Source organism: Nothoprocta perdicaria, unplaced genomic scaffold (assembly GCF_003342845.1).
Source record: "Nothoprocta perdicaria isolate Ctin4 unplaced genomic scaffold, notPer1 scaffold_9, whole genome shotgun sequence".
NCBI classification, from domain to species: domain Eukaryota; kingdom Metazoa; phylum Chordata; class Aves; order Tinamiformes; family Tinamidae; genus Nothoprocta; species Nothoprocta perdicaria.
In genome coordinates this window covers 1,903,725-1,974,975 of record NW_020456198.1, presented here as the reverse complement: position 1 = coordinate 1,974,975, position 71,251 = coordinate 1,903,725, and the positions used below count along the sequence as shown (strand labels likewise).

The window sequence follows — 71,251 nt, the reverse complement described above, 5'->3', positions numbered from 1 at the left end:
GTTTTGCTTGCCTTGTTCAGTTTCAAAATTTGGTTTGATTTGTGGCACATTCTTGGTCTGTGCTGACTTGACTGTGTAAGTGACCTTGAGGAGCGCAGCCAGCTTGCAGTGCCCTATGCAATTACGCAAACAACGAGCATGGCAGTATTTCACCTAGATCATTTTTAGACCAAGTGCAYGGCACGTCTAGATGCCTTTTGATGTGCAGTGTTGCCTTCAGAGTAGCGTTTTCTTCCCTGAATTTAATAATCCAAGAATTGATTGGAGCTTACAGATTGCTTTTGTTAAACAGAATGTTTCTGCTTATGACTTTTTTTAAAGCATAAGGCAAGTAATGTTTCTGTTTACTTCTTTACACTTTTCAGCTATATTGTTGGCAAAATAACCTATCCTAGCTTTAATTTCACCTGTAAAAACTCGGTGTTGCATGATAYTCTTCTTAAGACATAAGAGATAAAGAAGACCTTACCTTAAGAAGAGATAAACTTAAAGAAGTGAATTTAAATCTGGAGGGGGAAGACTTGATGTTTTGTTTCGTTTGTTTGAGGCAGTAGAAGGAAACAGCCTGCTCTGTGAATGGCAGGATTGGCAGCTCCGTAGCTTGGTGCAGTCCCTCTGTGCCTTGGAGCAAAGTGAGGCACTGCCAGAGTGCTGAGGCTTTGATGGGACCTGTGCGCATCCTTTGGCCTCCCTAAGTACTTGCTTGTTCTGGATATGGACTTGAGAAACACATCCAGGATCTCAACATGCTTGGTGCAGATGATAGTTAATGTCCTGGGAGTGATAAGAAATGAAGTCAGCGGCTGAAGGACAAATTTGCTCTTAATGGAGAACCGGATTTGGGAGGAAAAGATGCACGAATCCAGTGTAAAAGCCAAACCTGTATCTTTCTGTGAAGAAAGGTACAAAAAAGAAAGCCAAACCTGTGCCTCTCTGTGGTTGTGGAGATGAGGGCRATGCTCTGCTGTTCCCACCAGAAGAAAGGGAACAGGAGTCGCGCATTGGACATAATGTTTTTGAACATAATGTTTTTCAGAGCAGGCTAGAGGTAGACCAGAGATCTGGAAGTGAAAGATCTTATCATCCAAGCCTAGCGGGGTCAGTGAGGACAGGAACGGTTGCTGAGTGGTGACTCCTGCAGAGTGTAACCGATAGTCGTGCTCAGCCCGTAAATATGTGACCGTGTCCAAGCTGGCCTTGGCCGGCAGCACCCTTGGCACCCTCGGGAGGACAGTGAGGCCGGACAACTGCTGCTCCCTGTCCGGAGTGACCCTTTCAGCTCGGTGGTGAGCGAGGTGAGAGTGGTCTGGGTAAATGCAGTGTTGGCTGCGGGAGGGCTGGAGTGYACCAATACCGTGCAACCTACATCGGTTTTGTAAATTGAATCACTTGGAAGAACTTCACAGTGAGAGTGATGGAGCCCTGGGACAAGGATGCCCAGAGAGATTGTGGGGTGTTCTCTGGAGATCTCACAAACCTGCCTGGATGTAACTGAGTGCCATGTGCTCTGGTTGTCCCTGCTGGAGCAGGAGGGTTGGACTGCGTGGTCTCTAGAGGTCCTTTCGGACCTCAGCCATTCTGTGATTCTGTATAACCAATTTTTAACTTTTGATATGTTAAATGCTGCTTTAGCTACTTCACAGCTTTTTAATGCAAATAGCTTTTTTAAAACATCAACTTTATTATTTCTGTCTGCTTCTATGTCATTTCCCTGAAGAAAAGGTTGTAGCAATCCATGGTGATGGATGAAGCAGCTTCTAGGTGTTTAAAAGATGCTTGTTTTTTTTTTTTTAACAACTTGCCTTTTCTTTTTCACAGTTCTTTGGTATTTAAAGATGGCTTTTGGATCTTCCTGGGCTGCAGTCGTGTTGCTGGATCTGAAATAGTTTGCTTATACACTTTGCTTGTACCTGTCTTGATTTTCACATTCAGGGTTTTTTTTTGGATGAATTAAGTAACCAGAGAGTTCCATTAAGTGTTAACAGATGACACTTCCATGCCCTGGCAATGTCCTAAAATAAACTGCTGCAATAGCTTCTGAATAATAGACTTCTCTGAAAAAGACTTCTGCGTGTCATTCCCTTGTCAACAAAAGTAACTTTTTGCTTTGTTCCTGTTCTGGGGCTTTCTGCTCAGTGTTATTTTTGTCACAGTTCCTGGGTAATGGGCTCCCTGAAAGGGAGCAAATGCTCTTTAAAGAGGTGGAGGGCAGGGAAAGGGAGAGAAAAGCAGCTTCAACATTGAACAGTTTTAGCTATCACTGGCTTCAGACTAGCCCTATGGGGAACAATAAACAGCACAGCCCGATCAGTGTAATTTTGATTGCACTTCAAATGTGGTGGCTGTTTCATCTTGGAGGTCTGGAAAGGTTTCAGCCAACAGAAGAACTGAACTTCTAAAGCAAAGTAACTTCAGGCCATTGACGTCCTTAGGGGGAAAAATGTGATGCCGTTGCCTAACATTTAAGTATTACATGTGGGAAAATGGCTTTTGAGGATGAGTTAAACCATTGTCCCACTAAGCCATTTGAATTGCTGTGAATGGGATGGTGTGAGGAATCTTTCTGGAATTACAGTGAAACCCATGATCAGCGTTTTAGCAAAATAAAGTCTTTAGACGATGCTTAGGACTTCCAGATTCAGTAAATCTAACAGTGGTGAGCAGTCCTTTGGGCTCTTGAAGCTGGGTTAGCAAGCTTCAAACTGAAAGTTAGATGGAAGTGTAACTCTTATTACAAAAATTCCACTTGGGTGGTTGCCTGAGCTTTAGACTAATCCAAATTGACTAGCTGCTTGAAACTGAAATGTACACCTGCTTTAGCAGTGAACTGCAGTCTGTCAATGCAGTAGGCACTAATTCGTGATCTCTTCCTATATTGTTCTCCTTGTCTCTTTTTAAGCCTGAAAGAACAGATACCTGTCAAAAACAGTTTTTTTTTTTTACAGTTTTCAGTGTTCAATCGAGGTCCTAGAAAATAATGGTGTTGCTTTTGTCTCTGGTGTCCCTGAAAGCGTTGGGTTTATAAAGCATCTTTGAGGTCCTGCTCTAAGCCCAGCTTGCTTCTGGTGCAGGGGCCTTCATGTAGCCCACAGCCTTGCAAAACATTTCAGTGCGTGTAGATTTGTCATTTTTTCCTTTGGGTACCATTAATTGTTATATGACACAGAATTTTAACCTTTCTCTTAAAATCCCATGACATCTATCTCGCTAAGCAACACAAAGTTCTATTGAACTGAGAAAACTAACCAAAAAGTAGTTTATTTGTAATTATAAACTGTAAGTCCTAAGGCAATTTGCTTAGAACAAATGGCCTTTTTTAAATCCAAAAGGAAAAAAAAAAGAGAGAGAGAGAGAGAGGGTAGCGGGGGTAAAGTCTTCCTTCCGTTTGGTTAGCTGTCCTCTGTCTCTGGCGTGTTCCTGTTGCCCAAGCTTGTCTCTGCTTAAATGAAGCATTAAGAGGTTGGGCTTTACTTTCCCAGAAAGGTTCAATGATGTTTTTAAGAACCTTTTTCTTTGGGGTGATGCAGAGAACTTGAGTATGTCCCTTCCCCACTCGGGATGCAAGTGGGGACAAAGCTGTGGATAGTTGATGAGATCCTAGGTGCCCTTTGCCCATTGTCCCCGTTTCYGCTTGGCACAACGTGTCTCCAGCTCTGTGTGTGGAGGAGTTAGCACAGACCGGAGGTCCATGTCCTGGTTTTTGTCACATCACTTTTATTCCAAGAAGCAGGCATTGTATCCTGTGAGTTCAAATAGCAGGAATAAAGCAGGACATGCACTTTGGGCTAGTGATTCTCTGCATGAATAGCTCTCCTTTGACCATCTGGGGCTGAATGTGGCGTTTGCACGGTGCCAGTCCTGTGTTGGCTCCCCATGGGAGCCTGCATCCATGGTACCATGGTGGCCAGGGCTCGGGAGAGCTGCCCTTTGCCTGGGGGAGTGAGAGTCATCACAGAGCGGTATCTGCCCCCAAAACGGAGATGAAAAGTGTGGGAAGAGCAAGGAACAGTAGAGGAAGTCTTGAGGACAGGGCTTCTGGGTGCCTGACTACCCTTAATTTATGGTTCCTTGCAGCCAAACTCTTGTCTGTGTTGAAATTATGGCAGTGTAACTTTTTTCCTCCCCATACTATTGAAAAACAAAACAAAAAAGCTCTCCCAGGCAATACTTCCATTCTTCTTTGCCTGCCAATCCCAAACAACCTGAACAGCACTGTTCTACTTAGCCCAGTAATATTAAAGTGAAGCTTGGGTTAGCATTTCTGGAGATAGACAGTAAGAGATCCAAAGGATCAGTTTAAAACTCTTCTGTTTTTCTTGCATGTCTTTGTTCRTGGATATTTCTTATCCAAAACAAGAAAATATCTTGCTCTTGCGCCTCTCATCTCATGAATTTGGAAGAACAACAAGAACTGTTCTTCACCCTAAAGGCAAAAAAGGGCTGAGGACCAAAATTAGAAGTCAAAGCCTTTATTCATAGTTTCAGATTCAGGGTAGTTACTTTTCTTTTTTAGAGTTTGCTTTGCAACTCTTTGCTCATARGATATTTTATGTTACTTGTCATACAAAAAGTAATGCTGCCTTTTGACCTATCTATAGCCTGGCCACATCTCAGAACAGAGTTCAAATGTGCTTAGTTGGACAAATATTTGATATAGAGACTCCAGAAGATGATGCACGAGATCAAAGACACAGAGAGAGTCTCAACAAAAAGCATTAAATTTATAGATGTAGCCTAAGCAGATGTAAACAATGAGGAGAGTTCCTAAGGCAACTCAAGGGGTCAATAAGTGACACAATGAAGAGTATGTCTGATGTCTCTTAAATGCCATCTGTGTAGCCTGTTGGGCCTCGTGCTCATGCAGGGCAAGTTGGACATCTGTCCAAGGTGGGAAGTGTGATCAAACTGTTTTGACACTGTGGGATCTCCTACCCTGGTTGCAATGATGCACACAGCTTGGTGCAACAGCTTTGTGGAGCTCTTTGGAGGCAGCTTGTGTCCTCTGGTATTTAAATGTKGGAGAGTACTTGATGTGCTGCAGATTCAAAGGAAGTGGTCAGTCCCTGAATCTCTCCTTTACATCATTTCAGAGCGACTGCAGACAGAAAAGGCAGTTCTGTGTGTCCTCCTGATCATGGGTGTCTTGTCATTCTCTCGCAAGTCCAGTTAAATGCCCTTGGAAAGCAGTGCATATCTAGTATATGGTGATAACATTCCTCCAGAAATATTTCCACACAGGCAACTGAATGTCTTCCCAGCTCCTGACGGGAAGAAATCTTAAGTGGTTGACCTGATATGTATCAGCTAGAGAGCTTGGCATTTCTGTGCTCTCTTTACTGTTCTGTCAAGAGSTTTTTTGCTTGGAGACAGGATTTTATTTGAATGGCACAATTAGGAAATAATGCCCTGATATCTGATGCAGAAGATGCTTCTGGCTTTGGTGACTGAGAAGGCTCAGAGGTTTTACMTCAGATTCATGATTGACTCTTTCCTTGCGTTTCCTAGTATACAGGGGGCAACACAGTCCATTTAAAAACAAGCAGAATGGAGTAATTCTATTGTGGAGCCACTTCATAAGCTAGAAGAGAATGTTAAATAAGATAACGTAGTGTTGTAGGGTGATGCAACAAGTTCTTGGGAAGTGTGTCTTTTCATGATGGGTGTTTTTTTTTAATTCCAGCAAAATATCTGTGTTGCTTAGGCTGTAAGSGTTTCAAAACTTCATCTGGAGTGAAATCTGTTCTGGGTATTGATAAATCTATAAAATATGATGATAAATATTTGAGTATTTTGCAAGTTCTGCTGTGATCAGATTCATGCAATGCCTCTGTATGCAGATGTTACTGCCAACTGGCAAACGTTTCTAGTACGTTGGCTAGTACTAGATCTGTATTGTTGAGTGTGCTTGCAAAAATCTTCAGACTTTGCTCCCCAATTTGGGCCTCTCTAATACCAAAAATCTTAGTTCTTCTCTCCCGACCTTGTGTGAGAGAAGGTAAAGGTCACTTGCCTGACGGCAATGGTGAAGCAAGGACTTGTGCACCCCAGAAGCATTTGAGTAGCAAATCCAGATAGGGAAGGGAGTCTCTTGTTAATCCAKTGTTGGTTTAAAGTGTAGAATGATTGAGTTTTGTATCAATGGAGATCTGGATCTGGGCATTTTGCTGGAGGACAGATAAGTGATGGGTGCAGACAAAAGAGACAAGTCACCTCAATCCCAAAGAACTCACGGGGYTGAAGGACACAAGTGGTACTTTAATGCCTGGGAAGGGAAACAGCCTGTGTGAAGTCTGTCAGATAAATAGGGCTTGTTTTTAAAACTATTTTTGTAATACTTATTTTAAAATAATGTCTGCTTGCTTGTTTACTGGTAACTGTTATCTACTTGGAGGATGAAAATTTAAGTGAAAATAGGTTTACTGGGGCAGCAGAATGACTCTTAACCACTGGTGACAGTGAAGCTGATGCTCCGTTTGGGACTGACGAAGCAAGTGCCATACTTGAACACATCACAATGCAATGCAGGGCTCTGTTGTGATAGTGCAGCAGATCACAAATTAAGCTCCATGGGAATAGTGCTCTTCAATCTGCACAGGTGCCGCTCTGTGCAGCGGAGATGTTACAAAATCAACTGAGCACCTTGGGATGGAAAGGAGGGTTTTCATGTGCTAGCAGCCCGCTGGCAGGGGTAAGGCTGCGAAGACCTAARGACGAACATTGCAAGGGGCTTGCAGGATATTTGCTCAGTTATTCCTTACTCTGTACTTTTAAAAACTTTTAACCTTATTGCTGAAGAAAAATACCATTGTCTATTAGTATGACTGGAACGAAAGATGAATAGTGAATTAGCCTTGAGCTAACTGTCAATCTGACTTTGATAGCCCATCACTTAAAAGGTCCTTTTATGTTTATGAAAAAGCATGACGTCAAAGCCAGGGGGGGAAAAAAATAATACCGATACTTAGGGCTAAACTTGCAGAGCTTCCAAGAAGAGCCCCTGTGTGAACTGTTTGTTTCTCTACATGCGTGGCTAATTAGCCTAGGTCGCTATAAGGCTCAGCAGTGGCCTTCAAATTTCTTCAACCGTTTTGGGGTGGCTTGTTTATGGTGCGTCCATACGTGAACCTCTCCAAACTGGGATTGGCTAAAGCTAAGGATATTTCAGGCACTTCTTTCCCAACTTATAAGTATTATGCTGGAAATGCTTGARTATAATCATTATCAGGTGAGTTGTTACTGCGTTTTTTTTAATTTGCTGGAAAGTCTTGTGGTACCCTAGAAAWCCTTTTTTACCTGCAAGGGATCTGGAATGTTTTAATTAATTTTTTTTTTCCAGAAAAATAAGTGGAGTCGCTTGTAACGGCAACAAGGGTCACTTTAATAAAGCTGTTTAAAAAGATCAGTCTTCTCAGAATGCTATGATATATATATATATATATGTGTGTATATCCATATATTTTTCCTAACTTCTGCTAAAACGCAGTGGTTGAAGGGGGCAAATACATGCAAATCATTCATTAAGATTCTTCATATTTTGTATATTATTTTGTATGTGTGTATATATATATATCTTGTATTTTTTTTAAATGTAGTAGTCCTGGAAAGCTTCTTGTAAATATGAAAGTTGCAAATTGTGATTATGTTGCTTGGTCTGAGCTGAAACATTTATTATTTGCACCTTTTTAAACAGGTTCTCTTCCTTGTACGCAATTTAGGCCGCGTATATTGAGAGTATAAATACTCTGGAGACAAAAATGCTCTATTCATTTTTTAAAGGATGTGTTACTTTTAATCAAAACCCGTGATGTTTTGGATAGCAATAGGATAGCAATCTGTGCTATTTGGCTTTGATAGCAATTAAGTAAAAGAAGTTTAAGAAGTAAAAAAGTATTGTTGTACAGCTTCTCTGTCCCTATTTAAGGGAAAATTAAATTTGGTCTAGCTTAATGTCTGAGAATAGCTGGAAACATCTGTGTAAATTTAAAAACTTGAGTATTGGTGTTAAGTAAAAAATCTAAATGTAGAAAAGTGGAACTTTCTAGTCTTGTAATGTAGCCGTTTATTGAAACACTAGCTCAAAATCGTTTCTTGTGCCCCAGTGTGAGTTGGTGAAGCACCATTGTCTTGGATTTGTACTTTGAGGTGAATGTTTAGTTAGTATGCTCAATATACATAAGCGTATACCTCTGATACTTTTATCAAAATAAAAAGTACTTTTAGTACTTTTAATCATGTCATGAAACAATTAAAACCCTCTTTAAATGCTGTGTTTACAGGTGCAGACTCACCTTGAGAACCCAACCAAGTACCATATTCAGCAAGCGCAGCGGCAGCAGGTGAAGCAGTACCTCTCTACCACTCTAGCCAACAAACATGCCAACCAAGCCCTGAGCTTGCCCTGTCCAAACCAGCCTGGGGATCATGTCATGCCACCTGGAACGGGAAGCAGTGCACCCAACAGCCCGATGGCTATGCTTACTCTCAACTCCAACTGTGAAAAAGAGGTAAGATGCTCTTAATCTCTCCATTCTTCATGAAAATGCAATTGTCTTCTCCGTTTTCCTCTTGCTAATAAWTTTCAACCATATTTGCTGCTTGCTAGCACGTTAAGTTTATCTTTTTTGAACCTTTGACTTWAAAAGCGTAGCTGCTTATCGCTGTGATTGCTTGATGATTTTATATTTGCATAGAATAATGAGGGGRAAAAAAACCCTCTTGTGTCCCAGTAACTTCCTCTTTTTTGAACTATTTTAGCTAGTGTATGCCTATTAAAACTTTTTTTTTTGATTGCTTGCTCAATGCACACAGTGACTAATTGACCTTTGGAGTACACAAAGCAGTTTTGTGTGCTGTAGCTTTCTGGAATAATGTTATTTATGGCTCATTCCCTGTATAAAGAGCAAAGARCATAGCAAAAATAACTGAAAAGTGCAACACTTCTTGAGATATTTTAGATTTTTATACATTTTTACAGTAAAATCCTGAATCTGTTGCTTAACTGGAACTGCAGATTGTCCCAGCTAGTAAATCATAAAATGTTGCCAAGTGCTGTTTCTAGTAGGAGCCCAGTATTATGAATTAAGACCCCATTAGTCTATACATAGAAGTTCTTTGCAGTTTTGACTTGATATTTCCGGCAAAAATATAGTTGGATGCTATGAGGATGTGTGCTCAGGTACAGAGAGGAGGTTATTTGAACGACATTAACAAGAGTGAGATGCATGAGGTTAACGTTTTGCAACCTGACAATTTAGAGATGACTGCAGAGCTTCCTCATCTTRCTCCACCAGCCTTCATGTCCCCTTTTTAATACAGAAGCAGATGCACTCCTGAAGGAAACTTTTCTCAAACTTAGTTTGGGCAACAGATTGGGTTTTATACATGCATGTGAAGTTATTGGTGCTTGCTGACTTCAAAAGAAATGAAAATCAAATAGTCCCATCTTCTGATCCTAGCTGTGCCCAAATGCTTTTTCTGAGGATATTTACAGCTTCACTTTGCTGTGTCATCAGCCATGAGTGTGCATGACCCTGTTTCAGTTCTGCTCTTTTTGGGACAGAGCCTGTGCCATGAACTCAGATCCATGCTTTGCATTTTTTTCTTTTTTTTTCCCCTCTTTATTTCTGCAGGGATTTTATAAATTTGAGGAGCAAAGCAGGGTTGAGAATGAGTGCCCGGCTCTGAATACACACTCACGAGCATCATGCATGCAGGTACTGGATGACACAGCAGCTGAGACACAGAACCCTTTTTTTAATAAGAATGTTTCTTTGAAATMATCTTAAACAGTAAACTTACCCTGTAATATCTTTTTAAAGTTAAATATAAATCGGATTAAAAAAAAAGAATTATAAATCTGCTATGACCTTGCAAATTGATTTTTGAATTGAAAAAAGTACATTAAAATATTTGAAAAGGGTAAGTACTTTTCCACAACTGTGACATGATAGTAGAACATAATCTCAASCATGTTTTAAGATCCCCTTTTCAGGAAATCTTTTATAATATAGTTTCCTCATGACTACATCTTTGAAGACTGTATGTATGTGTTGTTTTAATAGTATTCAGGGTGTCTCTAGAGTTTCTCTGTTTCTCTGTAGAGTTTCTAGAGAGATCACATGTGCATTTAACTCAGAGTTGAGTAGGCTGTAATACAGCCACAGTAATTTGACTTCAGTTGTCATCTTTTTTTTTAAACAATGTTTTTATTCCTAGTAACAGTCTTTAGCATGGGCTATAATTGCTAGTCCCCTTCTTGCCCTTGCTGTATTTATTTTATTCTAGGCTTCTGCTTTCTTGAGCTGAAGTGAAAATCCCTTCTACTGCTATTTCTGCTGTCAACTTCAGGCATGGACTTTGCTGGTTCCTGTTGTTAAGTTACTTATAGCCAATGAAGAGAAACAGGCAGTCCTACAGGATAGCTCAGAGCACGTAACTGGATGATTTGGAGGTCTTCATTTCTCCYGAGTGTGCAGGAGCTTCTAGAGGCTCTTAATAAAGCCCAGGAACAGCATTGCTTGTGCCGCTCATCTCTGGGCTGCTCTTGGATGGTGCTTCCTGGCAGGGCATGTTGGGGAAATGAACCCTCTGCATTCCCCTGTTGAGGAAGGGAAGTCTTTCACCTGCAGTCCTTGGTGCTGTTGCCTTCACTCTGCAGATGTCTCTGCCCTGGCCCTGCTGGGTGCAGGTCTGTCTGGGTGCAGGTTCTTAGCCTGTAGGCAGAAGCAAGAGAAGAGCGTAGACTCAAACTGCCTGCCTTGGAGGAGCAGTGCCCTCCTCCATTCAGTGCAAAGTGACTTCTGATGAGTGGAATCTATAAGATCGTGAAGCTTCAAGGTTTCTTTGTAGTCAGGCTGTCCTTGCTGGACAATAGAGCTATGACTATAGTTTGGAGTATGATTAAAAAAAATCACAGATCATCTGAGCAGCAGTATGTGGCTGAAGTGCTCTGTTAGGAGTCTGTATTTTATTGTCATGATAACTCTATTTTCCATGTCCACCTTTTCTTCTGCAGATGGATGATGTGATTGATGACATAATTAGTCTGGAGTCAAGTTACAATGAAGAAATCCTTGGTCTGATGGACCCTGCCCTGCAAATGGCAAATACGGTATAATGGTCCTTTCCTTCTGCTTGCCCTGCTAGCAATCTCATTGCTTCTTTTAGAAAACTCAAAGCTGGAGCCTGACTTTGGCTCCTAACAATTAAATAGTTAGTGTATTGTCTCATGGAGAATAATTAGGCTTTCTTATTGAGAACTTAAGTTATGCAGTTGCCATGGCTTTAAAAATGCAAGCTGGCATAGATTGAGGGAATACAAAAGGTAATTTTGCTTCTCTTATTTCAAAGTCAAGTTAGTTGATGTAACGGAGAAGCAGAGGAAACTGTCTAACAGAAGTAAGCCTGTACCCATCAGAATACATAATTAAAGATAGCCAGGAACATTAAACTCAAGCTTTCGAAAGCCTAGGAGGAGTCTCTAGCACTCCAAGTTCCCATATCTTATTAATGTGCAGGTAAACAATGTAAGCTATACTGGGACATATGTTAGCGTATTTTATTTWACCTGGTTAGATCTAACATCATATCTTTAGTTTAGYTAAGTTAATTTCCAAATGGAGACAAGTTACAAGCTACAGAACGATGCAAGTGGTCGAAAATGAAATGAAAAACCCAACAACTTTCTTCTGCAAAGAAAAGAAAAGAAGAAAGAAAGAAGGTGGTTGACCTAAAAAAAAAAAAAAAAAAAGAGAGAGAGAGAGAGAGAAGGGTACATAAAGCCTGTGGTAGAAGAAAAGAATATGTGAGAACAAACAAGTAAGGGAAGGTGCATGTTGCCTTTGAGTTGCTGTTTGTCTGCTGGTTCACATTGCTGTGAGCATTAATATAATCGTACTTCTGGCATAATCTTATTTTGATCTTATGTGGAGGGTAGCTCCAGTGAATTTTTTCGCCCGAGGCTTAAGTGCTCTTAGATCTGGCTGAGTAGATGTCTGCCAGTGCTGGCGCCTAGCTCTTTTTTAATCTACTGCCAAAGTTTACCACTCACCACATAGCATAGATCTTGTGGTGTAGGCTTACATTTGTCTACAGTGCTTGTCTGATGTCATATAACCTAGTCTTGCGCTCCTGCAGATTCCCACAGCCCTCTTGGAGGCATCCCGACTTGCACAGGAAACGGCCCAGCAGCATCCTGCGTGAACAGTGCCCTTTGAGTAGAGTGAGAAATAACTGCAGGCTCCTGCCAAAGCGAGTGAATTCTGCAGTCCCAGAAGGCCCCAAAATCTCATTTCTCCTGGAAACTGAGAAAATTTAAAAACCCCTGAGAAAGATGATAGGAATCTTCAAAGATAGCTACTGTTCTTGTTAAATGTTGAGATTCTTCTAGAGTCATTTCTGCACTGTTCCGTGAGGAACCACATGAGATGATATGGGATTTTCTTTTTTGTGCTCTTATTTCCTTCCACAGGGACCCCAGCCCTTTGTGTCCAGAAAAGCATTTAATGATACTCTGTGCTCTTGTGGTGCAAGGAGTCGATGTAGCCAATAATTAGAGTACATCTGTGTCCTACTTGCTGCRGGACAGCAAACCTTGGATAAACTGCCAGGCTTTTGTTTTCTATGAAATTTTACCCATCTGCATATAACTTTCCAATCAGACCTTATCCCGTCCTTATTTGCCCCAAAGAGATGCAAGTCCATTTTTTAAGTATGCAAGTGTTTCTAAACTTGAACAGCAAAGATGGACAGCACAGGTCCCTTAGTTAAGAACAGAGTTATGCCTTTCATTTAGATTCATCAGGCTTTCAGAAAGTGCCTATAACATGTGGTGAAATAAGGACCTGAAGTAGTAGAATTAAGATTTTCTTACTGATATACTTCAAGCTACTAGGGTCAGAAAGTATGTTTTGGTCTCTGAATGAATCTGAAATTCTTTGGAAGTGATGTAGATGGAACCTCGCTGATTGGTTTAGAAAAAGAAAAGAGGACCTGATGAAGTACATGGTTTTTATTTTGGAACAGAATTTGGTTCTGAAAATACACACTGTTTCACTAATAAATAACAAATATGTGTAGACTGAGCTAAATAGAGGTGGAAGAAATCAAGAGGAAGTGTCTAAAGAGAAACGAGCTATAAATAGCTGTGCTGAGACTGCAACAAAGGCTGCAATTGTGCCCTAACCAACAAAGCATAAAAGGGCCAGTTTGTTACTTGCGTCAACAATAAGCGAAATCAGAGGCTTGTGTGTGGAACAAGCTAAGGGAGGTTTCCAAGTACCTCTTAATTGAAAAGAGCTCATGGTACTAAACCGGCTATGGAATTGTTTGTAAACTTTGGTATTGGCTCACAAGTTCACCGGCTTTGCTTTTGGGGTGAAAAATGTCACAGAATGATCGCTAGTTTGCTGARGGTGTTGTACTTGGGCATGACTTGGTAATTGAATTGCTAGGTACTGTAAAGTCCTCTCACAGAGGAAACACCAGCTCGTTTCCCAAGTGTTGGCGGTTTCTGCAGGGCTTCAGTGTGCGCGGTCAGCAGCTGCTGCCTGTGTCCCCTTCCCCTTTGGCGGCTGCTTACACAGGTCCAGGTTCCCTGCACGCAAATCTGGCCCTGTTAACACCTTCACAATAAAATCAAACCTCTTTTTAACAAGCAGCTTCTGTCTTGGCTTTACYAAAGCAGCTGTGTCACCTTGACTCCTCCCAGTGTTTCATTATAACCCAGCAACTTCACTCAAGCTTGGAGATACTAGTTTCTAGGCTTCTAAAAAAATCTTTTTCTTTCTGAAATTCCTAATTAGATTTCACATGCCTGGTTCTGAACTTCAAGTCCCTGGGCTACAAACAAGCCCTTTGTCCTTTTGCCATGCTTGGGAGCATGAATAGAAAAAGCACATCCAAGTCAGAAGGGTGCGTGACGTGAGTGCTGCGTCTGTCAGGGCTGTGGTGAGGGCCAGAAGATACGAGGGTCACCTTTGTRGGGCTGTGGTCCTTGGGACAGCTTAGTGTGGACAGATTAGCCTGGGTCCCACAGTCTATAAAGGGCAACGGGGACCTAGGATTTGTTATAGATGTTCCTTTTTTTGTGCTGTATTCTGGAGGTACACAGAGGGCTTGGTCGTGGTGATGACTCAGTGATGCTTCCCTGTCACTCAGAAGTTGTCCAGGACTTCATTTCTTCTGGTAGCCACCTTATAGACAAGAGAAGTCTCCTGAAAAGTCTGAGCTTCAAAATGCTTCAAAATGCTGGTGCTTGAACGGGTGCCCATCTGTATTAGCAGAAAAGTTTTCTCAGGTCTCAGCCAAGCAAGGGGAGTCCATAGGGACTTAACAGTTCATGCCGTGAGTCACCCCATTGTATTCCGCAGTGTTATTTACATGCGTGTAAAGCTAATGCTCCCTCTAATCTCTGCAGCATCTGTGTCTTGAAGGGACAGGTTTTATCTTTGTATTGCTACTCAGATAAGATATGAACTGTTTTTATAGCTGTCACCTCAACACTTAGTTTGAAAACAAAAAAAGGATAGGTAAAATAATCCATTTGGGATAAGTGTAACATTCTTTGAATACTTCTTTATTTAAAGGAAAAAAATATTGGTTTTGTTTAGAAAATGTTTGTTTCTATGCAATTCTGCTTAAACATGCCTAGGTAAGAGTAGCAGGACAAGCAATTATTTGAGGAAACAGTACCAAAAATATTTTCCTCATGGAGTATTTGTATTGTACAAAGCAAAAACCAAGTTATATGAAACTTGAAAGCTGCTTATATGGAAAATATTTTACAAGTCACATAAAATGTCTTTGATTAATACGGTGTTCTATTTCATCTGATTTGCTAAGCACTCTCACAGCTAAATATTTCTGAAAAATTGGGGTCTTCATCACAGGATGAATGTTTTGGCGACCATTTCAGGGTTTGTGTGTATATGTGTGCATGCAGGAAAAGTGGAGGAATTCACATGTTAACTTTTCATTGAAAAAACAAGGCGTGATTAGCACTGTAATTATTGTCATTGTGCTATCTCTTTCTAAAGAAAGAAAGAAAAACCTTTAAATCTTTCTAGAGAATTTCTCACCATGAGTTGTGTATTTAAAATGCTGTCTGCACGTTCTTGAGAAGCGAGGACAGAAATTTTCCTGGTGCAAATATTTTTCCCCATGCGTATGTGTAGCTTTTGGTGACCTTATTGCAAGCTCTGTTTGCACGTGGAAAAGAGTACAGATTTCCTAGCAAATGCTAACTCTGTTCTGCAAAAGTCTTTCATAAGGGGCAACGTGAATGATCTTTTTTTCTTTGTTTATCTTTTCCAGTTGCCTGTGTCTGGCAATTTGATTGACCTTTATGGCAACCAGAGCATGCCCCCTCCAGGGCTAAACATCAGCAACTCGTGTCCAGCTAATCTTCCTAACATAAAAAGGGAGCTCACAGGTAAATATGTTTGAAATACAACCTTGGAATAATGCTGTAATGGTTTTGAAATAAGGAAACACTGGACTTAGTTTCTAAGGAGGAATGAAAATTTAGATGAAGAGCTTAATTTTTGATTTGTAGTCTGTTTTATAGCAAGTATATTAGCTTGTAATGCAGTCTTGTAGTTTGGGAACGTGTGTGTGTTCTGACAAGTTGGTTGTGAGCCCAAATAGAGAGGGATAAGGTTTGCTTTAAATGAAGGTGAAAAGGAAGTGTTCTCCAAAGGTCTCAACATATTTCTYTTCCAGCAATGAAATTTTTCCCTCTCTAAACAAGCTCTTGGCAGTGAGTAGAGAGAAAGAACCCTAGAGCACCTCCATCTCACCCAAGCACACACATACAGAATTCAAATAATTTGGAAGTCTATAAGGGAAACTCATTTTTTTCACGTATTTTTTATTTTTTATGTTTTGCATCATTTCTACATGAAAGGGCCTGACCACAGGTAGGACACAGTAAAAAGGCAAGCTTGCCTGTAGAACAAGCAAATGTCTTTGGTTCTAGGACCAATAGCTAAATACACCTCAAGATCCAGAATCACTGTTCTAAAGGCCAGCTGGGAACCATACTGTTTGCAGGCCTGGTGGTTGTTTTMTTTCTTTCTCATCCTTCTCCATTCTGTATTTGTGTTATGAAAACTCATAGGCTGACTCAGTTGCAAAACAGGTCCTKGGCAGGCATTAGTTTAAGTAGAGCACTATTTTTAATAGCTGAGGTGTCTGCTTCTCAGAGGAAATGCCACATCTCTAAGTTGGCACATATTTGCATTTTATATGACTCTGCAAAATTTGAGTTCAGTGGCAAATGCAAGCACCCAAGCCGCCCAGTGTGGCTGCTCCAGTTTTTCTTGCAACTGGAGCAGAAAAACCTAGATGCTGCTAGAAAAACTGGAGCAGCATCTTGAACTGTACTGAGAGGAGGGTGGGAGGGGAAGGTGACTGCTCAAGGTCTTGCATTGCAGATGGTTTCATAGCCCCAACTGCAAAATGTTACAGGTTGCTCTAGACTGCAAGCTAAACATACCGCTGGTACAACGTATAGGCTGTCRCAGTCACAACAGATGGTCGTGAATGACTCTAGGCAAAGAAATTAGTGAAGTGGTCTTGGAGAGAAGTCCTCAGTAAGTCAAATTAGCCTGAACTAAGTTATGTGTCTGCATTGATGCAGATTTATGCTACATCAAATGCAGTCTGCATTTAATGCCGTCTAGGAACTTCTGTTTGACAGCAGTTGCTTGGTCGCTTGGTCATGGATCCTGCAAGTAGCACTTTCTGACAGCCAACAATTTTATACTGGCATGTTGTTATTGCAGATGGTTAGAAGTTTAGCTGGGAAAGGCTTTCTATACCAGTCACAGAAACTTTGTTAAGGGGCTGAGGTCTGATCTCTACATATGCAAGTGCAGAAGAGCTTCTGGTCTTGTAGGTCCCAATTCTTCTGTTGGAGCTGGGCTGGAGAGAGCTTGCTGTATTTAAATCTAGCACTGATCTGTCACAAGCCTGTCCCCATCCTGCTGCATAGATATCAAAATGATCAAGAATCAGAAAAAAATCAGATCTGTTATCCCAGCTTCTTGTAATGACAGTTGTGAGCTGTCAGCTGTTGCCACTGAAGTGTTTGGTGGAATCCTGCTCACCTGTGAGTGCAGTTTCTGTTGATTTGGGCATTGCAGACTTCCTATCTGTTGCATAATGCAARGTCAGATTTGAACCCACATCTTGTTTGGAATTACAGTAATTTTTCAAGCTCTTTTGACCCTGTAGATAGTGTAGTATAGACTTGTTGGAGTGAAGGCAGTGTGGGTTCTGTGGTGGAGCTGGTGCTAGGGGCTCACAGGTTGCTGTGTCCCCACTGACTTGCTGTGCAGCTGACACTTGCAGGTGCTTAGACTCAGACACAACAGGATTAATGATTTCACTCCACCTTTTTCCAAAACTTAAAAGATATATAAAAACATGCAGAATTTTCTTTCCATATAATGAATGATTGGTATAGCTGGGAAAAGCAGCTTTTTTTTTTAAACACAGCGCTTAAGGTACGCCTTGAATTTTGTGGTGATCTGGATAAGTTGCCACAGAATGATGTAGCCTGAATTCCAGGGAGCTGAACCTGACTCCTGCCTGCTTCATATCCTGTGCAGGTAGCCATGCAATAGGCATGTTGCTCCTCAGGTTCGGCTTCCACCAGGAACGTCCATACATACGCACAGGAGAGGGAATGTTTCAGTGGTCTGTACCTTGCTGAGTCAGGGCCCTGATGAGGAACCTTCTAGGCACAAAAATCAATATAGGAAGCGTGGGAACAGTCGCTTTGCAGATAAGAGATGCTAGAGCTGAGCCCCAGCWTTGTGTTTTGCTGAGCTCAGTGTACGTTGGAGGCACCTTTTCTTTTTTGCCATGGTTTAGTGACTTATTTGCAATTATTTTAGTAACTTAGGTGTGACGAGCCTCATCAGACTACCTGCACAAAAGTTTTGCAAACTGAAAATATTACGTTTGAATTTCTTGAATTCTAATGACTTAATTCACATGCACAGCATGTATTTTTCCTACAGAGTCAGAAGCGAGGGCATTGGCTAAGGAGAGGCAAAAGAAAGACAATCACAACTTGAGTAAGTTGATTCTTCTCTTTCTCCAATTTTAGTATTTTTAAGTGTTTTGTATGTGTTGGAAAGCTAATGTGTTAAATTTCTGGATGAGACGTTGCATTTAATGTATTGTACTAGCTCATTCTGTTATGCTAAGAGATCAAATATCTCCTGTTCTCCTGAACTGGGGGCTAAAATCTGGTATTGATCTTTATTTTTTCCCAAAAAACAAAGTAAACAAGTAGTCTAATGAAAGCAAATGTTCTCTTCCTTGGGGCTTGTTGGAATATAGTCCACGTTCCTAGGCATTGTGTCCATAGAATTACTGATGGAAATATTTGATCGAGTTTAACCAGCTCACAATTTTCCTTAAAAAAATCTAAAATAGGAGTTTTGCATCCTGTGACTTGCTTTAAATGCCATCATACACCTACAGTGTGACAACTTATAGGAATATAAMCTTCATCTTTTTAAGAAACAACTTAGCTAGGTAACAAACACTAGTGATGAATGTTTTCTGACTTAAAATAGAAAAGGGCATTTTTAAGGTTCCTTTATATTAGTAGGAAAAAGGAGCTGAATAATTTACAAATGTGTACATTGCTTGTAACATTTGTGTTTGATTTTTTTTCTTACAGTTGAACGGAGACGAAGATTTAATATCAATGATCGTATAAAAGAACTAGGCACTTTGATACCCAAGTCAAATGACCCGTAAGTATAATGTGTCAAAGCAGACTGTGGACATGAGGTTTTTAAAAGAGAGAACAAACAAAAAACCTTACTAAAGAGATTAAAACACTTTTGAGTTTTTTAGCATTTTAAAACTTTGTAGAAAGACTTGAAGACTTTATATAGAGTTTTGTGAAAATTGTTCTGGAGTTTATTTTTCATTTTTAAAGCTCTTTGGGGAYTCTTTGGCTTTCTCTAAGGCAGTATTGCCCTTGACCAAACTGCAGGACAGCTGAATTTTTCATCCAGTAGAAGTTCTTTAAGTGTGTGTGTGTATATAGTTTTAAAAAGTCTGTGTGTGCRTAGAGAAGTCTAAAATGCTGGAATATGGTGCTGGATTTGGCTTTCCCCTCCTTATTGTCACCAAGCTGTGACACAGTGCCACCAGGAGGTTATTGCTTAGTAATTCCTGGGAGCTGAAGAATTTTGGGACTTTTTCCCTGCCAAAATATCGGGTCACATATGATGCCAGTTCCCTTGCAGTCTTTTAATCACCCAGCAGAAATGAGGAGCTAACTTTGATGTTTGAGAAGCCTTGGAGGGCACCAGGAGGCTGCCGCTGTGCCGTGTGGCTGGGACGTCGCTCGCTGCATCCTCCCTTTTAGCCTGTGCTCTGGCCCCCTCTAGCGCATCTCAAAAGCCTTAAAAAAAAAGAAAAAAAACTTATGCATGTGTTAGATAACAGGAGGTGTAAYTGCAGCTGCTGGTGTGGTGGTGGTGACTCTAAAGCAAACCCTCCCTGAGAGCCCTGACTACTTCTTTTGTGCTGATTGCTCAGGGATATGCGCTGGAATAAGGGAACTATTTTAAAAGCCTCAGTTGACTACATCCGCAAGCTGCAGAGAGAACAGCAGCGCACCAAGGAACTTGAGAACAGGCAGAAGAAGTTGGAACACGCCAACAGGCACCTGCTGCTCCGGATACAGGTTTGCCCGTAGGGAAGCTGCGAAGGTCGTGGAATCACGGTGTGAAATCGTGACCGGATCATCCTTGTAGGAATGAGTGTTAGAGGGAAACCTCTGTTTTAATTCATGGTGACCAGTGCCGAGATGTGTGCAGAGCTCTTCAGAAAAATAGAAGATACGCTGGTTTAAAAAAAGACCCCACAGCATTCTAGCAAAGCGCCTGGAGCTGATGTGTTCTGTCCTTCTTATAGCAACATGGTTTTGCAAACTATACTGTGTAGTAAATAAATATATATGGTAAAACTTTTCTCTGGGTATTGCCACRAATTTGGACTCTATTTTAATCAGAAGCCTGCTGAATGCAAGAGCTCTAAGAGCTGTGGCAGCAGTTCTGCTCTCTGCAGAGCGAGGGTTGCCCTTGCCATCTATTCCCTGTTATAGGGTGAAGTCTGTAGGGTTTGTAAGGTTGTAGGGTCAAATTTGTTAGAGTGAGTTCTCCCACTCCGAACTGTATAGGACGCCTAATCCAGCCCAGCAGCCTAAACTGCCTTGACTTTCAACTCTGTTATCCACAAAGGCAAACACAAGCTGGATACCCACACTTCTATAAAAGCGATGCAAGAAGGGTACGTAGGACCTTCATGCAAGTGCAAAACCATATGCAACAAAAGCTGTAATGGAGCAGATTGCAGATCCTGGGCACCTTTATGTTGGTGCCCCTTATGGAGCTAGAAATAACATAGCTAACTGTGGCAGAATAGCCTGAAAGTTTGGAATGTGTTCTGGAATGTGGAGAGAGCAGCAGCAAGCTGCACTGTTTCRAAGTTAGGTCAGATCCCTTCTGAAGCGTCTCATCGTTTTTTGCCCTACTCATCTTCTCTAGCTCCTATATTATTCATACCGTAAAACCCATATCTTTGTATAATGGGCACTACATCTGGGAGCAGATAAGCCAAAGTCTATATTTTCCTTTTTTTTGTGTTTATTCTGATTAAGTACAGAATAGGGGGGACTAATGTGATTCTGACGTGTGCCATGTGCCCTTGAAAGCTTGTTGTCTTGGTTTGAAAATGGAGAAAGGGTTTCTAATCAAGCTCTGTGATAAGAATATTCAGGAACTCACAACAGTGTTGTGATTGCCTAATTTAATGCATAAGTAGAATCGAAGCATCTATCATAGGGCTGTATTTGGAAAAGGGCCCTTCAATAAGGTCATCTATTACCTGCCTTCAGTCAAATGCATCTGTAACATGACTACACTTGAAGGTGGGATTTAAACTTACCATGCAGAATCTGCATGGTCAGCCCAAAGCTGTCCTGCAAGTTCTGTGTTTCTGGGTGAATCTCTTTAGTGCAGGAGCGGAGTTGTCTTCTGCTTGAAACAAACTGTGTTTTTAGCAGAGCTCTAGCGTGGGATGTGTCCTTTCCCCTGCCTCAGTAGGAAGCAGTTAGCATCATGTAGGCATTGTGCCTTCATATTTCTAGTAACTTTTTCCTTTTGCCATAGTCACAGTGAGCAGCATGAGATGAGATTTTGCATTCATGCTTCCTTCAATAACCTCTTGTCCTCCTCGGCAGGAACTCGAGATGCAGGCACGGGCCCACGGCCTCTCCCTCGTGCCGTCGACAGGGCTCTGCTCCCCCGATATGGTGAACCGGGTCATCAAGCAAGAGCCYGTCCTGGACAACTGCAACCAAGACCTCCTGCAGCACCACGCYGACCTGTCGTGCACCACCACGCTGGATCTCACCGACGGCACCATCACCTTCAGCGACAACCTGGGAAACGTGACTGAACMGACCGGCACTTATGGTGTCCCCCCAAAAATGGGATCCAAACTGGAAGATATCTTGATGGACGATACCCTCTCCCCCGTTGGGGTGACTGATCCACTGCTTTCCTCGGTGTCTCCTGGAGCATCCAAGACGAGTAGCAGGCGGAGCAGCGTGAGCATGGAGGACACCGATCACCCCTGTTAGCAGATATTTGGCACGGCCTTTCATAAACTGCTTCATTTCTTGATCAGTAGATTAAATTTACCTTTTGTAGATTTTTTTGATTTTTTTTCCCTTGTGCTTCATGACTAGCCTAGTGTGTGTGCGTGTGTGTATATATTATATAGAGAGGTTTTTTAGATTTTTTTTTTTTGTGGAAGAAAAAAGAAAGCTTGTATATTCTATTTTAAATCTACCAATGCCTCCAAAATATTGTACAGTGTATGTACAGTATCCGTGAACTGGATTCGCCAAGAACTTTGAACTGGTCAAATCTACTTAAAGCAATAGAATTACATCTGAAAAGTCTGTTTCTACTCAGGCRGGGATGAAGCGTAGCAGAATTGTAAATTCTGTGCAACCGATTTCCTTGGAAACAAAATGTAAAGTTAAAGAATGTAAAGAAACCAAAACAAAAAGAGTCCACTTTGTAATTGTGTTGATTTAATAGTGCTGCCTTAAAGATACAGTGTCCCTAAACCTTTTGTTGTTCTCACAAGTGTTTAAAGAAAAAAATACTATTCCACTGAGAATACAGACAAAAAAAAAAAAGTATTGAAACACCCAGGTTGTTGATTCTGATATAAAATGTTCTTGATGCTATTGCTGAGAAGGAAGTAGAAATTGCAGGGAGATGTGAGTCTCTTCCTCGGAGTGCCATTTAATTTTACTCTGAGCTGATTTGGGTTTCCTTTGGATCATGATTCAAGGCTTTTTCTTTTAGATTTTTGTTTTGTAACATACAATGATGGTTTGCCAGTGAATGAAGAAGGAATACTGTAAATTGGTATGTACTTTTTGGACAAAAATGATACATTTATCAACTGGGCACATTGTACATATCTAATTGGCTTTACTTTTTTTAAATTGCATTGTACAGTTTATTTTGATTTGCATGAATTCCTTAGTTATTCTCAACGTTTTGTTTTAAATATATTTGTATTTCATTTGTAAGAATTTGCCTCTTAATATTGCAACAGTTTTTTGACATCTTAAAAACTCATTGGAAGTTTTCTGCGTTCTTTGTAAACACTTGAAAGGAAGCTTTTATGCAGGGTTCTGTGTTTTAAGAGAGATTTTAAGAATATTTTGTATATTACAGTCTCACTTTGGAAATGTTTTTAAACACACTTAGAGTACAAATTTAGATTAGGTAATAAACAAAACAGCTCTGTAGAAAAACTGAACTTACATATTTATTTTTAGTGATCCAGAAAAAGTAGTAATATGCTTGGAAACATAAATATGTAGTTAATCTACCCGTTATAGTAATTTGTGTTTTATTTCAGCACTGGGGCTGATATTAAAAAAGAGAGAAAAAAAAAAAAGAAAAAAAGAAAAAAAAGAGTAAATTACTGTATCTGCAGATAACTGTTACTTGATAACAATGTTATTAATTTTCAACATGCAACAATGTTGTAAAAGTAGTTTGGTGCATTATCTACTCAAGTGTAGTCCTATGCAATAACAGTAGTTTTACTTGTRTTATATCGAGCCTAGGTGTTTTACAGAGGTGACGTACGRTGTTCCAAGCTAGACGGATTGAATGGATTTCTCAATAGCAGCCTCCAGTTGACTTGCAAGTGGCAGGCAAGTGTATCTCGTTCAGAATGAAGTGCCTTATCTCTAGCTGTAGTCTTCCTGGACTAGCACTGACTGAAGTGTGGCGTAGGAGAAAGCTTTCGGGTGACCTTTTCTAGGAAACTGAAGTGTGGCATGGTGCCTACGTAGAGAAAACAAGAGCTTCCCGTTCTCCTGTGTGCTACACTGGAAGTTATGTGTAATAATAACGTTAAAAACAAATCAAAAAACAGGTAGGGCCTTGAGTGCCGGCTTTGGCAGGCTTTATGTAAGGAGACTTGGTCGTGATGGTTACAGTGTTTGGAAACGCAGTGTGAATTGGTAGGGATTGGGGCAGCTGGGATCCTTCCCGAGCAGGTTGCGGTGGCCTTGGGAGGTCGGTCGTGTTTCAGTGCCCCTGTGATGGTGCTCTGTGGTTGTGGCATCCGCTGGAGTCATGCGGTGGCATTGATGCACTTGGTGCAATCGCTGGGTTTTTACTTTTCTTTTTCTGAGAGAAGGAAGGAAGAGCAGGAGTTTGTTCATGATGATGTCTCTCCCCACACCTGTGCCAGGCAGCCTTTGGGAATGCATSTCCACTAGGTGAGATGGGATTGGGACAGGATGGGTGAGCCTTGGGATGCACATGGTCTGGTGCCATGCCTGGGACAGGCAGGTATTTTCTGCTTCTTTCCCTGGCAAAGATGCATCTCCAGTGCATCTTAATGGTGATGGGCAGAGATGGGTAGGGCTGGAAAGTGCTGGTAGCTGAGTGTGGGTGGTGTCACACTTCCCATTGGAGAGGTGAGCTCTACAGTGTGGCACAGCGGGATCAGGATGCGCACACCTGCACTGGAAACCACTGACTGAGGGTTGGGGTGTGATGTCTGTGCTGTCTGTGCAAGAGCTAAGTCTGGACTGTGAATGTTTCTTGAGCTTATGTGAATCTACTGGTACTTGCTGGTAGCTGTGGCTTCTGATTTTTGGCTATTTGCTGAGCAGAGGTGGTTGAGCATGCAAGAAAAATAATGTATCAAGAGCTGGGCTGCTTGGTGTCCAACAGCAGCTATGTGTCATGGTCCTGCAACACTGCCTGGTGGGTTGAGTTGGGCTAAGGTGACCCATAGTGCGTCTGTGGCTTCTTTGCTATCTCATCCCATGTTTTTGGCAAGTCACAGCTCTTCCTCAAGTTGGCTGCTGTTCTGCCAGGAGATGTTCTGGTGTGGTGGATGGTACCTCCCTGGAGATACGCGTAGTTCTTGTGTATCATGGTGGTTATATGGGGTGGCAGCAATGGACAGGACACCAGTTTGGGACAGGGACCAGCTCCCACAAGATGAGGTGAGGAAGACCTAAGCATTGCCCACAGCGTCTCTTGGATGACAGGGTCCATTGCCTGACACTGGGCTGGATCCGGGCTAGGTAGAATATTGAATAACTCTCACTTTTGCCAAAACCACTCGACAAACGTGAACGTGCAGAGTACCATGAAGTTCTTCCTTCCTGCTTTTGGCCTACAGAGCAATATGAAACTTTACAACCTGCAAAAGCAAAAAGAAGGTACACAAGGAAAGCACAAAGCACAAAATAATGCACTTACGCTTATGTTGTTTGACATAAAATGCACTGGGGGGGAAGCTGATGTTGATAATGGTATAAATACCTATATTTCTTGAAAAAGTGACATTAATTACTGCCTCTTGCTATGATGCTTGGTACTGTAATGTTGATATTCATCTGCTGTTGACTGCAGCAATAATTTGTGTATGGTCCATAGCACTGTAAATTATGGATCAATATTAATGTATCCAATGAAATAATTTGAACTGTTGTTCTTGATAGATGGATTAAAGCATTTGGTTTTTCACATATGTGTGTGTCAGCCACTCGTTTTCAGTGTAAGTGACTCTCGGTGGTGTGTGTGTGTGTGTGTCCCTGAGGTCCTGGCAGCGCTGCTGTGTTTGTGCCTTACTGGTGGCCCTGTCCGTGTCCCTGATCTGGAGTAAAAGTCCAAGACCTTAGTTGTTCCCATGGCTCTGGTTGCCCTCTGTCAACGTGGGGAACCTGTCGTCCTACAAGGTCACCATCCATCCAACAGCCCAAACCTTATTTCCGAACATGCAAACAGTTCTGATCTGCTTGGAGACCTGTTTTGTCTTCACACCTGTGTATTTCTTTGCTGCTTTGTTGTCATTACCCATTGCAGTCTTGTTCCTTGGAGTGTTCATGGTGTCCTCACGTGCCGTGGAGTCGTCACCTCGTCCATGGACGTTGCTGCACCAGCAGGGCTGGGGAACGGGTGCTACTGCAGGACCTTAATGCATCCTGTACATCTTCAATGGCAACTAAGGTTTGATTGACTTGTGTTCTTTGGGATTGCCTTGGGTCTTTTAAAAATCTGATTTTGCTAGGAGCAGAAAATTAATAATTTAAGTAATTAAAAAAGGAAACTAAAGGGAGGGAAAGCCTGCAATTGAAAAGCAATAGCTGTCCTTCTGTACATTTGGAGAAGAAAAAACAAAAACCTCCATTTAAAAGACAGTAGTTCTGAGTGAAGATACTTTGCCATGAATGTAGTAGAAAAGACTTGCATCCCTGTACAGAAGATATTCAATACCTGGTAGATGAGCAGTCTAGAGACTTTGGCAGTCACTGTGTAGCGCTATTTCTTACTTGAGAAATCCAAATCAGTGCTAGAACGTGGCATTTTAGTGCAGCGTCAAGGTTCTCTTTCTTGAGAACCCACAGGAATGGCTCTTCTCTGCTTCTTGATTATAAAACTGGGTGAAAAACAGGAAGAAAAATGAAACATGAGCTTGAAAGCTGTAAGAAATTCTCCAGTCTGTTTTGGAGAAGAAGCCGTGGCAGTTCTTGTTACCTTTTTYCTTTTCCACGTGCCTGGGAAGCGCTGGGGCTCTTGGTGCTGCTCTCGTGCACTGTGATTTAATGCTGCAATTTGCAGGGGGGATTGGGGGACAGCCTGTAATTTCTGTCACTGGGAAGGGCTCCCGGCAGGCAGGGAACAGTTCAGCACGTGTTGCATAATATACGGAACAGCAAAATTGCTYTCGCATTCGGTGAAATTTGGTTAGATGCTTTAAATATATCCAGGCAGAATTGTTCTCATGCAATGTAAGTATATTGAAAGCTGCTATTGGCTGGACACAAATTATAACTGCTTAGGTACATTGTCACTAAAATATAGAAGGACCTGTAATCCTTTTTTTTTTTTTTTAATTTTGTCTTTCTCTTTCTTTTCTTTTCTTCCCTGTTTTCTACCCTAAAGGCAACTGGAAGGCAGTTTGCAGATTTGCAAAAGAAGCAACTTCAAAACACGCAAATCGTAAAACCTTTTCGCATCGCTTTTCTTTTTGCATAGTGGTTTTGCTTGGACAAATCCATGAAGAACCTGCGCTGCAGAGAGCACCGCTGGATCCCGCACCGCTTTCCAGTTTTCTCCTTGGAGTGATACTTCATTGGAGGTAATAAGGAAATAAGCAGGGAGTTGCAGCTTGATGCTAATAGCTCCCTTTGAAAAGCAGGAATTAAAGCTGAATAAATGGAAAAGAATGAAACTCACGCTAGACGTCTTTAACAAAAAACGCACTGCAAACAATGAGGTGTATTTTAAAAAGTCACTGTTTTGTTAATAATACTTCTCTTGATCTGCTGATGACAAGCCTGGCAGAGGCATCTTTATCAGACACTGAGGCAATTTAGGTGCTGTCACACGCCTTTCTTGATACACATGTATTAGTCATACCACCGTTTTATGTTCTTTAGCATATTTTAATATATAATTAAAAATGAGGCTGTCTGCTACTAAGCAACCAAGCGTGTCAGAGGGCGATCGTGCTCTGTCACCTGAGCTAGAGGGAAGAGGGGAAAAAATACAATAATAATAGGGGAAAAATAATAATAATGAGGTTAGTTTGCAATTTTAATTGTATCTCAGCTTCTGCTATCTGCTCTTAAAGGCCACCAGTTCCTCCAGCTGGGACATCACCCTGGGAACAATGAAAATAGAAGCAATTCCCTTCTGGAAAAAAAAAAAAAAAAAAACCAAAAAAGAAGGTGGCTTGTGAGGCGGTGCGTGGCGCTGGTGTTTGTGGTTTAGGGTTGTTCATCCACAGCAGCCAAGGGAAACCAGAATGGGGATGTGATGGGAGTGAGCAAAACTCACTCAAAAAAAGAGTGGCATCTGGGGACAGCAGCACTGTGGGGGAGCCCACGTGAAGCTGGAGAAACACATGGGTTGGGAGAAGCGTTCTCCAGCCTCAAGGGGAAAAGGGATTTACGGGATGCTCTTCCTAACTTCTCCGCTCRTGTGCACACAGCAAGGGGACCAGCACGGTGAAACTTTTTAAATAGCTTTTATTCCTTTAGCAAAAGAGAAGCCAATGCATCAGCACGAATGGGTATGACAAAGAAAAATGAAAAACATTAGACCTAATCAACACCCTAATGCAAATACTGTAAGTAATTCAAGTGCCTTTGGTCACTGCAATTCCCTTGGCATGGTTTCCAGGGAGAAGCCTCCCGTGGCCTTTAGGCATGAGAGCCGATGTGTGTCTCACCACAGGTTGGTCCAGGTCACCACTGGGGTGATGCAGCCTTTCCCATGTCCCTCCTGCCCTGAGAGCGAAGGCCAGCAGATGGGCCCCCATTTTCACTGGTTTGCATGAGCTGAAAGAAGGAGCTTTCAAAGGGCTGCCAAAGCGCTGAGGTGCATTGCCTGCTTTAGCTCTTCTGAGTGGTATGTGGCTTTTGTACAGCGTGTGGCTTTTATACAGCTTTTATGTTCTATCTGCTGATGAGGGTGGCATGGAGGGGACAGGAATCCTTCTCTACAGCATGGAAAGAAATTATTGCTCCCTATGAGATGCGCTATGGTGRATTTGCTCATTAGTGTTAGCTTGTTGCAGGCTGCACAGGACTAACACATTTCCTTGCAAACAGAGCCCTTGGAATAAACATTATCTGTTCAGGCAACGATACTTTACTGCTTCCAAAACCCCTAGGGTTTACATGGGTGCTACTGCATTGGTTTTGCTTGTGCATCATCCCATCTGCTCACTCTGGGCTGTGAGGGGCAGTAGCAACCCTGGACTTGGGGCACTCAATGCTCGGCCTCGGCCGGCTCTTCTGCCACCTTGCAGTCGCCCTCCCACAGTTGGTAGGCTTCCTTCAGGGTCTCCTCACTCGTGTCGTTGAATATCTCTGCAAAACAAGGTTTCCAGTTAATTGGGCATCCCTCTGGARCCATTTTTCCTACTGTTGCATGTGGGTTTAGCAGGAGCAGTTTGCAGGGAGCTGCATCCCTGTGAAAGCCGAGGCTGGACCTGGTGGAAATGGACTGGATGGATCCCAATGTCAGATATTTCAGCCTGGACTTATAGGTTGCTTTTATTTTAAGTTTCTATAYGTTAGCTGTAAGAACATTTCACCCCAGTTACTAGAGAGAGGTGCATTTGTCAATCGTAAACCCATTAATTAGGTCTTGGYTAAGGACTAGCTGGTAGTTAGATCCAGGAGAAGCATCCTGCCTCTTAGCATGATTAAACCTGTAAAGTTAGGACCACAGGACCATGGGGCAGGTTTCCCAGCACATTATCGCCTGCTCCTTAAGAGGATTGTCACCTTTTCCCTGTGCCTTGGAAAGTTTCTGGGACAACTACTGCCAGGAAACAAATGGATGCACTTCTAGAGGTACTTAGAAAGGTATTTTTCTGAAAATATTGTTGCAAGGACTTGTCCCAAAACTTGCTGCCACTTGCAAAAGRACCCTGGCCAAGCTCGCTGGTGCTCAGGTCCATGCGGGACCTCTAGGGTTGGAGAGATGCTCCAGGTGGACCAACCCCTGCCCGTTGGGATCCTGTGATGAGTGCCCCTCCCAAATGCAGGCAGCTCCATCCCACCGTACCTGCCACCCCGAGGCCGGTGGGCAGAGGCATGCGGGGCCGCCCGCCGCCGTGCTTGAGCCGCTCCATGAGAGCCCTTTGGATGAGGTGCCAGGTGCAGGCGCTGTGCCACACGGGCAGCTCCAGGCCCCGCATGCACTCGATGATCTGCTCCTTCTCCTCGCAGCTCAGGAGGCCCCGYGCATGGGCCACGTAGGTCATGAACGCCATGTCGATGGTCACGGCCTCGCCGTGCATCAGCGACGGCAGAACCCGCTGAAATGCAGAAAAAGGGTGTGGAGGGAAGAAAGGTTTGCAGATGGTAAATAATTAGTGGTTTTTTTTTCTTTTTCTCCTAAAACTACTCATGCAAATTAACATTCAGCTCACAGCAGTAGGACAAGGCTATGCTAGATGTTAGCATCATATGATTTATGGGTCGCAGAGGAAGATCTCCTTTGCACATGATTAATTGCACAGCAAATCTCCCATAGAGATGCAGAATTCAATTCTCCTCCCATTCACATTGCTGCTGAAGAGCACAGTGGGATGGAGAGGGGAAGCTCTGGATTTTGCATGAAGTCTAGTCCTCCCCATTGTTCCTCAGGAGCAATTTCTCACACATAATAAGGATTATAGCCCTTGTGATTTGCAATATTTGCACAGTTATGGTTCATGTTGTTGGTCATGTCATGGTGATTGAAAGCTTTATTATTTTTTTTTCTTGACAGGTGTTTTAATATAAAGTCTGACACTCACCATTTCCAGTTCTGGGCTTATAAGGTGACCAAAATCAACCAGTCTGTCCAGGTCATCCTCCCAGAGATTGGGAGCCAGCTCTTCCAGCATGGTTTCAATGGCAATTCGGGTAGTCTGGAGCGCAGCGTCCCCACGGCCGGTGGAGTCACTGTAAGACTGGAACTTGGTGTCCAGCAAGTATTTTCCATGGCTCTTGAGCAAGTCAAATAACCCTTTGTGCTTCATGAGTGCCATCTGGGGGTAAAGTACACGAAAACATTGTTAAAATAATGATTTGCATATGCTGATGAGCATTTCATTAGATTGGACTGTAATACGTCAGTGTGTACTAGCAAAGAAATACCTGTGCTTGTGTGGTGCAAGGGTAAGTTCTACCTATGCAATTACAAACATGTCCTTGCTCTCTGAGATGGTAACTTGTGCATAAGCCTCTCTCCTCTGAGTCTCTGGGGAACATGACACAATAATGTTATATATGTTGTTGTCACCTATGGTAACTGAAGATACAAGCAAAAAGGACTGTGCAAATGCCTGGGGTAGAAGCGGATTTGTTCACCCCCTGACTCTGGTWTTAGATCCCTCTTTCAATGAGGAACAGTGACCAGTTTCTTGATGTTTTCCTGAARCTCCCAGGTATCCTGGGGATTTTCCACTGTACAAGCACCCAAAAGTGCTAGTAATTTATTTATATTTAATACATTTCAATAACCTGAAGCCTGTTTCATCAGAAGTTCTTTTCAGGCATAAAACCATTTACTGTGCACATCCAGGGATATTTTTGGAAGACAAATTGGTCTTGCAGATTGACCTCATTTAAGGTAACTGTTGGGGTAGGTACAAAAAGCAGCAAATWATCTGACATCAGTGTATTTAAGTGTGCTGTGGATCGCTCTGAAGAGGAGGCTGCTTTCTTCCCTGGTTCTGCCCTTTGCCTGCATTTGACCTTGAGTTTTGGTGCTTGCTCTACAGCATTAGCATTAAGTATGCTACCTAATGGATTTTCTAACAAATCTCGGAGCTGTAAAATGTATATGTGAGCTCAACAAGAGTCGATAGTACCAAAATAGCCCTTAAGACCCATCCCTAGGGTCTATATGGAAATTATACAATGCCATGGATGCCAACGGTCATCTCCCTAATGATTTAGTATTAAAAACTGCAGAAAAGGCTTCTACCTTTAAAATTTCCCCAAGGCCATTGGAGATGTGTCGCCGAGGAATACTCTGAATGAAGGCTCTATCCAGAAAACTTGCCATGGGGGGAGTGTAGCCTCCAAGCTTATTCTTGCACTGGAGGAAATTCACCCCATTCTTTGCCCCCACGCTGGCGTCGACATAGGACAGGAGGGTGGTTGGGACGCGAATGTAGGGTGTGCGTCTTCTGTAGAGGGACGCTGCTAGTCCTACAATATCCAGGCAAACCCCTCCTCCGATGGCRATGATGGGCTCCGTTCGCCTGTCGATGCTGAAGGCCTGGACTTCTCGCAAGATGCTCAAGACCAGATCCATGGATTTCGTTTCTTCGGTGGTAGGCAGCGCAAGGATTTCGTATTGAACGTTATTGGCTTCGAAGTACCGTCTCACTTGGGAGCCGTAGAGCTTGTCGACCACTTCATCCATGACGATAAAACGCCTCAGCTTCCTCTTACTGCTGGTGGCCAGCTCTAGTTGCTGGGGGTCAGCAAGGTGGCCCCAAAGGAGCGTGGTGTTGGAGGGGTCCAGGATGTTGTACGTCTCTACCACTTTGTAGCAAAAATAGATGGGAGCTTCAACGGTCCAGGAAATCCCGTCTTCGGAAACACATTTTCCTCTGCCAAGGATAAGAAAACACAGTTCGTAATCATTGCCTTTCTTTTCTGTACTCAGTGTGCTGGATTGGCTAAAGGATGGAGATGCCAGAGCTCGGGAACGTGCAGGGTGCTTTGGGGTTAGTCGCTTTGTTAACCTGCATGCAACAACCCTCCAGTTGGGTTGAATTGGGGGTCACTCTATCTTAAAAGAGACATGGCAGAAGTAGGAAGTGTTCCCRGGTGGGAAAAGAAAGTGATTTGGGAGTGGGGAAAATTTTCCATAATCCATTTCCCTGGTGTTTTAAAGGTTAAGCAAGATCTTTCAAAAATGGCATGTAGCATATGGCTAAAAGAGTGAAGAAACTGCGTTGCAGTCTACGTTGCCGTCTAGTTATCACTTCTCCTGTAGGTGCCAGGGAAAAAGCTATTTGTAGGTTTATTCTGTTTTTGTTTTTTATTTTTTTTCTTTTTTTAATTTTGTTGGGAAGCAAGAAAGAAAATCCAAAGATTGGGGGGGGGGGGGGGGCTGGGGGGAGGCAGAATTAATCTCCGGAAGGTATTTAATATAAAACCTGTGTTTAGAGAAAAATTGAAAACTTCTATGAACCTTCATCTTGTTTTCTGAATAAGCAGATGGTTCGCTGGCAATCAAATTTCCTTTTACAAATGCCTCAGCTTCCTCTTATAGGTCTAAATATGTGTTTTTATGATTTCTTTGATGCCAATTTGTCTTTAAGTCTGTCCCTAATTTTTGTAAGAGTTGAATAAAAAAGGTGGGGATTTATGTCTTCCAATTTTTTTTTCCGGGGCTTTTAAAATAGAAAAAGCATAATTGCATACATCATAATGCGTTATAACTTAACAGTCCTTGCATCCATCCTCAGGAAGTAACCCCAATAGACAGGATCTTTTTGTCTTGCTTAGCAGAACTGGKTTTGTGTGTTGGACAGCACAGCAGCCAGCACCTATTGCTGCACGCCGGCTTTATGACAATGCAAGCGAATATTTGAGGCTGAACATACTATGGTGGTGAAGAACACACTGGCTTGGTTGAGAAAACAATTAGACATGATAGCATGAATACCACAAATATTGGGAAAAAAAAAAGCCATATGCAAAATATAATCGYGTTAAAGAGGCTTTCATATTTAAGGAGGCAATGGGGACTCAGACTCTAATGAAAGGTGGATACTCTGATTAAAAGGTAATTAACTGGAGAAATGTAGTATCTTGAAAAGCTGTATTTATTTCTGGGGAAAAACTCATCTCCTCTGTCTGAAGTAGGGTTAGATTAATTCCACAACTGGAGAAACGCGCTGTGCTTTTGCTCCTCTCAGGGACTTTTATTAATTATTTGTGCTTGTTTTTCCCATCCAGGCATTTCATTTAACTGCAATTGTCTCTCTACCAATGCATCCTTCTCATGCAACCATTTGTGAACTTTCTCAYACAAAGAATATATGTGCTCACAAGGAAAATAAAAAAGTTCAAGTACTGCCTGGAAGCTCCACACAGGTATCTCGGAGGTATAAAAAAGCTCCCTATGAATAAAATTCATGTTGTTGGTAAAATACCCTCTGTAACTGAACCCATTTGAGGCAAGCAGAATGGCAGCCACCTCACCTCCCAGTTGTACACACACAGAATGGAGATGGCCTTGAGCTACAAGAGCATCTTCCACCTGAGATGTGGTGCAGAAGCAAGAGACGGCAACATGGCTGACTAGAGCCATGCAGCTCATCATAAGTTAATGGGTTCCTCTACTTACATTTTGGCTTCGGAGAGGGTTATCTCGTCCTCGCAGTCAGAAAGGGCTTCTCCCTTCTTGACCCGGCACCAAGTGCTCTTGACGCGCACCAGCTGGAAGTCTGTCCGCCGGGGCCTTTCCGGACGGGCTGCCAGGGCAGTTGCGAAGACTTCTCCAGACACCGGCATTTTTCTCCAAGGTAGGAATCTCTGTGCTAGGAAAGTGCACAGAACTGGGCGCATCTGAGATGCTTTTTAAAGGCTTCAGTTTGACCAGACTTTGGAAGGGGAGGTCTCATCTGTATGGGGGAAGACAATTACAAAACAAGGATTATCTAATCGAGGGATGTAAGCTAGGGGTGGTAAGATCATTAGAAGACACGTGCAAGACCCAGGGTAGAGTTGTATAACCAGTTAGTTTTATAATGTTTAGGAAATACAATAGGAGTGCATGAGTTAAATTCTGTTGTGATGCCCTACAGGAAATTTAATGTTATGAAAGTCAGTTTGTGTGAGTCTCAGTGGCTGTTCAGGAGCTCCTTTGTGGTGTGGAGTCTCTGGTGTGACTAAGGCTCTAACCTTGTCTTAAGGGGGTGAGACAGCATCAGACATGTGTTGGTGCTTGACACAAGTAATTTAGAACTCTTTTGAGCTCATGTTCTCAATTTGCTTTCACTGAGATATGGAATGATTTTTAATTTTCTTTTAATCTTTTGTTGTTGTCGTAAAAAAAAAAAAAAAACAAACAAACAAAAAAAACCCTCTGATGGAGTTTGTGGCCTGACCCTGCTGATGGAGGCACCAGTATAGTTTTGCCTAGTAGGCACAGCTTCTCACAGAGTTTCACCGAAATGCTGAAGTTTGCTTACGGTGGAGCTGTTTCAAAATTAGCGACGTGTTTTAGGTAGCGGGATCTTGATTTCTCCCTGCCTTTGGGCTCCCAGACCTTTTTTGCACTTTTTACCTAATTATTGCATTAAGCATTGTTGCTTCTGCTGAAACAAAAATAAAGCAAACAAACAAAACCCCCCAAATTTGTTATCTTCTAGATATATATTATCTTCTAGTAAAGCTTATTATCCTAGGTAACTTAAATAAATAGTTCCACTCATAAACATAGAAGGACTAGCCATATGTTATAGTCTCTTATAGTATGCTGAGGTCCATTTGAACTGGCCTTCCTGAGGTTGGTGTATAAGGACACAACAAGTTGGGTTCGCGTAAAGAGGACAATTCCCATCTCTCCATGAAACGCCGAGGTGCAGGCAAGCAGAGGAGAGCCCTTTACACTGTTGGACTGGACACATAATCCTGAGGGCAGCCCAGCACCCTGCTCCCCACGGGATGCAGGGATACACCATTCATCTTTCTGTATGGTCTTCCTGCCAGGGTATTTAGAAGGTTTATCTGTTCACACCGAATGCTCCTTATGCATAAAGCTGTGCTTGCTGAGCACAGAGGAAGGTCTTCCTCTGGTTTCACCAGCAGTGCCTGAAGGTACAAATCCATCTTTGCTTTTCTCTTGGCTGTTCTTTTTTTCTGAAAGCTATTCTTGTTCATACATAAAGGTCAAGAAGGTTGAAAACAGACGTAAAATCAAAGCCTGGAAAAATTGATCTTCAAGAGTCCATAGTACAAGAGCTTTCTCTGCATCCAAGACTGGAAGGTGAGCTCATTTAGGAACCTAGATTTATTCCAAATTCAGTTCAGGAGAAAGCTACAAGAAAAAAACTCCTCTAAAGCTGTTTAGCCCTACTCCAGGGACAGTTGATTAGTGTTTATAACTCCTAACAGGTAGCTTTCATTGCTGTCTAGTGATGAAACAAGCAAAGGGCTTTCCAAAAGGACAGACTATTATCCTCATTTTACAGAAAGGGAGAACAGAGTCACTAGAGCAGAACTGGTTCAAAGTCACCTCCAAAGCTAGTGGTGGGAGGATTAGATGGAATAGTAAACCTCTTATCCTGTCTATTTAACCAAATACTCATCTAAAATTTTAACTCCTAATCCAAACAAAATTTGCTTTGCTTTCCACAGTGGCTGCAGGGTCTAATTCAGTTTGTTCTTTACTAAATTATATGCTGGGGTAATCTTAGGTATGCAAGGACATCTGTCTTTTTTGTCTTGTTTATTTGTTTTGATTAATAGCAATCTATGGAGTGTTGAGACATATGCTATTTGGTTTGAGGTTTTTTTTTTTGTGTGTGTGAGCATTTACTTGTTTTCCATTTATATTTTCCCATTTTATTCTGAGAGGCATCAAAATGTCATTTGTTTCTTTTTAGAAGCTGATACGTTGACTTTCCAATATCTGTTCCTTTGTGATATGCAGCAGCTGTCAAGTCCTCGTGCAGGGCAGATGATGCTCTCAGAGCTCCAGACCATCTAGGAAAACAAATTGGGGTTCGAGTTCAAAGTTCTTGGTTATTCAGTGCTATGTCTGGGTGTTTGGCCAGGACATGCACCCATGCTACGTAACTAGAAGGTTATGAAACTGCTGATGATCTCCTTGAAAGTCAGTGGGTTCCCAAGCTCTTATGTAAAGTGAAGGCATCGAAAGTATGCATTTTTTTTTTCTGCACGTGTATCGGATGCTATTGAATCTCCACCTGGAYGCATTCCTGGACGGGAGAGCCCAGCCTGAGCCTGCAGCAATCTTCCATAATCACTGTGTCCCTGGGGCAGCTGCTCTATCCAYGTATTCACAGGAGGCTCTGCCTCCCGTATGAAGGAGCCCGCTCACCAGSCACAGCAGCAGACACATCCACGGAGCCTGGGGACAACAAGCGACATGCATTACCCAGCAGGTAAGCTCCCCTCTTGGTGCTTGCACCCAGGCTAGCTCCCTGTGCCTGCTCCTGGGCTTTCTGTGATCTCCTGTGTTCAGGAAGGTTAATGCAAACTGCAGCCGGGAGCATCGCACCAGGACAGTGCAATGCCAGGGTGCACGTCTGGGTTGGAAATGAGGGAGAGCACAGGGGTCCAGGAGGTCCACGTGGGAAGCTTCAGGAGAGGAGGTGGGAGACAGATTAAGGAGGAGATGTGGTGATGGTGAGGACATTGGTTCCTAAATCCACAGGAACTCAAAGGAGGTAGTAGGAGGAATGGGTGTGAGTAGAAGTGGGTAATTTCTGATGGGTTGAGATTTGTGCTTTCTAAATATTTTCTTTCTGTAGCCTTACCCTTGCTTCCTTGCTTTCTGTGGTAACCCAGGATGCCTGATGTGGCATCCACACAGAGATATTTGCTGCTTCTTTTGCCTGTTTGTTAAAATAAGCAACTGCATGTGYGAATTAGGGCTGCTCTAACTGAATGTTGAAGACTTTGTTCCTGCACTGTCTGCTCTCGAGTCCATTGAAGCCTACTGACAGACTCCTTTAAATTGCCCTGGGCTTTAAATCAGACTGTCAGTGTTTAGCACTACCACACACAATGTCCTTAATTACGTAGGAAAATAAATGCATGGCTYCCACACCCTCTGCCACAGGTCCTTGCTGCCACACGATCTCAAACCTTCYGAGGTTAGGGCACATCTGTGCCCAAGCCCAGCTCCACAGTGGTCACCCCATGGTAGGTCTGGGAGCRGGAGTGGCAACACTCATAAACTCAGACTGGTGGATCCAATCCAAGGCTGCTTTTGCCTTTGAGGAACCTTGATCAGATGCTTTTCCCATCTCACAGGGGTGGATTCAGAGCTGCTGAGTGGCACAGGTGTGCACAGACCACACCACTGTTTCCTTATTTCTCACCTGTTTGCTCGGAGGATGACATAACTGGAGTTCAATGCCTGTGGGACCAAGCAGGAACATACAGCACTTCCTCATAGGCTGCAGTTGCATTTGCAGAGCGCTGGCAGGCGAAGGGAATAGCTTGCACGTTGCTTTGTGGTTTCCATAAAGAGGCTTGCGAGGCAAAATGCAAGGGCTGAGGTGGATTCACAMCATGAGACAAAGTGGTGAGTGCTGCAATAAGCTCCTGTCGGTGCCTTGGTAAGTCTGGCAGCCTGGGCAGATTTGATCAAGCTGTGTTTGCAAGGGTTTAGCACCTAGCACTTCCCACCAAAACACTTGTGCTTGACTGCTGAGCAGTGTGACAGCTTGGTGAAAGCAGCCCACATGACAGCACCGATGCTCTGGCCCTGACTGGGAGAGGGGAACCCTTCTGTGCCTTATTTCTGTTGCAAAGCAGATGTGGATGCTCAAAGGTGGCCGCTGTGCTGCCGTAAGTGACCTTCTCTTTATCCCTATGCTCCTTTGACCTGGGCTGCTTTAGCAGCAGGGAGTGGGGGAGGTTAAATCTTCCAAATTTTTGGAGGACTCTGTTTTCCCACCTGAAAGCCTGAAATACTGTATTAGGCCTAGGCTGCAGATTTATTTCTACTTTTGGAGCTGCATGTCCTGCTGTTAGACACCTTCAGCTCAAAATGCAGCTGAACTCTGGCCYTCCAGCCCTGCTGCCCCGCTCCACTCCAAACATTTCTGATTTTATCATGCACCAGAAATGCCTGATTCTGGGAAAACCAGAAACTGAGACTCCTGCTCTTCAGCTTCCTTGTAAAGCACACGGCCTGGGCCCTCAGCATCCAACCAGCAAGATGCTGGAGAGCACCCTGCTGACAGCTGACATCCATTTGAAGAACTGGCACGTTATCTTTTATATGAAACTGCTGGGGCGGCTGGTTAAAGCAGCCCTTTTTGTCTTCTTTAAACACGGAGCTTGAGGTTTTTGTCTCCTTTGGACCTGACAGCCCTTTCCTTCCSTGTGTGAGCTCTTTTTATTTTTATTTATTTTTATTGTATACATGAAAGAAAATGATGCAGGATTAGATGAGAAGGGGAAATAAGACAAATTATCAGGGAGGATCCATACATAGGTATGCTGGGGGAGAGAGCTGCTGTTATCAAGAGAGACATGAGGAGGCAACCAGGCAATGAAGTTAGTTTAGTGCTTACAATGTCCGGCCAGCCAGAGGAGCCACTTTGCCAGTGTTGAACAAAAATAGACACTAAAAATGAAGCATTTTTTCTCAGGAAGTGGCTAAACAAGTTGGTGCTCAGGTTGCAAAACCCTGCATCCTTGAGAAAAGCCTGCCCAAGCTGCCAGTCTTGTCAAAGGCAATTCTGACCTCTGCTGTTGGCCTGATGCATCTTCAGGGCTGTTAAAAATGCAGTGCTTCCTGCAAGGATTATATAATCTTTGATGTAGCRTTGATCTTGGCATGTACCACGTGCTGCCTCCCTGCAGTCACGGTTCTTGGCACCTGTGGTCGCTGTTATAACACTGGTTACAAAAGTGGATGTTKTCTGCATTGATTTTGGTTAAGCTTTTGAGAATCTCCCATAACATCCGTGTAGTCAAGCACAGGAGATTGGTCTAGGAGAGCAGTTGACGAGGTGGGCTGCAAACTGGCTGAATGTCCCAGAAGGTTAGGAGAGCTCACAGGGTTGTAGTCAGTGCTGCCGAAGTCTGGCTGGAAGACTGTATCTRGTAGGGACCACAACAGGCTGCAGAGATGGGCAGAGAAGAACCTTACAAAGTTCAACAAGTCCAAGGTCTCACATCTAGTGGGAAACGACTACACACACCAAGGCCCCAGGTTGGGGGTTTATCTGCTGGAAAGCAGCTCTGTGGAGACAGACTTGAGAGTCTTGATGGCCATGGGCCAGGAATAAGCTCGTTTGAATGAGAAGGCCAGTGGTGTCTTGGGTTGCGGTAGGTTGAGAGAGATGATCTTCCTCCTCTACTCGGTCCTGGTGAGGCTGTGTCTGGAGTACGTGTACAGAGCAGGGCTCCCCAATATAAAAAAGACATGGAGCTACTGAAGAGAGTCCAGCTCAGGGCTACATGAGGAACAGATTGCCTAGTGAGGTTGTATAAGGCACCATCCTTGGATATATTCAAAACCTGCCTGGATGCAGTCCTGGGCAATGTGCTTTAGGTGACACTGCCTGAGCAGGGGAGTTGGAATARATGTTCTSCAGAGGTCCCTTCCAATCTCAACCACTCTGTAATTCCAATTTCCCAATTGGCAGGGCTGCCTTATCTGTTGCTCACACACGGGAGTGAAACATGCTGATTACTAAAATCAGACATGGATTATAAGATTGTTTTCCCCCCCTGCATTAGTAACAGACACTCAGTGTGCTTGGCAGCAAGGGCAAACACAGGCTGCAGGAGAGGCAGATCACAACCCTCTGCACTCTCTGGTCCTAAGGAAACACTCATCCAGGAAGCAGTGAATTCTCAGCTGTGAAAAGGCAACGTGTCRTTGCACAACATGTAGCTGGGCTGAGGAATTTGCTGATGTCAACAAACTAACAGGATCCAAGAAAGGGTTAGTTATTTCTGTACTTGCAATTAATTATAAAAATACTGAAAGAGATTTAGGCTGCCCCTGACGGTGAGATATCAGCATGAGTTGTAGATCAGGGGCTGCTATATCCATCCTAAATCTGCCTACCTCATATGTCTGGTTGGGCTCCTGCCACARACATGATACTATCTAGATGACCTCTAAGTCTGGTCCCAATTTGCAGTTCCCATGTAAAGTATACATGTAAAGTTTACATATTTTTTTTTGTGGTTTGGATATGAAAATCAGCAAAGTTGACAAAAAAAAAAAAAAAAAAAAAAAAAGCAGTGGGAATTCATCTGTCTGGAAGCTGGTGCCGGAATATTGTCAGGATGTTGGTAGGACACTAGCAAGACTCAGTGTTCGGAGAATATTCTCAGAGGCATTTTATTTTAAGTAGACAAGAAGGAAGGGGAGAATAGGAGAAGTCGTGTGCATCTCCAGTTCAAACTGATCCTTTAATGATCCTCCGATTAGAAGTTATTGCTGAAAAATCCTGTTGTATTTGCCTTCAGCACAGGCTTTCCCAGTAGTGGGCTGCAAAGAGCTGTCTCCCAGGAGGACATGGAGCATCCAGGCATGCYGTATCACATCAAAGACCTTGCCAGCAACCCGTCCCAGGGGCGCACGGGGCCCACAGGAGCGCCTGCCCAGCACGGGCCAGTCCAGGCTGGTCTGCCAGAGAGAACGTGTCCTTGACTGTCACTCTTCTTGCCTCTCTCAGTCTTCTGCAGCTTTTCTATTGCAGGGAATAAAACGATGCTGCGGGCAATCTGCTCCACCCTGTTATGCATTCAAATTGCCTGTCTTGTGCCTTTGAAATCTGCTCTCATCCGGTGCTTTCATAACGTAGCACGTGTTTGGGCACTGGGAGACTGGGAGAGCTTTTCTGAAACGTGTTTCTGAAACGTGCTTCCCTTCCCCTCACCTGGGTCCATCATTTCAACTCTAGCATGTGTCATCTGGGGCCTCGAGGTTTTCTGTGGTCTTGAGAAAAGTTGTGACAACCTGAAGAAGCTGGTTTCATTTGCAGTTATTGTGAGCACTCAGTATTTGTCTTAGAGCTTCAAAAATGGATTTTCTTCTTTTTTGAAATAATCTAATCCCTTTCCTTTCAGAAAAGGATCAACAGAGAGGGGGGAAAAAAACCTGTGAAGATATAGGAGAGTGAAAAAAAAATAGGAATAATATTTTTCAGTTTTAAAAGCTTTCCATCACAAGCCCTATAAAAAAAAAAAAAAAAAAAAAAGGCACTTTTGGGGGGAGTCTAATTTCTTATAACTTGAACTTTACCTTGAACTTTTGTGAATTTGAACAGTTGCAAATTCGCCATTCTTCCTTTCATTTTTGATTTCAGAAACCCCAACTGGACTCATTGCTGAGAATCTTCTTAAAGCCAAAGAAATAACTCTCAAGAACACATGTGTTCCCGAACAGCTGAAGAATTACTTACAAAAAGCTCTTGATGTTGCTCTTGGACTAGACCCTTACCTGGATGCAATGGCAACTTCAAAGAGGTACAGATTCTCTGTGTAAACATGTGATTTTTTTTTTTTTTTTTTTTTTTTTTTTGATGGTGTGAATATATTCTTAGAGCTTTTACTCAGAAGAAACCTCAGCCATGGAGACCAGTGGAATGAGGAAGAATGAGCATTATCCGCATGCAAAGACTAGACTCTTTGGCTGGTCTTGCTTTATTTCTCRGAAAGACACAGTGATGTGAGCACAGGCAGGTATGTCTTAGAGTCCACGTGCTTGCAAGGCCTCGAGGTGAGGAGGAAAGACAAAAAGTCCAAACTTCTAGTTATAGAAGACTTTGTGACGGCTACTGGCAATGTTTTTCTGACCGATGGTAGGTGTTGGACCACATTTTGCTGAGAAACAAGACAGCCTCCACACGAYTCCCTTCTAAGATCTCAAAGTATGAACCCCTAGACTAAATCAGTGATGATAGAAATAGAGTGGGGAAAAAAATGCACAAAGACTTCTGGATCCACCCTCTAATAGCAGACTTTATATGCAGCTTTTATCTCCAAGCGCTCAACAAACATTAATTAATCTGCTAACTAAATTACTCTAGTAACTAAACTAATTAATTAAACTAATTTAAGGTATCATTAATTCAGAAGTCCAACTGATACCCTCATTATTCTTTTTTGAACTACAGTATATTACCCAGCCATGTGGGTCTGCTAAACAATTCCCATTTATCAGCGCAAATTCTGATATGTGGGAAAAAAACAGTTCTGTCTAAAATTGACACTGTGTAAACTGTTCCAGGCTGTGGATTATGGGAACGCTGAACGTTAGTTCTGTTGCTGAAATAATAGCTGATAGTTGTTTGACTTAAGCTAGCTGTATGATAATAGCTATACATTATCTTATTAAAGTTGTTAAAGCAGTTTTGAGGGGCAGAAAAGAGGTTAGATGAAATGTTCTCGTCTTTAAGTCTTGGATTATCTGAGTGTGTCTGATACGGGTTATGAATTCTTTCTCATTTTACTGAAGAGTGGTGAGGGGGAGTAAAGAGGAGGGAAAATRCTTAAATGGCTCTAAATTCTGGCCTGCAGAAACATCCTCAGCCATTTCTTGTGGTTACTTTCTTCAGACACGGCAATCTAACCTGTCTGGAGGCTATGGACCTCTCCCAGTGATCTGTTCTCTTCTCTTCCTAATAAGTAGTCTCCTTTTCCATCCAGACTCATTGTCACATGCTTGGTTTCTGTGAAATAACAACTGGAGATACGCTGTTTTTCTCAGCAGTTTGTGAAGAAATGACTTTTTTTTTTTGACCTGCAAAAATTTTCCAAGTTTCCATTTTTTATCCATTTTTTTATGTCATTCTGCCATGATTTTTTTTTTTTTTTTTTTTTGCCAGTGTATTTGAGGGATATTCAAATTTTGGCTGTGATTATAATGTTTTGCTTTCTCTCCTGTTTCAGAATAACCTCATCAGAACGAGGCAAAGGAGATGCTGGAGGAGCTGAAGTTTGGCTGCAGCAGCAAGAACCCATCTCTGGCAATATAAATGGCAAGTTGGTCAACAAAAGTAATGAAATTGCACCAGATTGGAGTAAATGGTGTCRATGAAATTCATCATCCACTATTGGGATATGGGGATAGGATGAATGCTATGGAAATGCCAAGGAAATTTGGAAAATAATTTTAAATGAGAGATGGGATCCTACTGCAGGCGTGGATGTTCCTTTTGTATGATTTTTCCCTGTCCTCCCACCACTCCTGCCTCCATGTCTGCTGACACGCATGCTCACAAGAGCTCATCTGCTCCTTCTCTATGTAATTCATAGTCCCAGCTCTGTAAATTTAGTGTAAAAAAAAAAAAAACAAAAAAACCCCATCATCGTCATTGGAAGGAGGAGGAAATTGGCATTTTGTTTTTGGTTTCATGGCCATCTGATAGAGGCTTATGTGTTTGTGCAGTGGAGGTGGCCTATGGCCAAAAGCTGAACATTTTTAGAGTAGCACTGTTCAGATTTGTATTCGCATATAAAGCCTATTATACTAAATCTATTCCTAGATTCATTCTTCCCAGATGTTCCCATCTTTTGAGTAATATATCATCACAGTGAAGTACTCTTATAATATATTACACTAATACATTGTTCGAAGGACACCACTGATGATAAATTTCTTAAATGATGGTGCTGTCTAGGGATAATGACTCTAAGAGCAAATGCAAGGTAATGTAGTGATTTTTTTTTAAGGCTGGTTCAAGAAAGAATATGGAGACATCTTAAAGCCATTTTCGTATGGGGGAAATGTTAAAATATGCAATATTTCAAGTACTATTTAACAAGCACTTGAACAATAGCAGCATTGATGATAAAGGTTCTACATTTAAAACTAGTCCCTTTATTCTGTTGTCTTTTAGCTGCATTTTAGATGAAATTTTGTCAGATTCTGTTGTTATACCCCTATTATAAAATGTTTTAAAATGTGGCTTTTTTTTACATGATCAGTTAAAAGGTACATTTAATTTTCATTGTGAACAGTCTTTCCTACAACTTTTAAAATTTCATTCTTGTCTTTCAACAGGCCAAATTTTTAGGATGTTTGTTCATATGATCAAAGCCAGGAAGATTTTATTAATTGGCAAGCTTAAAGGGTACTGTATCCCTGCTATTGCAGAAGAATTGTCAGATGATGGAAAAATCTATGCATGTGCAGAAGTGTCCTATCTCGGAGTGAATAGCCAAGAAGGATTTGATTATTCTTCAGATGGTAAAAAGATTAACATGCGAGCAGGACCAATAGCAGACACTTTGGAGGTAAAGTTATTAGGAAGAGGGATTTGGAAGCTCCTGATTACTGTGTTTCTTGCAGGCATATTTTGTCCTATTTCTTGTGCATAAAATGCTGGATGGTGATCTTTGTTTGCAAAMGTGAGCACACTCTTGCACTAGGATTAGTTCTTACTGAAGGTAATACACGATGGGAGAGCTTTGTCACACGAGATAGTTTTGCTCCTTCCTGACCAAAATACTAAAGCTTTTTGACAGGAGGAATCCAAAGCCCTAAATACAGGGTCACAGACTTAGTGGAGGAGCTTCAGTTAAGTTGGGTGGAGGCTGGGTCAGGACCTCTAATGCCAAATACAGCAAATTGGAAGGCTGTATCCATGCCCTTGTGGGCAAGTCCCTGCAAGGGATTGCTTGCTCCCACTGTTGATAAGATTTGGGAAAGTCTTGCAATTGAATGCATAAAGTTTGCCATTTAATGGTAGCCTCTCACTCKTTTCTCCATGGGAATCACCACAGGGAATTAGATTGTAGGCTTCCCTCTTCCAAAGTAATACGCTGAGCTTCAGATGTGCAAATGCACTAGCCAGATTAGTTTTGTTCTAACTAGTGACTTTGTTCCAAGGAAGAGACAAGCTTGTAGCTGGCAGCAGCTGGAGAAGTTGCACTTTCAATTCCACTTTATGGATCTCCATGCTGCTGCAGCAGGTCCAGAACTCTAACAGATGATATCCATGATAAGTTCATTAAATGCATAGCCCTTCTATTATTAATGCAAACCAATTTGATCCGATTCCATTTTCAATCTGGAAGTGTCAGTGTGAGCTTGATTGTAACTTTATTTGCATTAATGGGTACCATATTTTCTTCTAAAATGAGATGGCCGGGAGCTTTCTGACCTCTGGCTTTCCTGACCTCCAAGTTTGATAAGAAGGAAACAAAGAGCTTTGGCAAGTATATGAATAAGTGAAATGTTACAGATCACCTGCAATGTGCAGCATTTAAAATCCCAGATCCCTGCAGTGAGTGTGAAATTAATTGAATTGCTGTTGCTCTCTAGTGCCCATTCTGTGCAACTGACTTACTGTGACGGAATTAAAATATCTAGAGGCAGGCAAAGTACATGCTGTGTAGAGATTAAAGAAGGGAGCAAAGACATGAAAACAAAATCCTTAAACCAGAATGTTGCAATTGATTTTATATCCTCTGACTGCAAAGCGAGGGCATATCCTGATCCTGCTTCAGCAGGTTCTTTGGAGTTTCATTGTTTCCTGAAGCTGATAGGCGTTGAGATGCTCATGTTTGGCAGTTGAGATCCTTACAGCTAGAGTCTCCTGCCTGTAAAAGGATGACAGAAATTTTGCAGTGGCCTCGGAGCTTGCACTGATAAGCCTGCTGCATATTTTGTCATTGGCATGAGGAGAATCAGGTTTGTTCTCTGTGGRCTCCTGGCCTTTATCCACAACGACTTTAAGTGAAAAAGGTGCAATAGGACAGCGCAGCATCATTTTCTTTTTTTTTTTTTTTCCCTCAAAGAGGAGAGGATAAATTCTGAGAGACCGGGAAGTAAGTTTTAGGTCCACTGTAATGAAAGAAGTTCATCCCGCCACGTCACTGGGAGGAGGCAGCAGATCTATCCCAGGGACTGCCCATGCGACATACGCATCACTATGCATTTTGGAGGTCATGGAAGCTTGGCACTAGCTAGCTGCTTAACTCAGTGTTCCACTCAAACGCTTAAATGCTYCTAGGTCAGTGAGCCTATTTATATGCTTAAAACTAAGCAAATATAGCAGTGTTATCGTCGTTAGTGCTGTAAGGATGCTTGCAATAACAGGCAATGACTTTGGATGGCTGCTTATGAGCACGTCTGGGTGGCCTCTCTGGTGAGTCTTGTTTGAAGTCATTTGCTGTTACCTGGCATACAGAAGAGTGTGACAAGATGCAGGGAGAGCTGGAAGAAGCCCTGGCAAGGGCTGCCTATGCCAGCTAGAGTATCTGCTGTGCTGGGTTTCTTTTCTGTCCCACTAGCATAAATAGAGGGCAGAGAAGGCTGCCCAGGATTTCACAAGCACTCTTTGAATGTATTGCTCTTTGGAGATGGCTGCACAGTTTTCCCAAATTTTGCTTCCAAACTGAGGGGAACAGGGGAGGATTTCTGCCCCCTCTCGTCAAGCCTTGGCAGCAGTGGCAGCTCATGGGAGCAGCCTTGGCACACTGAATCCGTCAAAGCATCAAGGGTTGTATAATCCACAGCACTGCTTGGCGAGAGAGGACCCTTTCTGCTGCATGAGAGAGTCACGTCCACAGGTGTAAAACTGTCCTTGTGCAGCAGCAACCTGCCAGGTGCTGCAGGATGGGGCTTCTCCCAAGTCTGCAGAGTGGGAGCTGCCAAGCTAGATTGGGTCTCACATCCCARCCAAAGCCCGTTGTTCGCATACACTCTGGCACATGCCTCTCTGCCCTATGACTTCACTGATTTTGACATAACCTTGTGAAACACACCCTTTCCTTGGGTTCASTGTACCCTTCAGAGGTTAAGCTAGTGGCTTTCCATGGGAATTAGCTCCCTTTCAAATCCATGCTGGGCCACAGTGTTTAAAATCATTTCCTAAGAAGCTCTTTAAGTCCAAACTCCTCTCAGTTGTGCTCTGCCTGAATAACGGGCTTTGCTCAGCCTCCGTTGCTGCTGGTAGCCTTGATCTTGCACAAAGTCCTCCCTTTAATTCCCAGTGGACTTTTGGTCTAACAATGGATGCAGAATTGAGCTCAGTGGGAATGCAAACTGCCAGGAAATTATTCATATTCGAGATTCCGATCCTTCCATTTAAAAATTGAAAATGCTACATGAAAAAAAAACACCATGTTTGCAGCAGATTCAGCTGATTGCAGGGCATTGTATAAGTATGTAGGGGGGTTCTTTTTTCTTTTTTTTTGCTCCTTTTAGCAGACAGACTAGGTGAAGAGGTTGAGTTGCAGATCTCATTTCTCCTGTTTTGCTGCTTGTGAAGTCTGCCAACAGAATCCACCTTGACAAAGTCAAGGACTCTGCGTTTAATGTTGAACTGAGTGAATAAATTATGCATGAAATTGTGTCGGAGTCTCTAGTGTGCAGAATTGCTCCTTTTGATATGAAAGGTTAATTCAGAAAGGAGTCCAAAATAGCTGGAAATTGTGGGGATAAGTGGATAGTATTCACTGTTGTGAGCTGTTATTACTAGAAATTGCATTCCCTCTCTAGCTTCCCTAGAGATTTAGCTTTGCCGGTGAATATAAACTGTACTCTATAGAATAGCATTTAGGAGCAACAAGAGTGTATGTCCACATACAGTAAAATATTCTAATGGTGTTTAAAAGGAAGCTGTACTTTTTCATGTATTCTSTGCACCCTAAGGATGGATTGCTATTACATTTAGGTCAAGAACAAGACATAGGGAAGGCAGTAAGTTCTGAGTACATCTTTATTACAAATATGCTGACTGTGTGATCCATTTCAAAGCAAGAGGGCAGTCAGCTTCTCTGGCTGAGTTTGTATGTGTCTTTTGAGAGAGCGTTGTTACTGAGGACTATACTCAGCTTTTTCTTTGTACTTTGRCAGAAGCTTCATTCATGTTTTTATTCAGGATGTCCTCTCCTTGGTCTTTTGGTGCAGCCAGCAACAGTGTTGCTGTGCTCTTTCTCAAGCTCTTTTTTGGTGCATCTCCTCTATAAAATACAGTGCTATGTTTTTTAATCCAAAAGGAAGTTAGTGACTCATTGTAAGCAAAAGTATTAATTTTAGCCAAGTTTGCTCTGAATTAAGACACTTCTTGTTGCCATCTGTTACCATCTATGCTGCCTCTGTAGCAAGGAGCATGGATTGCATTGTAAACATTCAGGAAATTAGTTTCAACAGGATATTTTGCAGGCAGATTATTTTGGATCTCAGTTTTCCTCACAGTTGGAGACATTTGGGCTCCGCATCTCTCCTAGCAAAGGACCAGGCATTTTTGCTGCGACCAGGCTGTGAGGTTCCAGCTTGGGTCAGGTCCAGCCGGCTCCATCACACCAAGAACAAGGTCWAGTCCTCCTCTCACCCTTTTTGCCCATTTTATGAGGCACAGCAGTGAGTTACGTTAGCCTGTTCTCTCCATCACTGCACTGATATCACCAGTAACTAGAGTTACCAGCAGAACAACTTCTGGAAAAACTGGTCTTAAGGAATTTCAGGTTTTCTTTTACCAGTTGGATGCTGTTTCCAACTAAACACGCACAAAGCAATAGCAATCCTAACGCTGCAAAACTTGTATGATGGCAGGGCCCCAATACGAGTTGCAAGGGAGTGATTCTGGCCTCTCTATATAGATGTCTAGTACTGTTTTAGCTGCCCTTAGGTATGTGAGGTTTCTATATGCAGCTGGTGGATATAAAATAGGACCCATGGAGCTGCATGTGTAAGCCAGGTGGTATACCTTATGGTATTTAAAATGACCCTATAGACCATTCAGGCATCTGAATCCCACCTCTGGAGTCTCACGGCAGCTGTCAATGTCTCATGAAACTCTACAAAACACAAGGAAAGTAATCAGGGTGGGATACTTCAAAGCCCTTGACTTAGAGGAAATGAAAGGCGCCCAAGTGACCTTCATGGCTGGCCGTTGAGGACTTGATAAATTGGCTGAAGAGAAATGCCTTCCAAAAAGCAGCCTTACACACACACATGGTGGAAAGGCAAAACACACGACACAGGTGCTGTCCTGGGCTGAATGTCATTTAATTAACAGGTGGTTTATCTATACCAGGAGATAGGTAAGAAGCAGAGAATCTGTCAACAGGTAGACAGTCTGCAGAGGGGACTGAAAAGTCCAGCTAATATCCAGAGAGTTACACAACCCCATATGGACCTAATGAAGCCAGTACATAAAGTGAGATTCTTTTTCATTAGGGAGACCTATCATGGAGTAGTAGGAACATATGTTCAGAGATGGCCACATCTGCTTCTGAACATCTACCTCTCACCTCTTCCACCAAGGAGGTTATAAGTCAGAAAGTAGTGATAAGTCTTGGTAATTAGTTGGAATTACCTTTGGCTCCTAGCTCTGGAGAACGAGACTTCTCATATCCTTTTCTTGACAAGCTTCTCCTAGCTTCCCTGTTCTGTCCCTTCAGGAGCTAGCTGAACTGGATGGACTGCTTGAGTAACAATGTGGTGTAAGATGCTCTTCCACAGTAGCAGAAATGTTCCTGCTGTCTTCCACAAGTGCAGCCCAAGAATGAGCCAGGATAAAATTTCCCTGCTGGTCATGAAATGAAAAGACGAATCTCAGGAAAAGAGGTGTCCCAGTTTTTGTTACATTTATTGCAAGACAGCATAGATTTGGCCTTAATGTCTCCTTTCATTATACCATCATCTCAAAAAATGTCCTAAATGCAGACTAATGAATGTAGAGCTTGTGTGCTGTCATCTGTAGTTAAGCATGTTTGTCCAAGCGTTCAGGCATGCTTAATTTCCTAACCACTAGCAAGCCCACTATGACGCCTATTTTCACAGTAGAGCAGAATATGAACTTCTCTCTCCCCCCTTCTCTTAAAGACATGTTCCCTGCTTCAGAACAGCTTCTGAAATCTCTTTGGGAGGCATGAACCTTCTGAAAACAAATTATTTTTGTTCATATTCTGCTGCCATTTGTTATTGATGCTTTCTCTTATACATCTCTCGCTCATCACTCATTGTGCGAAACATCTCCAAACACAAAAGAGAAATCTGGACGCAAGAAGTGTTGTTAGAAGTTGTAGTAGAAACAGTGAGTTCTGGGAAAAGTAATTGTTTCTCTTCTCACTCGAAATGCCAAGACTTGAAAGCATTTATGCTCACCCAGATAGGTAGATGAACCGTTGTTTCATTGAAACACACAGATGCAGTTAAATAGTCCCAGATGGAATCTGAAATATTCCATAACAGCCTCTTGGGCAGCGAGTGCATTAACTGCCACAGGAGAAGGCTGTAAAGGCTCCCATCTGGTCATCCATCAACACTTTTATACATTATCATCAGCAGCCTGCTTGGAGGGAAGGTGTGCCACATTTCTGAAAATCCAATTAGATGATAGCAGCCAGTTCTCTTTTATCCTCTCTGTTGCTGAGCCATCCAAAGCATTTTTTTAGATTAAAAAACATTATTTTCTTTCACAGGAGCTATGCTGCTTTATCTCTATTGTGACCTGTTCTTTTATGTGCTTTATAATTCTATTATTAATTGGGATTTCAGCCATTCTCTTGCTACTGAGGCAGGACTCACTAGTTTGCAATTCCCAGGGTCAGCTTTATGCCTCTATTTCCTAGAGGTTCATGCAGCAATCACCACTCCAAATTTGTTGATCATTACTCTTTTCAAAAAAGATATCTTCTTTCACAGTCAATGGTGTGTCCTTCTCCTTGCCTTGGTGGTTCTCTGCTGTCTCCCACCACAAATYGGGGGGAATGATCCACTTTTATATCCATGTCCCTCTTTGAGAGGCTCTGGGATTTGGGCACAATCATTGCTGAAGAACTCTTTCTAAAGCACAGCAAGCTACTAAGTAATTCTAGCAAACTTACCTTTGAAAAAAACAGGGTTTCTTCTGATTTGACTTTTTGAAAAAGAAATGGTTTAACAGCCAAGACATTCAAATTGCAGGTAAATGATCAGTATTTTGCCAACATCATTTTTTTTTTTTTTTCCAGGCATTGCTTTCTGAGGATGAGCACTTTGATATAATTTTTATTGATGCTGATCAAAGGAATTCTGTTAACTACTACAGCTTTGTCATGGATAACCACTTGCTGAGAATGGATGGAGTGATCTGTGTGGAGAATACACTCATAAAAGGACAAGTCTACCTGGAGAACATATCTGATGAAAATGTACTAGCTGTCAGAAAATTAAATACAGTGATTAATTCAGATCCTCGTGTTCAGCAGGTTAGTGCGATTGGCTATGGTGCCAGCGGTAGTCCAAGTACCAATGGATTTTGCAATGTACCCTTTAAATTTTTTCTGTTGTTGGTGCTATTGTCCAGGGTACCTAATGAAATAAAACATGAGTATAATTCCCCTTACCCTAAGCATGACTTGCTAGATTCAGAAAAGGTCCCTATTTTTCTGAGGCATTGGGGTGCAAGGATCCTGTCCAGTAACTTTTGGTTCATCCCTCATAGGAAAATGAACATTGTTCATCTGCAGCTCACACAGTTCCTCCCATGATTCTGTGTTTATTCTATGTATAATCAATACAAATATAATTAAAAAACACCTTTCAGCAACAGCAGAAGAAAACACTCATGGCAGCTTTCTGTGACCTGAATCCTACTGCTAAGCACTTAATGCATGAAAATAGTATGCTTTTCCACATGTTATTTTAATTAGTTGATAATGGTGTCAAATTCGCAACACTGGGTTTTCACTATAGTGTAGTAATGGGATCATAAACAGGAGGTAGAATTCACAGGCAGGTGCAGGAAAAATGTCCTARCACGTGCTGAAGAACATAGAAGTGTTACTATTATTGTTTGCTAAACTCCAAGAACGAGACCAGAATATCTTCATGACAGCGATTAACCAGGCAGTGGAAACCCAAAGCACCAGAAATTCTAGAAACTGGCATATATTTAGAAAACTGAGAGAGAATTTTTTTTTTTTTTTTTTTTTTTTGGGCATTAGTGGGAGCAGCGATTTTAAAGTAGGAATATGAGCAACTATAGATGACTGACATTTTGGGGTTGGAAGGAATTTCAGCTGAAAAATAGGAGTGGGAGAAAAACTACCACGTTCTAAGGAAGGACTCCACTTAGCAGTGGTGGAATTTGGATGAGCCACCAAGTAAATAAATCATATGAAGAGCCTGTGTGTGTATGCATTATGTTTCCAGGTTATTTTACCTGTGGGAAGTGGATTGAGCATCATTCGAAGGAGCCTTGCACCTCTGGGTATAGTGACTGGATCTAAGGTCTGTATTTCTTTTCTGAGAATGTCTGCTAAAYCTTGGCTGATGCGATGTGGTCTGATGCAGCATGGACTTACCAATTTCAGGACTACCAAAATTATTCTCACTAGTCCAGGCTAATAAATACAGATTCCTTGCAAAGCTTTTGGGCACACTCCTAGCTGGAGTTTCTGCCTGGTGCTCTCGAGGACTTCCCATTCCAATGTAGTAAAGGAGACAGAACTTGGGTCCATCTACATCAAATCAACACGATGTTTCTGAAGTAATGCTGCTCTTGTCTGAAGTCAGCCTGTGATACCTTTCTATGCTTGGGGAGCAGAGTATTACTAATTTCAGAGAGGTTACTGCAGCAATTGCTTATCAGTGTAACACTGGAAAAATGCTTTCATTATCATGAATGCTTCTTTTGCTTGCTCTGGACAGCTTTATAGTAGAGGTATATAATATACTATTTCTCTCCCTGTAGAAGAGACCACACAGTTGAGGAAAACCAAGTTGAGTTGGAGAGTATGGGGTTACAGACTAGCCAGAAAAGGCACCCAACTCCTCTAGATAGCTTCATTTTTTAAAAAATGTACGTTTTGCCCTTACCTAAACAGTGAAAGTCAAATTCTTAAACAGCAGGAGACCCTGCTTATTACAGCAAGCAATAGTCAATAGCTTGGTTTCTATGGGCTTCATTTACTTGAGGCTTTAGGTTTCACTTGTCCTGGTGAAGGTGCTGCTTTTATCTTTTTTGATAGGAGCTCTATTCCTTGCAATGGGCATACACCAGCAAGAGGGAATTCCCATGTGGAATTTTAACAGTCCAAGTCTGTAAAGCCAGACCCAAACTTTTTGAGTGTTTTTCTGAGCGCTCCCAAAGTTGTACCCACTGCTAATTCCTGGCATTTTGAAACCAATATTCTAGACATCTTGTATTTTCCATTTTGATTCCAGTCAGGGGGAAATGATGTATGGCAGCTAATCAGATGACAGCTTGGTTTAAGTTATTGGCTGATATCTTTATTTGTGCACCAGCCTTGTGAGGATATTTTGATTGCACTCAGCTCGAGCCAAATCCTGCCTTTGGAAGCTTGCTCTTAGCCTCCATGTCTTTCCGTAGCCAGCCGAACCCCAGGGCAAAATTTGACCTGCAGGCTGAAAAAGGTGGTTATTTCTAAATTATTCAGGATCTGTAAGATTTTATTAGCTATATTTTGAGAGGAAGTACCTGGTGGGTCTCCCAAAGTGGTCAGTGGAAGCTAGGTCAGTAGCACCTTCCCTTACTCTCATGGAAGTGGAATAGTCAGTGACTCTTCCAAAATCATAATTGTTTTGCTCCATTGCCTTCCACTTTGTCACTGTTAAGAATAATATTGGTGGGGGATGAGGATGCTTTTCAGCCTGAATTAATCTTGCCTTTTACATTAAATAATGAGTCAAGACAACATGGCTCCCTGTGCATGCCATCTCCTCTTCTTCATAGGCAGAAACTTTAAGAGGTATTGTGTTACTGAAATTTGTAGCTTAGTTTGTATATATGTGTATTTTTTTTTTTTTTTAGAAAGAAGTGGTGAAGGATGATGTCTTCTGGGGTTATAACAGATATCGCATCCTTGATCGACTGCGGTTGGATGGGAAGGTGGCCTATGTGACAGGCGGAGGGCAAGGAATTGGAAGAGCCTTTGCACATGCATTGGGAGAGGCCGGTGCTAAAGTAGCTGTTGTGGATCTGRTTCTTGCAAAGGCAGAAGCAGTGGCATCTGAACTGAAACTTAAAGGTAAGCGKTGCATTCATCTGCAGGTCGCTGATGTACATGAACAAGTGAGGAATTTTGTATCTATTTGGCTGATTTCCTAGCTCAAATCTTGACCCTTTCTCCTTGCTGCAGTTATCTTTCAACAAGACCTGATGRAGAATAAGTCAGAGCAAAGAGTTTCCAAATAGCAAATATATGCCATGGTCACAGAGCATCTTTTGATATCTCTGTTGCCTCATCAAAGAGTCACTGATAGTGCATCATCTGCTAGTGTTATGTAGCATATGAACTCAATCAGAGAGGCAAATTGATCTAAATAAAACTTCTTGCAAGGACTGTCCAAAAGAAATACAGCATGCAATGAGCCACGACTGATGGGGACAGGAGAGGACCAGCTCTTGTAAATGCATCCTCTATATGTGTGTGTGTGTGTGTGTGTGTGTGTGTGTGTGTGTTTATTTATTTATGAGAAAAGGAGATGTTCCTCAGAGAAGATTATGCAGCACTCAGAGCACTTGGGACTTCTTACCATGGCAACTCACCATGGTGAGCTACTGCCAGTGCTGGTGCTGCTGGTGGACAACCAGTGACAGTCCCTCCTCTAGATCATAAAGGAGCAAGTGTGTCATGGGGATGCTTTGTCAGCCTTTCTGGGAATCAGTAACRTTTAAACACTGTACTCCCAAACTGAGGTAGGGAAAGTCACTTTTCAAAGCCTTGTCACTCTTTCAAGTATTCATGTAAGATCAGATATAGGAACAAAATACTACTAGATATTACAAAAATCCCAGATAAGAAGTAAAATCCTCTACAAGACATTTTGATTTTAGCAGTAAAAACACAAAATGTAACATAAAATTGAATTTCCCCCAAGAGTCATGCTAAATTGCAACTGTAAAGGGAAAAAAAGAAAACTGGAAATATAATTTTAATGAGAAAAGAAAGGAAGTGTTACTCATTTTATAATTCCTCTTGTGAGATTACAACTAACCCTTCTATAGAACACTTCATTGCCACTAAAGACAGGTTTTTATTCAGGAAATATTCAAGTTTCCATTTGGGTGCAGACAGCAGTGTTCGTGTCCACCATGGTTGCAGAAAGGGACCAAAGGAGTAGTGATCTACTGATTCAGACCTGGAGTTTCCATTCTGCCCAAGCCAATGTCAGACTTTCCTGCTGAACTCAAGTATGTTTGCACCCCTGAAGCCATGTTCTCCAGCAAAGCCATCCCCTGCTCACTTATTCCTGTTGCCTCAATTGATTTCCAGGCTGGAAACTGGTTCAGTTCTGGTTTTGGTACCATCCTGAGCCTCCTCAGAAAAAATATAAAACAAAAATTTAAAAATCCCAGTCCATACAATCCCAGTTCCAGTAAGTGCTGTGAGACATTTTATAATTAGTACTGGTCTAATTAGTTAGAGCAGTGCTTATTGGGCTGATCCCCAATAATGACCAAGAACAGAGAGTCTTCAGCTCTTATTACAAATTCTTGAGTCATACAGTTCCTCTTTCCCTGAAGCTTTTCATTTTCTTATGCACTGAAGCCATATGGTCTTGGCACACAATAGCTGTGCCCTACAAGTTAACTTGCCTTTTGGACATTTTTCACAGTTAGATCCTGCATATCAAGTAGAGCTATTCAGAAAGAAATGGGCTACTTGAAAGAGCCATGAGACGATGGATGCCAGCAGTCTATTAGAAAGCTAACTTAACTTTTCTCCAGGGCATTTTCAGTAGGAGCTTGATCATCCATTCTTCAATGGATGTCCTGTATTTCCGCTTCTTTGGTGGGCTGCCAACCCTGAGGAGATGGAGCGGGGTGTTACAAAAAGCAGTCGTAAGGGTCACGAGGCATTGCAAATATTATTGCAATCTGAAAGAAAGAAAAATCTCACTTCTCAGTCTTCTCACATCCTTATCCTTCAAGGTCAAATATTCTCTGTCAGCCTGACCAGTGCAACTGGTCAGGGCACATCTACTCCATCTCATGACAGCTTTTTTTTGAGGTTTCAAATTTATTGTCATTCCTCATTGGAACTAAACCCAAACTTTGAAATGCTTTAGTGAAAGGGAATTATATCTAAATGCCCATTTTTTTGAAACGGATCGGAAAAGGTCAGGTTTTCAATCTCTTTCTCTTCAGAGGTAACTGGAATGACTAGATTGGACCTCGGAAGCCCTCTCTTGAAAACTTTTGTTGGAATCGACATGTTTCCAAGAAATATTTTGTCTTCAAAGAAGCAATGTAGTCTGTTGGAAATACATTCTGATAAAAAGGCTCAACTGCCTTTACTCTGGAAAAAATCACATAGGTAAATTAAAGCAATCACTGTAGTTTTAATAATTTTTCCATCTATAGTAGTTACAAAGTAGCTGTGATTTCTACMCTGCCTGTTTGGGTTGTGGATCTCTTTCTTAAAGTTGGAAATACAGTATTCCTGGTTATTCCTATATTGATACTTTTTTTCAAAACATTTTAGGTATCTTTCTTAAACCCACTTTGCTTCCTATACCAGAGTGCTTTCTTGTCCTTTGAGATAGTGCCATCATTTCATGATGAGTTTTAAAGATCAGAAGCCCTGTGATCTCAGCTTTATCTTTGTGAGACAGCTTGGGGGTAWCTCCCTTGACCACAGGGGTCTTTGTTTTTAGAATCCTAAGTGAATAATACCTTTTTCAACCGCTCCTAATAGATCCTGACAGAAGACCAAAAATGATGAAACATAACCAAAAAAACCTAAGGGTTGTCTTTCACTACGTACTCCCCTCTCTCTTCAGGGGGAGTTTTTGCCTTTACCTTGAGGGGAGAATTASTCTGGTGGGATATTTGAAGTGGCATTTTCACTGCAAACTATGCAAATGCCTTGTCCACAATGTCACCTGTCATCTTCTTGTCTATTTATTATTTTATATTGAGAGACCATTCAGAGAACTACGTCCAGAGAGCGAGCTTCATGTCAGGGGGGCATGCATGTGTCTGCTGCAGAAGGACAGACCCTTCTTGCTCCTTTCCCACACATAACTCCTGAGCTCTTGCCTCCTTTTCATCCCAGTCTGCTTCCACGAGCATTGCAAAATTTCCTTGAAGGCCAAAAAGGTGCACAGCATCCTTCCATGTGCAGCAGCAGGGTATTGCCTTGGGTTTGTTACTCCTGAACCATGCTAGCAATTTAAAGCTATTTTTCCAAAGTTTATATTTCTTTTTAGCATATGGCTGAGGGGCCATATACTTTTGKTTTTTTATTTCTTTCAGAGTGCAGGGATATCAGCTGAATTGATTAAGGTCAAGTGTGGGGCTCTGGTTTTGAAGCAAGAGTGCCTTCACTGCTTCTTTGCTAGATACCTGCACCTTTTGTCTTGTTTTTGTGAACTGTTGTGTAAGATGAAGCCATAAATGGGGTGAGAGTTGGAGGGCAGGTGAAGAGCTTCATTCAGTTACCATTAGTTACATTCTTGCACCCATTTTGTCTGTAAATTGAGTAAGAAAAATTGCAGCAACTCCCTGTGTCTCCGTGTTTTGGTAGCAATTAGGAGGAGCAACCAGGACTGTCTGGCTTTTCTTATTCTTTCRAAGTATTTTTAACATAACCTGTGATAAAATAAGAAAGCCTGTTTTCAGTAAGATGTGCAGTCGTTTTTACAAGTTTTTCTGTCCTTATCRCCACTGTGGGAAGCAAGGAAGCCCCTATATGGCTGAAGGCCAGAAGGAACAGTTAGTCCCCCAATCCGGTATGAGGAGATCAGGCCAGCAGCACCTTGTGTCCTGAAGGCAGTGGAGATCAAGAGGAGCTTCTCCATCTKGAAGCTTCTTTCCTCTTATTTTTCGAAGCCTGTATCTCAAAAGCTTGAGTCTGGGAGAGGTTCTCCTAAGTATTTAGTTAAGTGAAAATACGCAGCTGAGTGGGAGGAAGAGAATCAACCAGTGTTCTTATTAGAGAGCCTTGGCCCTTGGAGCAGCATGGTATGTCCTTGCCTTCAAAAACCTAGTTCTGCTTGGAAAAAACAGCTTTCTTGTTCAGAGATTATATATTTTTAAGTTGTTGATCAATTCCGTCTTTGTTAATAAAGCAACAAAATGGGAAGCCCCTGTYGGAGCCCTGCTCATGAGAGCCAGCCTTTCCCCAGCCCAGTGCTCCGGGYTGAGCTTTCTCTAGCAGCTGTAACTCCCTTTTGGATGCTCGGACCAGCATCGTTTTGCCACAAGCTGTGCAGATGTGGTAGTTCACCCATAGAATTTTGGACAAATTGGGATTTTTCTCTAGTTTTGATGGTGTGAGCTGGTACGGACACATCAGCACTAGAGCAAGCGCAAGAATCTTTTCCTTTGTTCGGCTGATGAACCAATGCCTGTGATGGTCTCTACGGTCCTCAGTGCCCAGCCGACCACTGGAATTACTCCGTAGTGGGAAGCTGCAGTTGAATCTATGGACAGAAGATGGTGCAGTGTTCAAAGCTTCGTCCTCATGCACTGCCAAACTGCTCTTGCAGGTGCTGGCTTTATGATAGCCTCTGACAGGCGAAGCTCATACCAGCTAGTAACTTTAAAAAAAATGAACTAAATGTGCTAGAATAAGACACACAATTTGCTACTGTTTGTGCAGCTACAAATTAAGATGACATACAAAAAAAAATTAACATATATATATATGTGTATATATGTATATATACGTGAATCAATAAAGAATTATATACACGTGTGAACCATTAAAGAATTATAAAATAGTCCATGATTTCTTTTCTCTCTGAATTCCTATACTCTATTAATCACTTGTGTTTCAATGCAGGGATTAAAAGCATTGCCCTTGCAGCAGATGTGAGCAAACCCGAGGAGGTGCAAAGGGTTGTGGACACCATCGTAGCTCGCTGGGGCACAATCCACATCGCGTGCAACAATGCTGGAATCAACATGAATTCTGCAAGCGAAGATACTTCGCTAGAGGAATGGGACCAAACTTTTAACGTTAATTTGCGAGGATTATTTTTGTGCTGTCAAGTAAGTGTGAAACTTACTTTTTTAGAAGTTCAACCATTTTCTGAGAATTTACCAAGATTTAGTAATAGTCAGTTTCTAGTTATCGCAAGAAAATCCTAGTTCTGGTGGAGTTAAGGAGAGGTTGGCTCTTTACAGGCTACAGATTTTAATCAATACTTTCAAAAGTAACTGGTAATTACTGACTGCCCAAACTCAGGCATTTAAGTTTGGCCTGAGTTTTAAAGAATGGATACTCAAAGCTTCTTAAAAAGCAGAAATCTTTAGGGGGCCATTCCCAACATTAGCATTTTTTTGAAAATYATTTCCAAATCCAAAGAAGGACTGAAATGGCAATGAAATTTTTTCCTGCATCAGCCATTTTTATACCAAGTTTTTATATCAAGTGCTTAGAAAAAAACGTGTTCGCACATAAACTCTTCTGAAAAGTGAAGACTAATTTATTATCATGTCATTATTAGCACAATCACAAAAAGGGTCACTGGTCTTTCCTTTAATTTCTGTCACAGGCTGCAGGCCGCATTATGCTGAATCAAGGATATGGGAAGATAATTAACACAGCATCTATGGCAAGTTTAATAGGTGAGTGATGAGAGCTAACAGTTGTGCTTTAGAATCCATATTTTAATTACTACTGATGCCATTTGAATCAATTAAACCTGTATTGGGAAGGAGTAAATCACTGACATTTTGTATTAGAGGAAATGTACTACAAAATTTTTATTGATATCATTTTTCAACATTTATCCATCCTCGATGTTTTAAAGCACTTATTATTTTTTATAGAAGAGGCGGAGGCCTTTCCAAAGCACCGAGCTCCTGGCCGAGGTTCTTCCACCCTCCCTCCTGATTTGGGGCAATATGGGAAAATCTGCCCTTGCCAGGCAAAAAGTGGCCCAAAAACTTATGTTTCGGTCCTGCCCCACAGCTTCCTCGCAGCATCGCTGCCAACAGGTGCCTGCAGCAAGGCTGCTGAATCAGCAGCGCCGTCCAAAGCGCCAATAAGCCATTGCAGCATATGGAGTGAAATCCCTGCTGCTGAGCTAATCTGGAAGGCAGCTACATGCTGGTGAGCTGAGGCCCGTGCAGCAAAAATTGATCAATTACACAAATTAAGCATAGCCCTTTAGGAATTTATTTTATTGGTCTGGACATCTGTTGCAGTATTGTCCAAATCCAAAAATCAAATGGTGCCTCAGGTTGCCAAGTTAGGCAAGAAAATCTAGTAGCTATAAAAGTACAACCGAAAACCCCTGCATTAATATCATGTCCATCTGCTGAATGTTACATAAATATGCGGTCTTTTATTTTCCTTGGGAATAACATTTATTTTTACTGTGCCCAGTTTGACATTCTCTGACATTCTGCTCAGTTTATTACCCAGTAACTTTAAATGTTTCTTCAAAAAAAAAAAAAAAAAAAAAGAATCATTTATAATGTTGTTGTTAATCTTTTTCAAGTGTCTGTACCAGCTGTTTTACTTACTGCTCAAGGCAGGCGCCATCCCTCTGCCCGGCTTTGCGGAGTTACAAAACACCCCAAAAACAAGTAATTTGAAGGAAGTATGTATTGCATTAAATTTGCCCATTCCTGGTGCTGTGCTGTGCACAGCAGGGCTCTGCTGCAGCCCGTGTCGGGGTAATAAAGCAGAATTTACGGGGAGGTATTCAAAGCTGGAAAAAGAGCTACAGAGCACTGGAAATTTTCCCCAGTGGGGAGGCTGCTGGCTGGGAATGCTACTGCYAGAGGGGCATCGGTGCTGGCTGTGCGGGATGGGAGCTTTGGACGCAGCTCGCGCTGCATCCCAGCGGGATGTTCCATTCCGGTGATCCTGGCATAGGCATCCCCAGGAGCACTGGAGCATCAGCATCAGCAGCTCCCACGGGTTTGGTCCAGCCGGGAGCCGAGGCAGGGATGCATTTACCTCCTGAACCTGTTTCCATCTTGGCATGGGGAAACTCTAGTAGTTATAAAACTATAACTGCAAACCACGATGTTCATATCATGTCCATCTGCTGAATGTTAAATAAATATGTTGGTTGGTTGGTTATTTAAGTATGTTGGCCAACTGGCATAGTATGAAATGTTTCTAGAAATAGTTAGGGGATATTTTTCTTTTCCCTTTGGTAGGTTGAGTCCTTCCTGCGAGAGGCAGGAAAACGAGGAGTCTCTTAGCAGGAGAGGGAGATTTGTTTGTGATTTCTCAGATACGCTGCTCCAAATCAGCTTTAATTAATTGAAGATAAGCTGCCTATATTTTGCATATGTGCATTTTGATTCTGATATTTGGCTGGAACGACTCCAGGCACGCTACCGGCGCGGAGAAGCGACGGCTGCGGCTGTGCGYGGTTTGTCCAGGTGTAACTCGGGTCTCTCATTTTCACCCTGAATATCTTTAGCCGTAAGTGCTCTGGTCTCCCATATCTGCTCTCATTAACATGACATGGCTGCTTCAAGGTCAGGCTAGGAGCCTTATGCACCGAACAGGGTGGCAAAAACAGTGTCAGGTGTTTAATATATGATGTAGCTGATGCTGGCAGCATTTTTATCTGCTCTCCTCCCATCCTCTCCTTGTAATTGAAATGAGTGTACTCCCCTTCCAGGACCCTTGCAAACTCCAGTAGTTTTTGTAATGCTTCTGGGGATGTGACTTTATTCAAAGCTTTTTCTATAAGTTTGAAGAGTTTACGTTTTTCATCCTTCAGTGCTCAGCTGGAAGGACAGGGAGGAGGATGCAGCACTGGGTGCTCAACAGCAACGGACTCTGCAAACCCAGAGCTTCCCAACACCCTCTGGCTCCTTCTGGAGTCTTTACGGTTAAGAGTGGCCAGATAACTCAGGAGGGCAAAACTGCACCTTCTGAAATACTTTGCTTAGCTGTTTCCAAGAAGACTAAGACACTTGTATGGAGGGACTCCCGCAAACGTTGCTGGAGCACCTGCCTGGCAAAGTCTTGCCACTTTCCCCTACTTGTGCTAGGAGGGCAAATAAGGTGCCAAAACTTTCATCCTTCTAGCAAATACTGAACAATTTATCACAGACGGACATGTTTGGAAATTTTAACAAAGAACTGCTTTGGGGAGGTTGCAGGGTTAACTACCAAAGTTGTCCATAACGTGGAGCTGATGCAGAGCAATTAATCAAGAAGCCGCSTTGCCCTCACCTTGCAGAGCCCACGCGGAGCGTCGCATCTGCGGGGTGACGGACACGTGCCGAGGGCAAGGCAGCTTTCCCAGCAGGAATGAGGATCTTTAGGTACTGAAGGGAAAAGCAGTGCGGAGGACGCACCGGGAAACGTTCCCTTTGCTGCAAGCACAAGGTCTCCTGCTTGGCACATGCCAAGAAGAGGAAATACTTATTGTGGTCTCAAACCCAAATGCCCTTTGCATGGACTCACAGGTTTCCAAATTCAAGGCAGAGGTGCTAGCCTGCTCTGAGATGCTTGCAGGATGGTGTATCACTCCTTGGAGTTTTTTGGCTACCTTGATTGCTTTGCATTTATTACCTCCTAGTAAAAGTACATAGAAGCACTAGGATAACATGGATAGTAGTGAAGTAGACCGACCCAACTGCAGAAATTCAGACGCAATTAATGCCAGTTGCCATTTCCAGTCGTACACTGTCTTTTAGCAATGTGCGGTGGGGTTTGCCTACTATGCCTTGCACAAGTGATTGAGGTGCTTTTGGGTACAGCATCACTCGCTGGGGAGAAGTCCCCAAATAACTTCCTGGGAAGGCTGCAGGGACAGCGCTGCCATCAGGACGCTGGTTGCTTTGCTCCACGACTGATGTGTGACACCTTGGAGCACTGGCGATGCTGTGGTGGGTGCTCTGGATCCAGGGGACACACAATTGCTCACATCTATGCAAACATTGTGCAGATAACGTGAGGTGTTTGCTTCAGACTGTGGCTAATTTAAAAATTAAGTAKAATAATTTGTTCCAGGGAGTTATATATAATATATTATATAAAACCTGTGATGCATGCATATTATATTCTATTACACTAGATAATATTAGCATTATWATATACGTATCATATATAATTGTGCATATATTATACACTATTGCGTATATTGTGCAGGCATACATATTTATTTATCTTATAAAAAACATACCTGCCTGTGTATGCTTAATGCATTATTTTAGACTTTTCCCAAAACTGGAGCTTTTTAATTTGTATGTTCTTTTTTTTTCCATAATTTTCTTTTCAGACACCCAGCTGATAGGGCAAAAATATTAGCTGGGAAAACACATATTTAGAACTTTGTGATGTGGCAGGTGGCTGAATTCTTGTTGCTCTCTGCCAAGCATGGGTGTAAATGGCAAATATATTGTCTTAATGTAGGGAACTGGCCACATAGTGCTTGAGCTCCCAGACATGTACTCATTTGTGGAGACTAAATAATTTTCTGTTTCCATTCCCCCCTAGTTCCGCATCCCCAGAAGCAGCTCGCCTACAACACTTCCAAAGCTGGGGTTGTAAAATTAACACAGACATTAGGAACCGAATGGATTGACAGAGGAGTAAGAGTYAACTGCATTTCCCCGTAAGTAAAGCACAGGCTCGTTTTGGAAGTACAAAGAAAGCAAAATGTTGTAAAAAGCTCAAACGAGCAGTATCTTGGAAAATAAAGTTTCTAATGAGCAGGTGGATTGCATCCCTTTTCACGTTGTCTTTTCCTTAACAAAGGTTTAAACACTTAGAGCCGAGTGTGCTCTGTTGCTGTGTATACTCAGGGATTTAAAAAGAGTTTTTAGCATTTGATAATAGGTTTTCCAATAACTTGAAGGGTAGTTTTTAGCATTACTCTTCCAGATGAAATATTTCCTTATTCCGTCCAAGCCTTCCACGGTTAAAGAAAAGGCTTTTGACACTTAATAGACAATACTTCTTTCCCCTTTCTACTTGAGACAAATATACAGGCACTTTAAAAGCCACATTACTACTGTAATTGAGATACTGTTCAGCTCTGACAATCACAGAAGACCAGGTGTAATTTTGTAAATATACATATATGTATTTGTTACAAATTACATTTTCCTGATTTTGGGGAGAATGTGTTTTTTATTTAGTGGTATTAGTTTTTGAGGCAAATTTTTGGCCACAGGCACCATTTCTCCCCCCCAGGCTCACACACATGCACCACATGGACATGTTATTAGGTAATTAACAGCGTGTGAGACTGTGGGTCGGAAGCCCAAGTGAAGAGAACTAGTTTGAAGCGGTCAAATCCCACAGGCCATGGGAGTCAGTCAGAGCTAGTAAGAAGAGCGGGATCCTAACACAGAAGCTAAGCTGTAATAATGAAGATACAATTCCCAGCAAATTAGGAAAAAAAAATTACACATTTTAATCCACAAAGTAGAATAGTAATAATAAAAAAATCGTCAAGCTCAATGGCCAGTACCTGGTTTTCCTCTTGCTCTGCTCTCTACTTCCTCATTCCTTGAGGTTATTTAGTGCTGATTATAGCAGTGACTTCCACCTCTGCTCTGTGTGATCCATAGGGTCTTTAAAAGTTGTCTTACTTCTTGGTAGGGTTTTCTCCATGTCAACACTAAGAGCTTAGCACTAGTGTTCACACAAGCAGGACTTTACACCTGCTTTTAGGAGCCGGCATTGSTAAAGGGAATTGGTGCAGGAGTGCTGCATTCACAGCAGTCATGTTTAGAAGGCACTTAGGTGAGAAATGACTGATTTTGGGGGTAAATAAGATTTAAATGTGCAATGAAGCATCAAAACTCATTGTGCTGCATAAGTTATAAACATATATTTGATGAAGTAACATTTTGTGAATTAACATATGAAGAAAAAAAAATAGAAAAATACTTTCCAAGCCAAAATATACTGTGTTATAAWCAACCTTGCCTTCCTTAACCTCCAGCTCTGAGCCCCAAATCCTATCAGAGGGAGTGGGTTTTTTGCATGTGGAGGAATAGCCTGAAAGGGCGCAGAGAGGATGAAGGATTTTGCCATTTTCAAGGGCACCTGCTCTTTCTATGGTGCTTCTGATTGATGCAGCTGGGATGTGGAATGAAGGGTGGTGGTAACCAGGCAACTTTTTCCTGCCAGTAGTTCAAAGCTTTGGCCGAGGCTGCCGGGAGCTCCACGTAGGGTTTCAAAGCAAGGAACTGGGCAGTGGCTGCACCGAAAGTGAACGCGGTCARTTCCTTGCACTGATTAAATATTTACCCTGCGTGGGATGTGAACATGCATTTCAATCCCGTTCTGAATTAAAAAAATAAGAAGTGCAGGTTTGGACCATCCTCAGGACCCTGCCAAGACCTTGAAGTCTTGCATCATGTCTCCAGAACAGGCTCATCCTGGCATGGGGCATCTGCAGGCGATGTGGGGGGGCTTCATGGGATGCCCAGATGTAGATATAGGGCATAGTGGTACCCAAGAGTGGTCTTGGATAAATAAAATACATAAATGCGTCCTTAAGTCCTTTGACCTTCCCACCCGCTATTGCTTTGATGCTTTATGGCCCTCTCTGCATGCTTCTCCCTTCAGCCGCAGATACTCCAGCCTGGCCTCGCACATCATTTCRCCATGCAAACCTTTGGCCTTTTTTTCCCTCTTCCTATCTGGTCACTTTTTATCAACTTAATTTTTTAATGAGTGCATAAAACTTATGCAGAGCAATGCATAAAAGTTATGAATGAGTAAATGTTACGGCAGAGCCCTTAGCAGGATTTAATGTGTTCCTGAAATCGAACCTGTGGGCTCCTCTTGCCAATTGGGTAAGCCATGTAGTAGGGCCATTTCCCCAGTACAGCTCCATTTTCATTTAGGTTTTTTTTTTTTGAGGGCAAAATGTTCTCCTGGTTATTAATGACGTGACACTTTAATCGGATTTCTCTCAAATCTCAGCTGTGTTTTATTACACTTTTGGTGCCCACCTTTCTCATCACCCTCATAGATGGTCCCACTGCTGATACCATGTAAAGTAAAAATGGTAGTGGAGTCTTCCCTGAGGGACCTGGGTGTACCTGAAGGTGTCCCAATTAAGCAGCACTGCTATCCCCATTAAGCAGCAGTTGTTGCTGGCGAGTGTCTTTGGACTTAAATCTAATTCCTTGGGAGATGTCCCAATTAAGTGGATCTCTTGATTAAACACTTCCTGATTAAGTGGAGTGTACTTAACTCATTCAAATTAATAACTCATCTGAAAGAAATCAAGTTACGCACAGATGGAATCTTTTTTTGCTCTCATTTGGGGATTGAGCGCACGTAACAATTCCAGTTAAGTATCTGGTAAGTGATATTTTTCCTAACGTGTCTCTCGAAGTGGAAATGTTTTAGGCAACTGTATTTTTTTTTCCTAATGCCTCAAATTGTCCTGTGTATCAATAATGAAATATTGATGCTCAGATCTAATGTTAAGGAACCAGCAGTTTGATATTACATTGACATGCAACAGAAAGTACTGATAGGCTCAGCACTGCATACAAGATGAGGTAGGGAATTAATGCATTGGCAGTTGTCTTTGCTGGAACTGGTTAGAAGCCAACTAAAATCTGCCTAAAAGGGTTCGACAACATTAAATTGCCCAACTTGGCACCGAAGCTTTCCCAGAAGATGTGTAGTATCAATGACATGCCTAATATTTATAGTGCCATCAGTATGTGTGTTTGCAACTTTTAAGTTTTGTGCTATATTTTTTCCCTCCTTTATAGAACAAAAAAATTGTGAGGAAATTTATTGTTAGGCATCAACATTTCTATCACCTGAAGAATATTGTCCAAGAATATTGTCCTGTAATTTATAGGTGACAATTAGAACAAGATTCAGGTTTTCAAATAGATGAAAAATAAGCCTCTTTTTAGTAAAATCTATATTATTTGCACTTGCTGTGCTGGAAGAATAAGTGTCATATTTCCTAATCCATGTTCCCCTTTGGATAAAGCATATATGCCAAGTAAAAAGATCACAGGATTTTCTGATCTTGGACAGCATAAAGTCAGAATGATTCTACCAATGATTTTATAAGCGTGGAGGAAGACATTTAAGAAAGAGTAGTCCAACATATTTCACTTCTGCTGCTCAAAGCACGTTTGTCTCTGGGAAAGAAAAAAAAAAATGAAAAAACAGTTTTCAAGGAGTTTGATTGAGTGAGGAAGAGAGCAAGAGACTGTGTTTGGGGGAAATAAGTGAACTGTCTGCAGACCTGTTCTAGAAAGCATTTGATTTCACTGTGCTGCTGGAGAGCAGGCAAGCTGTGTCACTCAGCGCTCCTGAACTGCTTTGTTTTTCACTGACGACTGAAAAAAAAATAAATAAATAAAAAAAATAAAGCTGATATTTAAATCCTACCTGATTAGTGGAAACAAAAATGTTTGGGGGAAAGTCTGAATTAGTTCCACTTTGTCCCAGAGTCATAAGAAGATTTCAGACATCATTTAAAACAAAAGGTAAATCGCATACCCAGAATCCAGTGTGCCTCAAAAAAAACCCACGATTTCCTTGGAAGTATAAATTGGGATGCCGATGAAGTTTCAGAACAAAACGGGTATTTTTATACTTTGTTCATTTCATATTTATCACTAGCTTGTTTGCTAATTTTCATTTGCAAGAGGCAATTCTTCCAGCTAACTGGCTGCCTCAATGGGCCACTGATTTCTTTGAAGTGACAGTCTGTAAATATGCATAAAAAAGAGATGCAATTAGCGTGTGTGTGGTTCAGTGCAGCCTGATTTCATTGGCAAGTTTACCCACAGTGTTGATAAGCTACATTATCTAGAAAATTGGCCGCTGAAAAACAGCACCTCTGATTGCCAGCAAAGGTTCCAGATAACAGGGTGCTGAAGAGAAATATAATTGAGGTTGAATATGTTAACCAAGGTGTCACATGCTCCTTAGAAGCGCTAATTTATCAGCATGTTGGAATTTTTATTAACATTTGGAATGCATTTCTACCACACTAATGAAGTGGAATTGGCAGTTCAGGTTTTAGTTATTGTCATTTCTGAGAAGTTAAATGTAATTTCTCGTTAGACACAGTTATGTAAATATATTTGTTCAGGGGCTGCAAAAAATTATACATTTCACAAAATACAAATATGTTGTTAGGGAGGAGTATGACAGATCAGTTGTGGTTAAAGTCATAAAAGCCAGCCAAATGTTAGTCCTACACTGTTCTTTCGGTAGCATCACTCATTTTTAGGGCACCTGAATAAAATGAACTTAGTAGAGTTTTAATAAATGGTGCAGTCACTCATTTAGGCAAATTCGGTAAGACAGGTAAATGTTTTGTGATTTCTCAAGCTTTTTTTTATTATGTGGACTTGCGCTTAGAAGTATTTCCCTTTTTTTTGTTGTTGTTAGTTTTATTTTAAATGGGGATCTAAGGCTGGGAAAGGTGCTGGCTTTTGTTTTCGCTGTGTTTTTGACACATGGGAAGTTTGGCTCTTTCCAGAGCTCGGTCATACCCAAACATGACGTGCAATATTGCACTGTGAAGCGCTGAAAAAGAAACTGGGAGAAGGAAGAGGTTCCCAGGCACAGCCACAGAAGCGGGTCTAGTCACCCTCGGTCCTGTGATGTGCCCCTTTCCTCAGGGAAAGGGAAATTGGATAGGACATCATCAGCCTAAAAGTGGAGTGGCACCTCTGTGTGCCAAGGATCCAATAYGTGGGTATTGAGTTTAGGAGAAAACCTGTAAGTCTGTCCAGCAGCAGTGTAAGGCCACGAGCAAGGAGATCCTTCCCAAGGTTGTAGCTGTGCCTTTTAGCAGATATGGAGGAGCTCCAACTTGGGGCTCTCCCTTTGAGTTATTTGGGTGTTTTCTTTCGTAATTATCACTCCTCTAAGCATGTGAACTAGCAGAAAATAAATCAGGTGTGCTCTTCCTAGGGGGATCGTAGATACGCCGCTGATCCACTCCAAGGACCTGGGGCCACTGGTGCAGCGCTGGCTCCAGGACATCCCTGCTGGACGGCTGGCCCGGGCCACGGACCTGCAGGCTGCCGTGGTCTACCTGGCTGCCGAAGCCTCCGATTACATGACAGGCCACAACCTGGTCATCGAGGGTGGGCAGAGCCTGTGGTGAGGAGCATCTCCATGCTTTCCTCCTCCGGAGCAGCTCCAAAACCTTCTAGGCTTTCAGGAGTAGGTAGGAAAAGGTCTCAGTCGCTAAGCTGAATTGCATTTCCCAGCATCATGATTTCTATCTGCTATATATAAACAGGTACCTTTGCATAATTCACTCTGGAAAAGTATTTTATAGAGTTTCTATGAGTTTTTATATACCAATTTGGGCCCATGTGGATAAACGACTGGCTAATATGAAATGGTTATTTTCTTCTTTCAGATGTTGCTTTGGAGACTCATATAAGGCAAAAAGAAAAAAAAAGGCAATCCTTCATTTAAAACATTTTGATGTTTTTCACTAGGCATTCAGATTTCTATTAAATTAGTATTTAATGATATAAAGGCACATTTACTGCAGTAAGATTTGGCTATTATTTAGTTTAATGGGGGGTGCTTTTAAAGCAGTGAATATTAGCTGGTCTGTGCGGTGTATTGTTCTTAGGCTATTTTTTTAATTCAAGTTGTTTCAGTGACATCTGTGAGTGGTGAAAAGCAGTTGAATGTATGTTAAAAAAAAATAAATTAGTTCATTGCATTTGAACCTGAATGTTGCCATTCTATATTTACTGCTGTTCTTAGTTTTTGACAGTGTTTTTATACAAACACCCACGTTAATGCCCCTAAAAGAAAAGTACTGCATTTAACAGAGAATCATGTCTAGTAATTATAACGGCTGTAATTCAAAGCCCGTTGAAGTGAATAGGGACTGTTCATATACTTTAAGTAAAATGCAAGTGTAAGTGTTGGTACAACCGGATCTTTGTTTCCAGGCAGRTTCATGGGCAGATGCAAGTAAAAATCTTCTTGTAATTTTATCTTTTCTCTGCCAAATTCTGAGCACCACACTCAGGTGCATGKCAGGACCAATCCCAATGCTCTCAATAAGATTATACCAACTAAGCAGCTCATTTCAGCCATAGCGTGCATTGCTTATAGGCAGTAAAATGTGTCACAATAACAACACCATTGATAACTTTGAATTTATACAGTCTTCCATCCTGAGGGCTCTTAAGCATAACCTAAGGAGAATTTACGGGAAAGAATCCACTTGCAAATCCTCATGTCATTTGTTTTGCATTTGGCAGCTCTTTGTTACCATAACATAAATAATTGTGGATGAATGTCGTTACTTTGATTAAGTGCTACAAGCCCATACATTGGCTAGCCATTATTGTGGTGAATTGCTATAATGGCTTCAGACTTGACATTCACAGCCCCCTTGTAAGGTATGCATCTCGCTGACGTACTATCATCGTTATCGTGGATAAAGTGCAAGAAGATACTTGTCTTCATTAAATTTTCTATTAGACCATTGATAATTAATACATATCTCATGTTTCATCTCGAGCCATTTTTTTCTGGGGAGTGTTGCTGTTAAGCGACTCATGGCTAGAGCTTTTTGGCTTAAAATCACAGCCTTGTGTGCATGATCTAATTTACTGACAATGCTCTGCAAGCTCACGGGCTTATGGAGAGCTCAGTTTTGGATAAATCTGCAAGAAAAACAATTAGGGATTTAAATGTTTTATTATTTTTCTGGGCTCACACAACCCCTTCTCTCTCAGCTCCCACACTTGCATCATTTTGTGTCATGCTCTGGAGGGCTCGGTGCGGCTCTCATATCCCCCTGGCTGCTGTCGCCTCCCGAGGTTAATGTGCAAACATTGGTGAACTCATCAGGAGCTCTTCCAAGGCATCCTAGAGGGGCTTGTATACAGTCACTGGTGAGCAGTTCACTGCGGCTCCTACCTAAAGTGTAAAATAACAAACCGGAGCTAATTTGAAACATGAGCTGCAATTGGCACTGGAGCTACAACCAATGTTCTCACTTTCTCGGTGGAAAGATGAAGGGCTGGGCAGAGCGCTGGGGCTGGACTCACGCTTGTACGTCCGTGCTGCGGCGCGCTGGCGGGACGGCGCGGGGCCGGGCTCTCGTTGCCTTGCTCTTTTGGGGAAGAACATTTTTCCGTTGGCAAGGGTCATACTGTGACTTTCACAAGGTCCAAATTAGCTTTATAAACAAGACCCAGACAGAAAAGGAAAACAGACTGGCTTCAAAACAAGGGAAAAGAATCTAGCCTGTCTCTTAACGAAGCAGCTGTGAGTGTTTAGATTAGAACTTGTCTGGCTCTAAGCTATGACCCCTCGGGCTCTGACGCTACAGGTGGAGGAGAGGTGCAAGCTCATGCCACCAAGGGCAGCAGTTTGAGGCTGGCGGGTATTGGAGACCCATCTGGGGACTGGTTTTACAGGCACAAGTTTGAGTTGGGGCAATGGCTTGGGTGCTCTCCTGGGTTTTGTATCTCGCTCACTGGGACTTGTGGGGGATCTCACTCGTGGGGTCTCTGCGGTGGCACAGAAATTGAGTGGGTGGTGAGTTGTTGCTATTTCCATTCAGGTAAAACC

At 42.2% G+C, this 71,251-nt stretch overlaps 3 protein-coding genes across 4 annotated transcripts; 2 read left to right on the top strand and 1 right to left on the bottom strand.

The window, feature by feature from the left end:
• The first annotated feature begins 8,282 nt into the window (after positions 1-8,282).
• Positions 8,283-22,670, top strand: MITF (melanogenesis associated transcription factor). 2 transcript variants are annotated; one of them, XM_026052523.1, is made up of 8 exons: positions 8,283-8,504; positions 9,630-9,713; positions 11,015-11,110; positions 15,313-15,430; positions 18,027-18,083; positions 18,698-18,773; positions 19,570-19,717; positions 21,275-22,670. In XM_026052523.1, exons 1-8 carry the CDS (start codon positions 8,427-8,429, stop codon positions 21,674-21,676), a joined length of 1,059 nt encoding a protein of 352 aa, XP_025908308.1. In that variant the 5' UTR covers positions 8,283-8,426; the 3' UTR covers positions 21,677-22,670. The 2 variants fall into 2 exon arrangements, with proteins under 2 accessions (XP_025908308.1, XP_025908309.1); XM_026052524.1 differs by lacking the exon at positions 9,630-9,713 and having other exon boundaries at positions 21,275-21,754.
• A 5,700-nt stretch (positions 22,671-28,370) lies between these two features.
• Positions 28,371-33,634, bottom strand: LOC112958684 (2-epi-5-epi-valiolone synthase-like). The gene is made up of 5 exons (XM_026052603.1): positions 33,468-33,634; positions 31,086-31,719; positions 29,911-30,144; positions 29,175-29,427; positions 28,371-28,471 (listed from the first exon to the last, which is right to left on the bottom strand). Exons 1-5 carry the CDS (start codon positions 33,632-33,634, stop codon positions 28,371-28,373), a joined length of 1,389 nt encoding a protein of 462 aa, XP_025908388.1.
• A 2,602-nt stretch (positions 33,635-36,236) lies between these two features.
• LOC112958683 lies at positions 36,237-68,804 on the top strand. Its single transcript, XM_026052602.1, has 11 exons — positions 36,237-36,252; positions 41,155-41,314; positions 42,740-42,870; positions 43,854-44,086; positions 50,759-50,995; positions 51,942-52,023; positions 53,570-53,779; positions 58,544-58,752; positions 59,259-59,331; positions 63,182-63,299; positions 68,609-68,804. The coding sequence occupies exons 1-11, from the start codon at positions 36,237-36,239 to the stop codon at positions 68,802-68,804; spliced, it is 1,665 nt and encodes a 554-aa protein (XP_025908387.1).
• The last annotated feature ends 2,447 nt before the right edge of the window (positions 68,805-71,251 follow it).